Source organism: Corvus cornix, chromosome 1 (assembly GCF_000738735.6).
Source record: "Corvus cornix cornix isolate S_Up_H32 chromosome 1, ASM73873v5, whole genome shotgun sequence".
Lineage (NCBI taxonomy): Eukaryota > Metazoa > Chordata > Aves > Passeriformes > Corvidae > Corvus > Corvus cornix.
Genome location: NC_046332.1, coordinates 111,610,922 through 111,679,129, shown reverse-complemented (window position 1 = coordinate 111,679,129; position 68,208 = coordinate 111,610,922). Strand labels below are relative to the sequence as shown.

At 43.7% G+C, this 68,208-nt stretch overlaps 1 protein-coding gene across 1 annotated transcript; it reads right to left on the bottom strand.

The window, feature by feature from the left end:
• Window positions 1–8,111: 8,111 nt before the first annotated feature.
• Window positions 8,112–42,250, bottom strand: LOC104686357 (amine oxidase [flavin-containing] A-like). The gene is made up of 15 exons (XM_039552463.1): window positions 42,122–42,250; window positions 31,933–32,027; window positions 30,501–30,638; window positions 23,324–23,428; window positions 21,998–22,089; window positions 19,550–19,691; window positions 17,885–18,034; window positions 16,772–16,931; window positions 15,441–15,537; window positions 14,057–14,110; window positions 13,086–13,143; window positions 12,558–12,655; window positions 11,285–11,396; window positions 9,912–9,974; window positions 8,112–9,443 (listed from the first exon to the last, which is right to left on the bottom strand). The coding sequence occupies exons 1-15, from the start codon at window positions 42,165–42,167 to the stop codon at window positions 9,288–9,290; spliced, it is 1,566 nt and encodes a 521-aa protein (XP_039408397.1). The 5' UTR covers window positions 42,168–42,250; the 3' UTR covers window positions 8,112–9,287.
• Between the last annotated feature and the right edge of the window lie 25,958 nt (window positions 42,251–68,208).

The following is a 68,208-nucleotide window of genomic DNA, read 5'->3' as shown; positions in this document are numbered from 1 at the left end:
GAGCAGCCCTGCAGACACCAAGGTCAGTGCAGAAGGAGGGGCAGGAGCTGCTCCAGGTGCCGGAGCTGAGATTCCCCTGCAGCCCCTGGTGAGACCGTGGTGAGGCAGCTGCACCCCTGCAGCCCATGGAGGGCACAGGGATGCAGAGATCCACCTGCAGCCTGTGGAGGAACCCACACCAGAGCAGGGGGTGCTGAGAGGAGGTTGTGGCCCTGTGGGAAGCCTGTGCTGAAGCAGGGTCCTGGCAGGGACCTGCAGACCCATGGAGAGAGGAGCCCACCCTGGAACAGGTTTCCTGGCAGGACCCGTGACCCTGTGGGGGACCCAGGCTGGAGCAGGCTGTGCCTGAAGGACTGACCCCAGGGAAGAATAACCCACACTGGAGTGATCTGTGGAGAACACATGGGATGGACTGACATTGGAGAAGTTCATGGAGCAGTGTCTCCCCTGGGAAGGATCCCACACTGGAGCAGGGGAAGGACTCCTCTCCCTGAGCAGTGGCAGAAACAGCGTGTGATGCACTGACCATAACCCCCATTCCCCATCTCCCTGTGACACTGGGGGGGAGGAGGAAGAGCTGGGAAGGAGGGAGGGGTGGGAGGAAGTTGTTTTTACAATTTATTTTTACTTCTCATTATCCTGCTCTGATTTTGTTACTAATACATTCAGTTAATATCCCCAAGCTGAGTCTGTTTTGCCTGTGATGGTTTTTGGTGAGAGATCTCTCCCTGTCCTTATCTGGACTCGTGAACCCTTTGTTGTATTTTCTCTCTCCTGTCCAGCTGAGGAGGGGAGTGACAGAGTGACTTTGGTGGATGCCTGGCATCCAGCCAGGGTCAACCCCTCACAGCCTTTTTGGGGCTGAAACCCAGGATCATGAGGATTTTGAGATAAGGATGGTAATTGGGAAAGGTTGGGCAAAACATGAACTGAACAATGTTAGAGAGTAGAATGGTTGTGGGGAATTTTTGTTGTAATTATGGTGAAGGGACAAGGGGTAGATTTTGTGTAAATTTCCCATTTTTGCTCTGTGTTGTGATGGAGTTACTTTGATTTTTGTGTAGGGAATTTTTGTCTTGCTTTGTTTGGTTGGTTTTGTTGATGTGAGTGCAGATTGTGTGATAGATGTGGATTTTAATGATAATTCTTAAATGCTTAAATATATGATTTACACGGGTGAGGGGTGGAAAGTGGAGTCAGATTTGACCTACCTTCTTTAATCCTTTGTTCAGACATATCCTGGAGAATCCCAGAGGACACAACTGAAATGGTATTGTTATTAATTTAGTTATTTACAAAGCTTTCAGTGTGCATTTCTAAGAGACTGTGTCAGCCAAGGGGCACTTCATTATTTCCATCAGTCCAGAGTACAGAAAATTAATGTGGACAGATTAATACAGAAGAAATCTATTTTGTTTAACATCTATAGAAGATACAAATATGATTTCCCAAGAAACCAATTAGAAATCCCACTCATTGTTCAGAAGAGGATAGGATGTGTGTGCAAATTATTTGGCTAAATCATGCAAAACTCACTGCTACTATGAGAGCTGAGGATCATTTTTTCCTCTTGTCTTGTGTAATTATATCAATTGCTCATCTGGAGCAAATCCCAAAATGTTGGAGGGACTGATGAGTTTTGCCTTTTGGCTCAAGACAGGATAAATTCCCCCTGAGCCTGTGGAATTGCCTCAGAAGAAAAAAAAACAAAACATGCAAGAATGATAGGCAAAAGTGACCTCAGATGGTAGAACCAAAGTACAGTTTGGTATCTGCTGGAAACAAGACATTTTCTTCAGGTTGGTCCTGCTCTGTGGTGTGGGTGTGGAGGGGGACTCCTCATTTTAACCCATGCAGGTACTGTAGGACTCCTACAGACATGTCCTTCTCTCTCTGTGCCCATGCAGGAGGGATGGATGGGCTTTTAAATTCAGTTATCGGATGGAATTTACTTGCATCTCACTTTTTCTGCAAAGAGCACATATTTACCCACCTAGAGAGCAATTCATGAGCCAAAGCCGTGTGCCTCTCAGACATTTGAGGACACATTGCTCAGCCTCCAGCTGCTGCCCCAAAAGGAGGCACCTCTTCCGGAGGCCCAACGGAATGTGTGTCCTAAACCAGCCCTGCCTGGTGGCACAGATGCTCTTTGGGTACCAAACTGGGGAGGTTCTACTCCCACCAACTGCTGATGGCAATTAGGTACTTCTTGGGGCATTTAGTTTTGAAGAAATGCCAACAGGAATGATGTGGGCTCTGTGGATCTAACACGTTGCAAGTTAATGTGTTGCGTGTTACTAGGTAGCTGCACATTTAATATGTTAATACACAGCTGTCCTTTAGCCAGGCAGGCTATAGATGAATTTTATTTGTCATTGGAAACAGAGCCATGATAGTCTAGTCATAATATTAGCAGTGTTTGCTAGAAAAGCCTTCAGTTAGCAGCTGAGTGCCAAGATAAGCTGTAAAAAAATACACCTGACTAAGAGGCTTTGTAAGTTGATTTTAGTGTGCATGATTTGTACAGTCGGTAGCAAGAAACTATTCTGAAGCTAGGCTAGAAAAAGCTCAAAAAATAATTAAAAAAAAAATCATAGAATAGTTTGGGTTGGAGGGGATCTAGAAAGGGGATCTTTCTACATCATCTAGTCCAAACCCCTTGCCATGGGCAGGGACATCTTCAACTTGACCATGGTGCTCAGAGCCCCATCCAAACTGGTCCTGAATATTTCCAGGAATGGGGCATCCCCAACTTCTTTGGGCAACCTGTTCCATTGTTTCCCCTTATACCTAGTCTAAATCTATCTTCTTTTAGTTTTAACTCCTTTGTTCTATTACAACAAGCCCTCCTAAAAAGTCCCTCTCCAACCCTTTTAGGTACTGGAAGGTTCTCTGAGATCTCCCCAGAGCCTTCTCTTCCCCAGGCTGAACAGCCCCAACTCTCTCAACCTGTTGTTGTAGGAGAGGTGCTCCAGTGCTGAGATCAGCTCAGTGACCCTCCTCTGGACCCACTCCAACAGGTCCATGTCTTTCCTGTTGTCAAAACACCTGTGACACACACATGGTCTCATCCACTGGGACTGTACCCAGTGCCATGCTGGCCCATCCCAGTTTTCCATTCTTCCTGGCACTGCTGAAAGAGGCAAACCAAGTTGGTTTGAGTCCAAGCTGGTCTCACTCTGTGTTTTGACAGAAGGTGAGATACTGTTTCTAATTTAGAAGCAAAGGGTATTAGCTTTCTTCCACGGCTGGCTTTTGCTGGGTGCACAGTGAATTTTCTGATAGCAATGTTTCTAATCCTTTCTTAGCAGGACGGCCCTAACAAAATAATCCATATCCATCCAGCTCCATTTACTCTGACATCTACAGGCTCTGTAGACTCCTTCCCACCATCCCTCCAGCTTTGTGGGGGAGAAAAAGCCTCATCCAAATCTAAGTGATCCATTCATCCGACCTGCAGCAGAAAGGGGCTGAGCAAACACAGACCAGCCCCATCTGCCCAAGGGCATAATGTCATTGAACTTCAGTGGTATCTTTGAGAGAGGGAGTGTCTCTGAGTGCCATTTCCCTGCAGCAGCAGAGACTCCAAGAAGCACTTGAGGAAGTGGTACCCAGCAGAAACACCAGCCTTTGGATGATTTGGTTTCTCAAGTGGCTCTGTTTGCTCCTGCCCCTCTGTCTAATGGGATTCAACACTGCACTCGAATATGCTCCAGTGCTTGGCTGGGAAGGAGCAGGGAAAAGGAAACATATCAATCATGCACTGAGGCATCCTTGTCAGCCCTCAGGCTGTGCCCAATTTGCATACGCTCCAAGCTGTAAGAAAACACTTTGCACAGCAGTGTTGCATTTAGCAGAAATTACATTATAATTTCAGATGTGGAAACTTCTATTCCAGGTCTGAGGCAGGGAGGTGTCCCATTGGGCTGTGTAGTCATTATCTTAAACAATTGAAATGCATGCTTGTAGTTAATCAAAATCAAGGGAAGACATTACTCCAGCCTCCACTTGCCAATTCAGTCCAAAGTGGAACAAGAATATTTAACTAAATTAGAAACCATATTATTTCCCAATAATTCTTTATGAGATGGAGTTTGGCCAGAACAATTTTTCATAGTGTGCATATTTGAGCCAGCACCTCTATCCATCTCTGCCAAGAAAATTGCCACCACAGAAACCCCCGTCTTGGAGGAGGGGAGTGTCCAGGTGCATTTAGGATCTGTGCTCACGCTTTTGTTCCAGCTCCTTTATGCTGCCAAGCAGGAGAAGGGACTTGAGCTGCCCTTTGCAGGAAGTTTTGCAATGCTGGCAGAGGGGTGGTGCCTCAGCCATTTCACTGCCCTGATTTCTGCCAGGGACTGGCCAAAGCCAGGAGGCAGAGTCTGCCACAGGGATGGAGCCTGCCTTTCTCTGCTTCCTCCACTGTGGCGCATCAGAGCTTGGAGATGGGTGAGGAGTGGTGCTGAAAGCTGGGGACTTACATCCTTTCCTTTAGTGTGCTTTCCTTACAGAGATCAATATTTTGGGTAGCTGGCAGGAATGTTAAGCACCAGCCCAGAAATACCCACAGAGACCTTTCTGCAAACCAAAGTGTTAAGCTTCTGCCACATTTTTTTTTGTGAGGTGATAAAATACTGCTATGAGGTAGCCCAGAAGATGACAGCCTTTATTTCAGCATTGAGCCCTGCTGTGCCATGCTGCTGAGCTGGCCGGGCTTCAGCTCAGCTGTCTGCAGCTGGTGTCTGCTGACAGAAGTCCTCCTCAAATGCTAGCCTCTGCCTTTTGGAATTCAGCCAGGTGTCCTGCATTTAACCAAGGTTTTGATGAAAATGATGGGACTCAGGCTATAATCCAAGGAGTTTTCAAGTGAATGGACTGGCCATGGAAGTCCAAATGCCAACACAAGCACTAATTACATCCTTTGCTTCATTTTCAACCCCATCTCAAGTGGCAGCTGTCCTCTTGTACTGTGAGTGTCAGGCACATTTCATAAAGAACAACCGTGGGAAGACACAGATGGCAAAGGGCATCTGTCTTATATTCTCTTGTGTTTGGTAAGGTCATAGGCCGTGCAAATTCATGCCTCTGTTGGATCTGTTCATTATAGGCCAGGGATCACCACACCCCTGGGACTCTGGAAGAAGAGATGCGTGGCTTGAAGGCACTGCTGACCTCCTTTGGCACCCAGCAAGGTGCCAGCACCACTCTGCTAAAGCTTCCCTCTCCTATCATCAGCAATGGGCTCTCACTTGGGAAACTTTTTCCCTGTTCCTTCTATGTGTCCTGGGTTATTCTGTCTCTGTTATGTAAGATGAGTCAAAAAAAACAAAACAAAGAGAGCAAGAAACAGGGAACAGAAACTGGAAAGCCAAGTGCTACAAATAAAGAGCAAAATAGGAATTGCAGCTGGAGCCCAAAGCATTTGTTGCCAAGTGCAGGAGCTGAGTGGGAAAAGAAAAAGTTACAGTTCACTCACAAAGAGCACATTTGATTTCTCCTCCTGGATTTTCACCAAGATGAAATTTCCTTTCTCTGTGTGTGTGAAAAGCAATTGCTGCAGGGGACAAACAGCCCACGAGGAAGAGAACCCACTATGGCCACATTTCCACAGAAGAGGACTCTCTGGTTTGTCTATTTTTCTATTTTTGGAGCTGGGAGCTGAACTCTGTGCGGAGAGCATAAAACCAGTCCCCAGCTTGATCCTGGCATGGTTTTTGGCTGGGGAAAACCCTTGTTGTCAGGCATCAGAACCTGATCAGTGGGACATGGGAATCCAGGTGGAAAACCTGGATGTTTAGATGTGCCAGACTGTGCAATGTTGGCACATCACCCTGGGTGATATTTTTATTCTAATATATAAAGCTAATTTTGCCAGTAGTTGGGGGATATGTTTGATCCTGGGAAAAGAGATCAAGTGTGAACCTGGGGGCTGAATGAAATGTGAGTTGAAAAGTACTGCTGTTGAAGGACTAACAAAGAGACCAAGGGAAGGCAGCAACTTCTTGCTTCCCCAGAGTGGATTTTCATAGAGTAATAGAATGCTTTGGGTTGGAAGGGACCTCAAAGATCATTTCATTCCAATCCCTGTTTGACAAAAACAAGTTCTCGGAGCTCCATCCAGAAAACCTTGAACACTTCCAGGGATGGGACATGCCTGAGTTCTCTGGGCACCCTGTCCCTCACCATTTCGAGGCTGCATGTACCTTTTTAGCAAACTGTGTGTGTTGTCAGACCTCCCCCTTGTCCTGCACAAGGAGGACAACTGGAGGGCCACTGCCTGCCCTGGGGAACATCCATGTTCACTGCTCCACAACATGGAGCCCCTGCGACCTGGCACAGCTTCCTTGGGGTGGTGGCCCCTTCCCAGACCTGTCACATAGTGGGTTTCCAACCTGAGAGGTTTGGGTTGTCAGTTCCTGTGTCAGGAGGTTGTGGGCTGGGCAGGTAACGAGGGAAGGAAAGCCTCGCTGGGCTGATGGTGCTAAAATCAAGCCAGTGGCTCTCCTCCTGCCCCTCCTGCCTGTCCAGCTCCTGCTGACCCAGCAGCCCATCCCGTTTCAGCATCCCTGTCCCCATGGGCTGGTTGATGGCAGCAAGGGAGGGACCAAGCATGTCACCCTTTACAGGCAGGAGCTGCAGCCAAGGGGAGTGGGCCAGAAAGGAGGTGGGAAGCAGGGAGAGTCTCAAAGGAGTGTTCTTCCATCCCCAGGGCTTGGGCAAAGCTGCTATGCTGTCTGTAAGCAAACCCAGCAACTTGATTAAAAAGAGGCAGATTTTCTCACATGTATCATCCCTGCTTGCTTATTTTGGACCGCCTGATCTATGTGCTCTGTGGTGCTTCTTATTTCACTGCTACTGTGGAGGGTTAGGGTCTTTTCTCTCTCTTTCCCCTCTGCTACTCCTTCTGCCAGTGCTTGCTCTGGTCTTTGTTTTACTTCCAGCAGCCCTTTCACCTAATGTTTTCCCATTTTCCAGGGAATTGCAATTTACTTCCCACACTGGTGCTGATGGTGTAGAATTTTACCTCTCCCATCCCACCCTTCACTTAGGAGAGGACAGAACATTTCCACTTCTGCCAAGGGAGTGCAGGGCTCTTCCTCCAAAACCTGGGGCACTGAGCACTCCTGGTTAGGGAAGGTGTCCTAAGGCTTTCCCACTCCCCAGCCTGGGTGAGGACTCTGCTTGGTCCCCAGAAGAAAGAGGTGTTTCCCTGGTGCTTCATCCTCATGGCTTTAATACCACAGCAGCAGCTCGCTTGAGGAGTTGTCAGTAGTGATAAACTCGGTTCCATTCTGTTTCAAAATTGGTTTAAGAAAGATGCCTGGCTGTTTAATATTTAAGCTAAATGTTTAATGTTTAAACAGGGGAATTGGTCTGATTGTCAGAAAGGGCATTAAAGCAGGATGGGAACGGGTCTATAATCTCTGACTAATGCTGCCCTTTCTCGGCAGCAGCCTGGTGCCTGGGAGCTGCAGGAGTTTCAGAAATGCCAATTTTAATCAATCTCTCTCATTTCACTTGCCGCCTGCCAATCCCATGGCGGTGAGATGTGCCTTTCCCTGGGAAGGGGAGAACATTGTACCTGGCCCTGTTTAACAGTTTGAGATGAGTTCAGCTGAATTGAACTGGTATTCCAAACCCCAAACTAATTGCAATATAAATGTGCGTGAATAAGGTGAAAAGTGAAGCTGGACAGTGCTGGCTCATGAGTGTATTCCAGATGATTTGGGGTCCCTTTCTATGTGCACACAGAAGTTCTGATGTCAAGTTTAAAGTAAGCCTGAAAATGAATGGCTCTGATTGCTACAAATACACCTATGGATAAATTATTTTTGAACAAATATGGGCAGTGTTTTTCAGGTGGTGGAAATATCCCCCGGGAGGAAGCATGCAGTGGTGTAGAACTGTTTCACACCACAAAAGGCTCAGCAGTAGCAAGCCTGTCCTCCCTCCCTGAGGAGACACCGTGGCTGTGCCAAGCTGCATGCATGGGCTAGTCCTTGGGCACAGGAATCCCCGCTCAGTAATGGCTGGAGCTGGGGAGAGCACATTCAGCAGGGAGCCCTCGAGTCAATCAGCAATTCATGTAACTCACAAAAAACCACGCAAGAAAGAATCTGAAGAAAAGTTTATAAGAAGATCAAGGTTTCAGAACTATTGAAAGGCACATTTCACCCATGTTGAACAACAGTTGAGTTCATGGACAAGTACAATGCTCAAAATTCATAGCAAAAAGACCACATAATGATGGTACATTGTGAAACATACATTCCTGACTTCAGTAAAACACTAAAGTGATTATTTTAAGTGTATCATGTACATAATAAGAGCAGCACAGGCAGATGCATCCAATTACTGTAATTTACAAGGCAGTAATTCGAGCCTCAAATACATTTCTCCTTATTGGAAGAAGGGGCTACGGATTAGGAGTGAAATGAGGGGCAGCGAATTGACAGGGAGCCAGGAAGCTGCTGGCTGTTATTTGGAAAATAACAGCCACCACCTGCTGCAAGCTGGGGGGATTTAACTTTGCTAATTCATTTCACTGTGCTGCACAGCACAAGGCTGGGCTGGATGGGTGCTCTCGGGGCAGGCACCCCGCAGAGCAGATGTGCACCGATGTTTCCTTGGCAGTGGGCAGAATAAAGTCCACCCACGCCTCCTCTCTCTCTGTTCAGTGCTGTGCTTCGTGCTAATTCCCTCCTTTCATCCAGCTCGGGTTAAGTTTCACGTTGCAATGATTAATAATTAATCAAATGCATTTGAAAATTAATTTGGCAATTCTATGACTGATTGGCATGCTAATCTCTTCTATGCAGCAGGCACGTTATGGGAATAACCTCGGATGTTCTGAGCTGCTGACTGAGGTGAATGCATGAGGGCATTTACTATCTCATGTGGAGAAAAATAAAACACTGAGTGGAAACAAAAGCATTCTCCGAGACCTCTTTGCAACTCAGAAAAGGTGTGATCTGCATTTTGCCTTGCCTTTATTAGGAATATATTCTGATATTACTGATATATACTGATATTACCATGTCCAATCAAAAACAAATGGACAAGAATAAGGCAAATCTGAAAAATGCCCCCACAGTTGATTTATTTCTGTTTAGCTGGTAGCAACTGCAGTAGATTTGATGCATTAATTATGGGACTAAAAAGAAAAATCACAAGGAGAATAACTTATGCTCTTTCCAGCTGTCCATGCCACTTTTCTCCAAATAACACTCATCTGGTAAAAGGGAAGGAGAGGGGATATGCAGCTTCCACTGGGCGTGTGGTCCCCACTAATTTCGAGCGACAAGTCCCTTTTTACAGGCAAAGAGCCCTGCAGCAGCCACAGAGGTGAGACACAGGGTGCAGCTCAGCAGGCACAGCAGCCCCGGCGCTGAGGGCAGGTTCCTCTCCCAGAAGGTGGTGGTGAATGGTCGGGCTGGGACATCCTGGGGGAGAGAGGAGATGGTAACTGCAGGGTCCCTCCTCACCACGTGAGCAGGGAGGTGGCAAACGTCCCCCACGAGGCTGGGGATGTCACAGGTTTTTCCCAAGGGCTAGATTGTGCAGGGAAGAAGAGTCATGGCTGTGAGAAGTATTTTCTGTCATCCTGAACAGCCACAGGACAGTGAAGATGGAGTTACTTGTGATTGGAAGGAGGTTATATTTGGCTTTAAACCATGGCTTGGGACTGGGCAGAATTAGGCTGCATTTTTCAGTCCCCCGGGCCCTGAGATCATTGTCCTTGGCTCTTAGCCATCCACCCTTCAGACATGGGTAATGATATTCCTTGGACAAGTCACAAAAATTAATACCATCAGCATGTGAGGTGACCAAAGCCTTGCCTGGGAGCAGGGTGCATAGGCATCACTGAAATAGGGACACGGGACTGAGGGGTGTGTGCCTGACTGGCTTACCTTTGAGTCTGGCTCTGGCACCCAAATTTCACTCTTGGAGATCTTCCCCATACTGTGCAGTACCTGGAAGGAAAAATTGTTTGTACCACATGAAAAAATTATAACCCACACTACTTCCAGTTTTGGAAACACAGAGGAAATCAGAGCAAGGTGACATTGATAAAAAGCGTAACTGTGAGTAGTTGAAAGTCTCTTGAACCAGAAAATTTTGAACCAGAAAATACAATGATTTCTACTAGAGCTTCTCTAAATATTTTTGGCGGGGGGGGGATTTTTAGTTATGGTTTTTTTTTTTGTTTTGTTTTGTTGGGGTTTTTTTCCTAAATAAAAGTAAAAATGCTTTTTCTCAAGGCAGTTTGAGAAATACCAAGGTGAGGTTACTGCCACGCACTTGGGACACAAAACCTGTTAGGAGTGATGCTGCTGGGATATAGAAACAGGAAAGATGAAACCCTGAGGCTCTCACAGCACAGAATTATGCAGTCATCCCTCGCCTATTCAGGCAGTACAAAGCTCATCAAGGATTTTTCTTGAGAATAAACTGATTGTAACAATCATGGAGGTTCCAGGGGGCAAAAGAATGCCTCCAGAAGAGACAGCTAACTGTCTCTGTAACTACTGCTCACAGGCATGGAGAAAAGAGAAATTAGGTGACTTGAAACAAAGCAAGTAATAAGGATTATAAGGTGAATATGACATTGTGCCAAATGGAAGTAAAAGACTGATTTTCCCTAAGTAACAACTCTGTGGCTTTGCCATGCAGCAGTTGTAACTGTAATGTGCACCCTTTAATGCTTTTTTCCCCTCCCCCTAGATTGTTGTAAAGGGATTTCACTGTCACTGGGAGCCCAGCCCAATGTGTGTCCCTCTGAGGAGATTTAGACATTATCAGAGCTGCACATTACAAATTCATAAAGCTCAGCTAACAGGACTGTCTTGTAAAAGGAGAAGCAGAAGGGATAGATCAAACACAAGAACAATGTTCAGATTTCCAGATTGCTGCACAGGAAATAGCTGTGAGCATTTGAAATGACTTAGAGTAGTTTTAAAACACGCAGTGATTAATCTGTTAGAAATTGAGGTAGTATATCAGGTTGGGGGTTTTTTCCTCTAGACATGCAGTACGTGGCATAAGCTTTATTTTAAGTCTCCAGTGCAGTAATATTCTGATTTGGTTGAGATTCTTGGCTTCACTTTATTCAATAACAAACTAAGTAAGTTTAAAGAAATAAAAATACTTTGGTTCCTGCTGTTTTATGGGATCCCTCCCTGGCAATTCTAGGAGCCTTTGCACAAAATCAGACCCTCCAAGCTGTACTTAATCCTTTCTAGCCTTTTGATAGAGATGTTGAAAGCAGAGCAACGGTCTGTACCTCTCTGGCTGCTCTCTCTCCCGCCTGCACGGCCCCCTCCATGTATCCGCTCCACTGGGTTGCTGTCTCCGTGCCAGCAAAGTAGATTCTGTCAACAGGGTGGCGAATGATCCTTCAAAACAAGTGGAGAATGTCAGATGACAAGTGACAGGAAGGCAATGATCCTTCTAAAAGCAATTTATGGCTTTGATGGAGCGCGTGGCTTCAGTTCTCCAGAATCCCCGCAGACCTGGGCTGAGGTGCCATAAGCTGTCCCTGCAGGACCACCTGCTTGCTTCTGTACACAAAACTCAACATCAGAGAGAGAGAAAAATCTAAGGCATAAATCAGTGTTCCCAGCTTCCATGCAAAGTAATACAGGCCTTATTTTAGTGCTGGGATAAGGGATAATCCTAACAGCCTCCAGCAATGCCGTGCAGCTGATAGATTTATGTCTTCTGCAGGGCAGCTTTGCTGTTATCCTTCCATTAAGTGGAATGTGAATGACATTTTTGCAGTGATGGATCACTAATATCAGCTTCTATTTGGAGGCTGGACTTGCCTGGCTGCTGAAGGCCTGGCATTCAGGGAGCTGCATTCACCCTGTAGGGTCATAAATCCATTCCCTCAGCCCTGCAGTCCTGCACAAGCATCCCAGCCAACCCAGCTGTAGGTAATGAGCTCCCTCTCCCCCTGGGAATGTGCCTGGTGTAATGGCTCCCACTTAATCCCCCATTAGGTTTTCCCAGTCTGCCTGACAGCAGCTTCCCTGGGCCATATACCTCACCCATCACTGCCCAAGTGTTTGGATAAATGACAAGAGAAGAGACTGTGCATGGGATGACCCCTCCCCACATGATCTTGGCTCAGACAGGGTGTAACCCCATGCTGGACATGTTGAAGAACTCCTGGGCATCTCCTGAACCTGATGCTCCACCTACACAGTCTTCCTCTGTCCAAGATGTGTGTTCTCAAGGGCTTGGGTGTCTCTAGAGGGATCCATTGCAAATACTGCATAGCACAAACAATCGTAAATAGTCCAGTGGGGAAAAGTTTTGTCGCTTTAGCAGGTCCCTTTGTGACTGTGTTTTGTTTCCTTGAAAGCCACAAGAGAAACTCTGCTCTTAATAAAGTAAATAGCAAGATCCTTGTTAGCCAGGGAGTAGGAGAGTGGAATGAGGGTTGAGGCTCCCCCAGTATTCAATATATGCCACAGGTGTGTTACATCAGGTATACAGGCATTGTATGTGAGCTAAGAAATGTGAATTAGAAAGCAAAGCTTTCTCTGTTTTACCTTCCATAGGAATGCATTATGCCTGGTGGGAAGTAGGCTGTGTAGCAGCCCCCTGAATATTGCTCCATGGTCCAGTTCTTCTCTTCATAATGCACAGGCTGTGAGTATCAACAGAGAAAACAGAGTAAAACACTGGCAGAGAAATTGGAAATAAAGAACAGATTTCTTTTGAAAAGGGGGAAAATACAGGCTAAGAATACCTGACAAAGGAGTGCCACGTCATCTGGCTAATGCTATCCATCTGCACAAAACAAATTTTTGTGCTTTTACAGAAACACCAGCCCCCCACGGGGACACAACAGGACAAATTAAAACATGCACTGCCTTCTCTTTTCTTGTGCAGGGTGAGACTGGCAGTTCTTTTCTTCCTGTACTCGATGCTGCCCTCCCCTTGGGAGTACAGATTGTATGGCACAACATGCAATTTTAGGTACACATTTTAGGTGCCAGGAACTTCGGCTTCATCACCCAGAACAAAGGAGCAACATTATTGTACAACAGAGGCAAAACCAGGCATTAATTCCTTACTTGTAAAGCCTCTTTCATCCCCAGTGCCTTGGCATATGCCTCACAGATCTTCTTTTTCCTGTATGAAAATAAAATCAGAGTCAGAAAAAAAAAGGGGGGGAAACCTCTCCGCTCTAATTCTTCTTATAAAAAACCCAACAAATTTATTGCAACACACTGGAAAGAAAGTTGGGTTAGGATTTGTTTTTAAGTCTGATTTCAAGTTCTTATCGTAACATACATATTTCAAATGCTGATGCCTGAAAGTTACATCTAAAATGGACCCAGGGAATGAGAAATGAAGGTTGATTTTGGCAATGAGCTCTAAAAAAACAAATCTTTGTACAGCTATTTTAGGATGCAGAGCCAATTCATTCTCATGTTCACTGGTGTAAGACCAGAAGAAAAGCAATACAAATCAATTAAATCCCTACAGATTTACTATAGCTGGGAATAAAATATGAGCTGAAGAATGCTGCTCACATTCCTAAGCAGAGCTCCTCTTGCACATTACCAAGATTCACATTTAGAAAGTACTGTTTGTTGATTTCACTGACTAGCAGGGAAACCACACTTTTGTCAACACTGAAGTTTAAAAACTTTATCAGCCAGTCTGAATGTGAAGGGGACCCAAAAGGAGACGTGTCAGCACTCCCTGTATCCCTGGGTTAGAGCATCATTCAGTGGGGATGTCGTCTGGGAACATCTCTAGAAAAATCATTTCCGTTCACACAGAGACCCAGAGCTGGTAAATCATAGCATGGAAGAGTGGGCAGGACTCAGAAATTTAGAAATATCCATAGCTGGATGAATATTAGCATTAGTGTCTTGGCTTGTTTATGCTAAATCTCAATTTCTGCCTCAATTTCCAGTGTTGGTAGTTGCACTGAGCATATTGTGCATATTCACACACATATTCACACATATTCCTGTGGGGAAGCATCCCAGAGAAACAACTTGCTTCTGAATATTTACAGCTTCTGAACTCTTACCTCTCTTCCTGGCTGAGATGGGCCAGTTTGACAGCCTTTCTGGTAAGGACGAAACTGAAAAGAAAAATAAGGCTTATGAACATCACCCCAGCTGATTCGCAAGCTCTTGCTCGAAATGACTCTAAAAAGGGATTGGCAAAACACCTTACTGGTATGTAATGGGCTTGATGTTTGTAATCATACCTCAACATTTAATAATTACAGGTCACACAGGTGAAAAAGCCTGTGCAGGGTAACCTGCAGAGTTAAATGAAAGGGAGGGTGTGTATTCCCAGAGGGCACCTATCAAGGTCTGATCCAAAAGGACTGAGAGACCCTGAGCTTTCTTGAGCTTTTGTAGTCTAGCAGGCAGCTGCCTGTGTCACTTGGTGTTAGTAGGTGATGGCAGCCTGCTGCTCTGACAGGCACTGCACAGTGTCATGGATCCCTCCTGCAAGAACTGGGATTAGTATTTATTCATCTTGAAGGAAACAGATTTGGCAATTAGTCCATCTGACCCTAGTGGAGATACCCAGGGGATGAAGTATATTCCTGCACTCTTTCAGAAAGTCACATAAATCCACAAGGAGAAAGAAAGCAGGAAGCTGTTTGCCATATGGGGTTTGGAGCAGGCTTGCTGCTCTCGGGCCATGGAAGCTTTTAAGTCTTGAACATGCCCACAAACATGTACAGTTCAGTAGAAGTGGTGAGCTTTTCCTGCCAGACAGTTAAGGAGTAGTTGTCTGACATTTATACTGGCCTTTTTTTGGCAGCATCACCTCAGATTATGGTGGAAACGTCTGTAAAGGTTGATTGTTCATTTGGTTTCAGCTATTTTAAAAGTCAGTCAGTGCTGTCATGTATTTTACCACCTGTTTTTCCAAACTATAACATTTTTACTTGTCAGTTTCTACAGAATCTTGATTTTTTTCACTGCACAGCTGCTTCTCTGCTCCACCAGCTGATGTTCCTTGTCCTGCCTCAGCTCAGTGGTGAGAGGAGACAAATGAGGATTTCTTGGACAATTGCATTGTCATTTTGGCCCAGGCACTAAACATAAAAGCCCAACATAAGCCAAATACAGGCTCAAACAGATAGGTAAGACAGGGATTTCTTTCTGAATCTACTCCACGGCAAAAAAAGACATGAAATGAGTGCTTAAAATAAACTACAGCTGAATTCAAGGAACTCCTTCCCAACCACATCCTTTGTATTAGGCTGTTTGTAGCAGAACCTTCACCAGAAAGTTTATATGGACTAGAGGGGCACAAGAGGCTTGGCAGAAGTGCAGACTGTGGAAGTGGAAAACACTGATGTAATCTGGTCATTTCCCCTCTCCCTCCTCCTCCCACTAACTCTTACAAGAAGAAATACACATCTGTGAGTGTGGGCTAGAAGCTCTTACCCCATAATGGCAGGGAAAGTTCCATCAGGTTTCGTGTCATCTATGGTTATTCCAATTGGAGACTCTTCATCCTCAATGATGAAGGAACCACAGTAACCTAAAGGGAAAAAAACCCCAAGATGATTGTCAGAGAAACTTGTTGGTGATCACTGTTGCTGATAGCAACGAGCAAGGAAAGTTATCCATAAAAGGAATTGTACAGTAATTCCTTTGTTACCAATAACACCTACATGTCTGAAGTGTCTCTGCAACAGTTTCTCTACTCTCTTCTCTCTGACTCTGGGAAATTGTGTACACAGACTTATAAAAATCTTTAAAATTCCATTGTTACTTAACAACGAATTTCTGTGGATTGCTGCAAGTCTCTTTGGCTTTCTGTTTCGGGGACAATAAACATTAAAAATAAATTGATCTAGTCAGAAGTATGGTGATTCATTCCATGAGTAACTTTGACCAAAGCAAAACCCAGCGTAAATACATCTGGTCACTGCAGGCTCAAATTTACACTATTTTGATTTTGCTGGTGGTAAGATTGTTAGGAATGGTGTTCTGTAACAGTAATGCAGCAGAAGCATGGCCTGTCTAATCTAGGATCACGTCAGGACATGTTTCAGATGAACATGCAAAAAATCTCATCTAGAGAACAATGTATACACCTGATTGTATTCCTGTCTAATCTCTGTGGCCAGTTTATGCCCTGAAACATGCAAAAATTATATTACTTTGATTAAGAAATACTCTTGCCACTCTCAGTACCGGTACAAAGGAAGTGGAACTAATCTGTTCATACAAATAGTTCTGAATATGGTATCATAAAGCTGAGAAAAACATAACATTGCAGCATGGAAAAAATATCTTGAGCTAAACAAAAACTGAACCTACTTTTCCCAGTCCTCTGAGATATCAAGTCTGCAGAACAGAAGATTAAAACCAGGGAAAGGTCTTGCATATACCTTGAGCTTTGCTGTAAATTCTCTTTGGCTGACCTAACTGTCCCTGGCAGGAGAAGAAGGGAGCTGATGCTGCAGGGAAGCTGATGCTTCTGTTCTCTGCAGGTTTTCCCATGCTTGTTCTCTTGGTTGTCCCACCTCAGCTAACAGCAATGAGATTCAGGATCCTGTTTGGGTCTGGACTCATCTTTGGGATAAGGCATGCACTCAAGCTTGGAGAAAAAGTTCTCCTTTCTAAGGAGCTTTACTTTTCACTTTTCTGTGTGTTTGATTTTGGGGTTTTACCCATTTAACCCCCCCTTGGATTTATTCCTTGATTGTTAGACAGCAGAGCTTCAAAATTTGCTCAGAGTTCCCAAGTCCTCCACATCCTCCACCTACCCTTCCTCCTCCAGAAGGCTTCCCTGTAGTACATCATGCATTTTATGACACTCCCCATAGGCAAACGCTGAATCAATTGGTTTCTCTTTGGTGGCAGCTCTGGTTTGTAATGAATCTTTGTTGTCAGGATTGGAGGGATGGCACTGATCACATACTTGCCCTGAAATGTAGAACAAAGTCAGCACAAGGCGCTGCCTCTCAGTGAGCTCGTTCCACAGGACACATTTGAAAGACACTCTTTGTAGCTGTTAACAGCTTTCCCACACCTGACCCTGCTAGCTGGCTTTCCCACACATATATTTCCAGGTGACCAAAGTAATTCTGCCATTTCAGAAAAAAGGAGATGGAAAAAACAGAGCATAGTTGAAACTTGGCTGGAGACAGGTGGGGAAATGGGACATGAGAGATCTTATGGCCTAGGTAAAACTGCCTTTTATCATCCCCAGGAAAATATGACCCATATTTATCCCGATTAAAAGATGCTAAAAAAATCCCATTTGTGCATATTCACAGGACGTTACTTCAGGACAAGGAATACTAATGGTGATTTCAGCTTTCCTGAATGTGTTCCATCCCTCTCACAGGGTCTGGGTCTGACTGGAGCAGTGCAGGACTCTATAGGACGACACTATATCACAACACAGCTGCTCTCAGGTGCTTTCAGGCTGGTGGGGCTGCTGCTGTCCCATGGGTACCACTGTGGGTAAACATGTGCTGATAGAGCATTTCACAGCACAGAGGCAAAATCTTACTAAGGGTGTTTGAAATGTCTTTTTTTTGTTTTTTGTGCTGCAAACCACAAACTTAGACACGAACAGGAAGGTTACTTTTCCTTCCTTTGAAATGGTCTCAATGCAGAACTAAAATGTAAAAATTTATAAAGACATAAAAATTATGGCAGAGAAGTCAGAGTAATGACAGAAACCAAGTAGCAGAACACCAAGAAGAGAGCCAGTCATAAATAAATCTGTAAAGCAGGCTTCATGGAGTGTCAGCATAGTCCAAGAAATAGACACACACAAATGGGTACTTCCTGATTACATCTGGCTAAGAGCTACAGCAGATGTATTCCCCCACTAAATGCATATTCTACTCTTATTCTGATCGAGTTACCTCATATATCTCATGGTTTAGAGTCTCCACAAGGACATTATCACCTGTCTGATCGATACTGATCACAGGTCTCTCCAGTTTAACTCTGCCTTTGAGGCGTTCCATTATTTTCTCCGATATCTGACCAGAACCCCCTTTAAACTTCCTCTCCTAAAACAACAAAGAGAAAAGAAACACAAACAAAAAGTCAACAGCATTAATCACAATGATATTGAATATGACTTCTGCTCACCATCATGAAATTCCAGGCCAAATCTTCAAGTCCTAAGGGTGCATAAAGACACCCAGACTTTCAGAAGAGTGAGGGCATAAACCTGAGCCTCAGTGGGGATTACTGACTAAACCACTTTTACAGTGCCTTCCCTAATGACGTGGCTTAAAGACTCTTTAAGCCTAGAGAACATGCACATATAATGCAGGCATTCTAGCAAAAATAAACATATCACTTCATTCAAAACAGGTTTTGAGTATTTTACACACCAAAACCCTCAAGTGTGACAAAGAAACCAACTGCAGAGTGAAAAACTGCACCAGCCCAGAAGCAAGACAGATCTTTAACTGGGTCTGGTCCCAAGGTAATGAGTTTTCTCTGTCCCTGGGAAGACACAAAGACAGTGCTGTCTGGAAAAAAGCACAATCTGTGACACACATTTCCCTGTAATGTCCATGCAGAGGGGCAGGGGAAGCACTAAAACCTCTTTTATCTACCAGCCACCAGCGTGGTATCAAGCAGCTCACTTTCACGTGTAAGATGCTGGTACTGGCAAGGAGGAAAGGATCCACAAAGTTTCATGCTGAAAGACTGAAATGGCTGCCCAAGGAGGTTTTATAAGACTTGTCAGGGCCACAAAGCCAGAAACCCTTAGTGCTTTTGCTCAACTTATATTGATTGGGGTGAAGGAAGAGGGAAGCATGATAGGAACAAAGACAGCTTTTCCCATCCAGCTACCAAGAAAAGCAAGTGCTCTTCCCAGGCTAGCTTTCCCTTCTCCACATGTTTTGTTTAGCTCTGAGTATCTTGGGTTTAATTTTATTTTTAATTCTTGCTGCAACATCTAGCAGTTGTTGATGTGGGACAGTAAACATGACTGAGGGGCTCCTGAGGAGGAAGGCTCTTAGTCAGGTCTGTCTCCTACCTCAGGACAGCATCAGCACACATCCTTCCTGACATACAGTTGTCTATTCTTACCCCAGTGGACAGATGTTGATGGAAACTGTTGCCATGTGAGCTGACTCAAGAAGGAAGGACCTTTTGCTATTTACTTCCAACTCTTGTCATTAGAGGCTTCAACACCAAAAAAACACCCATATTTCACTCTGAAGTGCACTTGTTCTGAACTCTTGCAAACATTCAAATGTGCCAAGTAACCCATAGAAAATAAATTGGCAAAAAAGCAACAGAACTGCAACAACAGTACTGTGCTGAAGTGAATGCAGAAACCCCCCCAAATGTTTAAATAGACCCAATTTATCCCACAGCTTAGCCAATAAAATCCTTCATTAAATAGGGTTAGTTGAGAGGGCTGTATCACCCCGGGAGAACATGTCTCTCTCTGGTGCCACATGCTCTTATCTTTTCATTAATTGCAGGGTTTTGATGGGTACAACACTCCACTTGCTCCTTATAATTTCAAGAGAGAAGGAAGAAAATGAGACATTTTGTACCTGGCCCCCATTGGTGATAGAGAAAATCCTGGATGTGCCCCCACACTGCCTCACATACCACAGGAACCAGAGAGCAGAAACTTCGTGAGGCTCAGATGTGACATTGACGTTCACAAAGACCGTGGCGAAGTCTCTAACAGCTCTGCATGAGACACAGGAGCAGAAAGAGACAGTGAGAAAATATGACTTCCTGACTGCTTTCAGGATTTTATTTGTCTTACTAAACAAGGGCTGCTTTCCCAAAGTCAGAAAAGTCAAGGTGATTTATATCTGTTTAATTTTTCAGTCTGTAGTGCGAGTGTTCAAATGGTTTCTACCAGCACCTCCTTCCCTCCCAAAGCATTTACCCATTTAGTTTGAAATCCCACTGATTTCACCTCAGTTAAAGAGTTTCCCAGCTGCTACTCCTTTCATCAGAATAAATATTTTTCTCAGCAGAAGAACATTTTTGATAATCTGTTAGTGAAACTTTTCTGCATTTCTCCTCTATGGGGAGCTCATCGAGCACATCAGTTCCAAGGTCTGATGGGTCCTGAGGGACTGAAGTAGCCATGCAGCCAAAACATTCCCCACCTCTCACGTAACACTGCTGCACTGATCTTTTGTGAAATTGAGAATCAGACTTGGTAAATAACCCAGAGAAACCAAATTGGCAATCATTGTCATAAAAATAAGGAAAGGGTCACCTGTCTACCACAGTAAGTCCTCTGAACATGAACAGAGAAACAGCAGCAGGAACTGAAGATCTCGATATTCACATTTCTTTAATTTGTGGCTACAAATTGCTAAGGAAATTGAGATTATTTTCAAAGAAGGTAAAAGGACTTTGACTTGGATGAAGCTCCATGAAACAACATGATTTTATAATCCTCTGCTAAAGGAAGGAACTTTGCAAGTTATCTGGGCTAAAATATGTAACATAAACTTTTATAACCTCATTTCCCTAAGTATGAAGTCCATTTACCCCTATTTCATTAGCCAGGATACGAAAACAGCCTGCACACAAGAACTCCGTGACAATCCTGAGAGCACCAAGACACTAAACAGCTGCAGCAGGTTCAGGCCTGAGAAATGTGAAAAAAGTCTCCAGGATCAGTAGATGCTGATCTGTGACACAGGACAAACCAACCTTCTTTTGTAATCTTGGCCTCAGTCATACAGAAAACCCTGTGGAAGAGCTTGTCTGTTTAAGCACTGGTTTTTAACTGTGTGTAGAAAAATGTGGCTTGGCTTGAAGATCTAAAATGGGTTTTTACTGAGTTTTTGAATGCGTTTCAGCTGAGAACATCCATTAAAACTGGATGTTTTACTGACAACACCATTGGCAGTAGAAGCTGCCTTGCAGAGAAGTCTGTTAAAGGAGGGATCACTATAAACCCAGTCCTGCTTATACTCCACCAGCTCCATGACTAAGAGAAGCAGTAAAAGTAGAAGAGGAAGAATCAGTGCACTTGCAACAGTAGTCCAAAGTAACTGAGTTTGCAGGCAAAAGGCTCATAAAGCTAATTGCAAAGGAAACTCCAATGCCACAGAGAGCTCGAGCAAGTCCAAATGGCTGTACAGCAGATCCCATGGAGCTGGAGCAAGACCTAAGTCATAAAAACGAATTTAAAATGAAAAGTTTTGGTCAGAAAGCCGCAGACACAGCACTAAACTGCACTCAGAATGAAAGGGCAAACAGAGCACAGCCACACAAATAAAAGACACTGAATAGGAGGGAGGAGAGTGTTAGAGAACAGCACAGGGGCTGGCACAGCAAGCGGGGACATGAGTGCTCATACAATCACACTTCTCTTTGCCTTATAAGGAGAAATGACTGAAAAGAGAAAGGAAGGAAACAGAATTTCCAGTGGTCATCACCTCAATGTATTGAACATTGCTCCTTTTTTTATTTGTACAGTGTGGTCCCTCACAGAGAACACACTGGTCATTTTATAGACCTTCAGCCCTCTTCCTACCAACTATTGTTGATGCTCTGTTGGATCTGCCGCTCATAAACAAGGAGGACCTGTGGGATGATGCAAAGGTGAAGGGCAGCCTAGGCTGCAGTGGCCATGAGACTGTGGAGTTTAAGATCCTGAGAGGAGTAAGGCAAACAGCAGAATTGCAGCCCTGGAATCTGGAAGGGCAGATTACATCCTCCTCGAGGGCCTGACTGCCAGTGTCTCCTAGGAAACTATCCTGCAGGGCAAAGAGTTGGCTGGAGTGCAATGGTTTGAAGTGAAAGGATGGTGGGAAGAGCCCACACCACCACTGCTGTGTGCAGGGACCTGCTGAAGCAAACCCCAGGCTCCCCCAGCACCTTTGATGCCACCTGCCAGCTAACCAAACCCCATCTCGAACACCTCCTGATCTCTCAGCACCTGTACTCAGCTGTACCCCAGAATCTGCCAAAAAGCCACTATAATTCCACAGCTGGAATTTCAAAGCAGATAAAGATTTACGTACTTGGTCCAGCAAATCTTATTTATCAGCTCTTTCATGGTCATTTTGTCCCATTCTTCAGCATGTGGAGCATCCCATGGTGCATCAACAGGAATCTGGAGACAGAGGTGAAATACTCAATAAATGATTCAATACTTCACCATTGCCTGGTCATAGCTAGTTACTAGCACAGACTTAATTGATATGTTGGCCAGGAGTTATTTTGTCTGCTGCACATGGATATAAATTTGGAACAAATTCACTAAATGGAATAGTTTCCATTCACACATCTCAGCATGAATTGTACCATGACCACTAAATCTGTCTATGTCTGACCAATGAACTATATCCTTGTGTTGGGACTCATCTGGCTTTTAGTTGTCCAGAAGTGATTGCAATTTAGTTGTCTTGGTGTCCTCTAAAAGTTGAGGGGAAAGTTCTTTTTTCAGTCAGTTCCAAGATGGGTATCCAAAGGTACCCATGTCTCTCTGCTAACTGCAGAGTGAAAAAAAAGTCTAGATACCACTGAAATATTTTTAGGCAGTTAAATTCTTAATAACAATTTTTTGCATGTAAGTAACATGTGGAGGACACTACCAAATCCCTAAATCTTTAAAAAATGTACTATTTGGAAAAAAAAAAAAAAGTGTAGTATCATACACAAATTTGATTCTGCAAAACTGCATGAAACCAATAAAATTTGCAGGAGTACAGTGAGTTATGCTTGAAGGTTCTGGTAAGGTAAAGCCCTTGGTTTGTTGCTAGATTATATGGCAACTGATGAACATTTGAAAGACAGTATAATGCTCCAGGGGCTGCAGCTGTACTGCTTATATTCTGAATTAAAAAAAAAAAGTTACTTTGAAGTCAAACTGGAGCTCAGCTTAGGCAGCTACAAAAAAAGGAATCATCTTTACTCAAAATGCTGTCACAAGGGAAGGGAAAAAAACTCCTTCTAATCCCCTAGCTCATGGAATGGTTTTCCCTGTCATGAGAAAATATATATACACTGAGTTCAACCTCACTTTTTTCAGATATCTTAGACACCTCCAGACCTTTTTGTCTTCTCTCACAGAATCATAAAATAGTTTGGGTGGGAAGGGACCTTTAAAAGTCATCTAGTCCACCCTCCTTCAGTGAGGAGGACCTTTTACTTCTGACAGTTCCTGGGCAATATAGGAATCTTTCCTGATGAATGCTTCCTTTCTGTTTTGTTTTGCTGTTGAGGGGTTTTTTTTGTATTAAAGAAGGAATAAAAAGCCCTGCCAGAAACAAAACAAAACAAAACCAAACCTGATTTATTCATGGTGACATGAGCATTGTAGGAAACACAGAATTTTCACAGCCTACCTCTTTTCCCATCTTGTCCATGGTTCTCCAGAAGTTATTGTAATCCAGATAAACCAAGGGATTCCATGTTGAAGGGCAAATTCCTGTGAAATTTCGTGACTTTCCCTGAAATGCACATAAAAACAAAAGCAACTGAAATACAACCCAGCATATCTTCACTACTCAAGAACACAAAATTCTCAGTCATCACATGGCTGGCCTTTTGCCACAAAAGACCTGGCTGGGTTTTAGGTGTTTTCTTTTTTTTTTCCTGCATATGCATGCAAGCAATGAAATGCATGTAGCTAAGCAGGAGGGATAAAAACAGCTGGACTGACATTAAAAGGGACAATATCAACTTTTTATATTTATTATTCTGACAGGATGGGGAAAGGTACATTTGTTCTGAGCAGGTTGTCAAATTCTGGGCTAAGGAGACCGAAGCCATGGCCAAAGAGGTAATATTTCTTGTTCCTAAGCATCCTCCATTATTACATTTAAATGAATCTACTATTTGCCTGTCTGCTGAAATGTGCATCCTGAAGTTGGCATGGGTCTATAATTGCATGCATTTCAAACTATTTAAGCACCTTTATGGTACATCTCACTTTATTATTCCATGGAAGAAACCTAGCCTATAAAAAAATCTGAAAAGGAAGTTTTTGGCTGCAGGAAGAAAAATACTGTACACTTGCAAAAATGGTGTCAGTACTTACAACGTGTATGACACTGAGCTGCAGCAGTGGCTGCAGCTGTTATTATCTGAAACTGACTGTTTCAGATAATCCTGTGATATAATGATAAGAGAAACAATCTGGCAGCAGCTGCTTCTTTGTGATAACTTTAATCTGAAAGAGGACCGGATGAGCAGGTAAAATTTTCTCTTACTAAATTGCTTTGAACCTTCCCCCATGTAAGCCAGTGGTGAATTTCTCATCAGACCTCTCTGTTGTTTGCCCTTCCAGATGTGTCAGAAGTTTGTGTGAGGATGCAGGGAACACACTGACCATGACAGATAGGAGCTGGGGTGCTAAAGCTTTTCAGTGCCATGGACCCTGTGCCAGCCCATCACACCTGGCAGGTGGGAGCCACAGACCAAAAGAGAGGCTGAAGTGCTTCAAATACAGGAGATGGGGACCCAGAGACAGAGGACACAAACCAGGAGCCAAACACACCCTTCTCACACTTCATGAGAGAGAATTTACTGATCTTTCCCACTGGTATTTGTGTATTTGTTTGTAAACACATATGGGTTTTTGATATTCTGCAGAACATTTTTCTCTGCAAAGATCATAACAAAGATAAAAGGTGCAAGATGAAACTCAGAGATCATAGTGAGCTTTCACACTTGGCAAAAGCAGTAAAATACTGAAATTCCTACGCTTTGGTCAACACTTGTCCGCCCCAGGACAGGTACAGTAGGGGAGGCAAATGTATGTGGTGGGTAAGGGACCACAGCAAGACTTGGCTGACACTGCGTGGTCCTCACTCCTCAGAGCAGGGCTGCAGGGGTGCCCCAGCTCTGACATCCATCAGGTCACTCTGTGCTGTTCCTCCTCACCATCTTCAGTGAGGGCAGCAGCAAAGCCACTCTCCTGTTCCATCCAGACCCAATAATTTCTCCTCTGGGCCAAGCAAAGCATCAGGTTGTGATCTCAGCCTTAGTTCAGCTTGAGATCCACATGTTTAAGGTTTTCGGGGGTTTTTTTAAATTTCCAGTAAATGTTGTGCTTTCAAGTCACCAGGAGGTGGTTGGTTACCTCTGGATTTCTGGGTATGTAATCTCAGTCTTGTGTACCACATACTTCTTTCTCTTTTATCCCCATTTTGTTCTTTTCCAGAGAGTTACACTAAAGGAGGGTGGTGGGTGCTCCAGCTTTCTCCAGGTGCACACGTGCATGCAAAACATTTCTGCCATGGCAAGAGCAGAATAAATGCTCCTGTGAACTACCAGCAGGGGAATCCTCCAAATGACACTGGCTCTTCCTTTCCCTTGAGGACAAATTCTCACTGGCAGGCCAGAGCACTGTGTTCAGCCACAGAAAAGAAGGCCAAACAATGCATGCAAAGAGATATACTGCATACTGCAGCTTTTACTGTCGTAAACTGATGCTGCATCAAACTGGGAAATACTGATACCAAGCAGTAACATACTACTAATCATTTTATTCTTATTGCACAACATTTTGCTTTTCTAAAAGATCATCAAACACTGCTTCTCAAAATTCATATATTGCTAGGCTTTTCATTCTGGTTAGGAACACAGGTGCCATCCACATTCCTTCCTTGACGTGCTTTAACAGCAATAATTCTGCCCTGCAGCAGAGATGAGGTGCAATGCTGTCAGACCACCCAAATCCAGGTGAGGAGAAGTTATTACTGTAGTTCTGTCAGGAAATACTGCAAGGGGGCAAAGGGAAAAGATAAGCCTGTGTCCAATCAGGAGTGGCAGCAAAAAGTTCCCAGTTTTTCACTGTTCAGTGACACCTCTTTTCAAAAGTCTTTTTGATAAGTGACTGTGCTTGTACAGAGTGATGTAACTTGCAAAGAGCTCTCCTATCCTTAGCTTACTTAGCTTAAAACATCTTTGGTCAATGGCATAGCCCAGAGAGATCAATGAGAAAATGTATTTTATCCCCTGAGAACTATGAAATGCCAACTGATAATTTAAAAAGCCTAAAGTTGTGTTACTTATTGCTCTCTTCTGCATGCAAAAAACCCCAGAACTTCAGTAAGACTGGAGTCCAGTGGCAGGAAAAGCTGCAAAAAGACAGCAGTGCCAACAGACCTGGAAGAGGCTAAGACTGAATTCAGAGAGACTGAAATGGTTCACAGACACAGTGACCCCTTGTGTGGCGGGGCTGTACCTATCTGACATGAGGTCAGAGGAAAGCCCAACTCCAGCAAATTCCAGGAAAGAAATTCCCATTTCCCACCAGGGAGAGTGAGCCCAACAGCCTGAGACACATCAGTTCTCCAGCTTTCTCTCTGGCACAAGTATCTCCACGGCAGGGAGTAAATCTAGCTCGAGTGAGCTGGGGCTGGGTGAGTTATTAATTTGGTTTTAATATTGTCTCCCTGCTAGGCAGAGGAGCTCTGGCTGCATGTTTCACAGAGGAGCTCACTGCAAACAGGCAAGGTCTTGCAATATTCCATTTTTAAACAAGTTTATAGTGTTCTGGACACATTCTTTTCAGAACTACTGTTTTCTTAACTGAAAGGCAAATAACCTACTGGCTTTGTTCCCATGCTAACACAGGGCTGCTTGACTGACCCACAGAGTTTATCCAACCCTTTTTCTCATTTCCTAGTGTGTAAAGTGGTTTCCTGCAGACCTCAGATCTGAGTTCTGCTGCCTGCTTGCACTAGTTACCCCACACCAATCCAAAGAAAACAAGATCCTCAAGCACCATCCTTCAGTGGTTAGAAAGAAGGCAGTGAGAAACGAGCTCTGCAAGGTCCCTTCCCTGCTCAGGGCTATGCCAAAACTACAGGAATTAACCTCAAGCCGTGACACCACCCCAAGTTTCACATTGTGCCAGAGGAGAAAATGATTTTGCCAGTCTTGAGAAAGGCAAGTCTGTCTCCTGCCTGCTGTGCCAGGGACAGGGCACACATCAGGAAGCACAGGGGGAGCATCCCCCATGCCCCAGAGCAGGGGTTGTTATTGCCTGGGGCTGTGCACAGCACACACAGAGCAGCAGCTCCCCGTGGTGTGATTCCTCGGGTGAGTGTCCTTCCCTGATCACCACCTCCTCCAGCAGGTCTAGCCCTGGGAGCACTGCAGTGCCTGGGACTGTCTGACTCCTGTGTCTGAACAAGTTTATTGTGATGTGCAGTCTTAGTCACAGACCCACCTGCTGCACCCTGAGCTCTTCATCTTAAGGCAGGATGGAGGAAAGAAAAGACTAGATGGCAAATGTAAAGCATTGTATAGAAATGCTCATATTTTGTCAAGTGTTCCCTCGCTCTGAAAATCGTAATTCCTTATTAAGTAATATTATATATCCCGGGGCTGTGTGCTGCTGCCAGATATTGGAGGAGTAGAGTTATGTGAGAAGGCTAATACCACACCAAGGCCCAAAGCCTTTACTTTCTAGGGTCTTCTATTAAAAGGGTGAAAACAGCACAGAGCTTCATGGACCTCTGTAAAAACAAAAAGCTGTCTGCCAGCTCAGGGAAGGGAGAACTCCAGCACATCTGCCCTTTCTCAGTTCGAAAGCATTCTTACTGAACTATGGGACAGTAGCCACAGAGAAATTTAGCTGGAAAGAAAGTCTGGGGCTCATAATAAACACTACAGTTTCAAGTTACAGATTTACAAGGACAGGATGCCAAAAAAATTCCTGATTGACACCAAAGGAGTCCATGTTACCATGCTAACCGATGGGAGAGAACAAACAAACAAAAAAAAAAAGATAAACAATGGTTACATATTTGGATTCTCAAATAAACTGTAACTACAAAGGAAACCTGCACCAATGAAGCAACTTGGTTATCAAAGCTTGCAGTACATGGAATTTTTCCACATGCATATGGGAAAAATTCCTGTCAGAGAAAAGAAGCTCATTAAATCCCTCTGGGGATTTTCACTTTCCCTTGGCTGCATCCGCTGCTCGGATAAACCATTTTCCCACTTTCTCCTAACTCAATCAAAGCAGTATCCTGGAAATCTTCAGAAAAAGCCAAACTGAACCGATTGTTATGGCAAACAAAAGACCAAAAATCTCGTAATCCAAGGGTGCTGGATATTACATACAGAGTAGTACTGTCACAAACACATCTAAAGCTGTGCTTAGTCACTGCTCAAAACACTTCCTCTCACCTCTGACAAAACCACACAACATTGCAGACTTTGGAGAAAGCTCTTGGGAGGAGACCTTCCCGTCTGGCCCTGGCTACACATTCCTGGACAGCCACCAGCTGACAGCAACAACAGCTGAGACACAAGGGGAGAAGTTTTAGTCAGACCATTCAAACCTGAAAGGCAGCAGCTGGCCCATGGCTGATGGTGTTTTAGCCCAAGAAGCTGAAAACATCCATCTTTCAGATTAATATTTAATTTTTGGTGGATATGATCCTTTAATACCAAATAATGTCTTTGCTAACATTTTCTGTCATTTAGGAAATACCACAAGTGCTTGTGTTCCTGGAGCATCTTTAATGAATACGAGGGGTGCATCTACAGCTGGGAGAGCACAAACCCCTACTTGCACCTCACCCTCCAGCCTGGGAACAGTGTGCAGCAGGCAGGTAAAAGAGAGGCAGGTAAAAGAGCCCTGCACACTGACCAGCCCGGCCAACAGCCAGGACTGCACAGATGGAGTTCAATAAGCTTCCTCTAGAAGTGGGGTGTAAGAGAGGGTTCAACAACACATCCCTAAATCAAAAGGTACGGTGACTGCACAATGTCTCAAGGGAAAAGAAAGGGGAAGTACAAAACCTTAGGGGAAAAAAAAGGAAGAAAAAGCTGTAATTCAAAGAGTGGGAAGAGAATGTGGGAGAATTGAGACCTACATGAAGAAAAGCATCATTATTATTCATCCAGTGCTTTAATCTGGGAGACCTTAAAGCCCCTTTGCTGTCACCCTGCTCCAACAACTACAGCTCCCTTGGGACCCTGATTAGCTCAGCAGGACCACGATGACAAACCCAGAACTGATCCACAGCCTGTGATCCAGCTGAATAGCTCATAATGCTGCCTCTTGCTTAGAAACATGCTTCCACTTCAAAGAAAACTTCCAAAATTACATGGTCATTAGCAGGGACGTGCATAATGCAACGTGGGACAATAAACAGCTGCAGCTTTGGTGTCAAAATGGATTAAGGGCTCAAAGTAATGTAACCCATTAGAGCCTTTTATTTAACATAAAGAAGATAAGTGCCTTTTAGGATGCTGAGAGATTCATGCCTGAGCTTAAATTAGAGTGGGACAAACATTCTGCTGGTACAAACCAGCCCATCCCTCTTGCTGTAGAATAACATCAGTTTTGCATGAGGAGGTGACAAATAACTTTTTTAGTATTATGGAGTGGCTGTGCAATTATTTAAGATGTGCCTATTTTATGAGCATGGCATCAATTTGCCCAATAAGGGGTGCTTGCAGAACCAGATGGTAAAACTCTGCAGTGTGAACACATCGCTCTAATTCTTAGGAGAAAAAGTGGGAAGGTAATAGAAATGAAACCAATTAAGGATCCATCACATAGGCTGGCTTGCCTTCATCAAGTATGTCAACTCTGACTCATACTGAGTATGAGGCTTCAAGTCTGGTTCTACCAGAGTCTGTTAAGTACCAGAACTAAAGAATATTATAGAAAAAAAAAGAAAAAAAATTAAATAAATGGAAGTGATGGTCTTTGCAAAGTAAAATAGTTTGAATTATGGATACAGACAGTCACATCTCATACCTATGAATCTTAGCCCTTTCTTTGTCCTTCTCCCTGCTGGTCTCACCCTGCACTGGTTTTGGCAGTAGTAGGACCTGTGCAAAAAAATGAGTGGGCTAAAGATCTGGGACAAGGGCTGGAAATCTGCTCTGAAGACAGTTTCACTTTAGCCACACCAGTACCTGCTCAAGAGTGGCCACCTGGACTCCTGCTGCCCCACATCTCAGAGGTGAAACTTTTGGTGACTCTTGGGAAGGGCTTGTGTGTCACCATTAGCTAGAGAGGGCACCTCAGAGTCCCAGATTAAAAGATTAACTTCCAGACATCCATTTGGAAGTAAGATAAATCCTACACTACAGGACAGGGAGAGATCTCATGTGAATCTAGTTACACAGGGCAAATATATTCTCCTACTCTCAGGCTAGTTCCGTGACACTGTTGTCCAGTATCATTAGTCAATACTATCCATCAATACTATTACTTTTTAAATTTAAATTTGGCTTTTATTTCAGAACAAGTACTTCCTGAATTTGAGGCAAAATTTCTTTGGAGGGTATGTTCAAAGACAATGTGCCAAATGCATCCCAAATTTTTTAGCTGCTGTCAGTTACACTTTCTGAACACTTAGAAAGGAAGTAAGAACCATTTGTCCCACTCCCGGTGAGTTAAAACAGAATAACAACACTTCAAGCAGGTGCTTTCTGGATTACTAAGGATGAGTTTTAAATGAAACCCTCTTGATGACTGTCAGTAATTTCCAAATTTCAGTGCTACCTTTGGGTACCTCAGCATGGAAAGGCAATACTTACCCCCTTATGATGGAACATATGGCCCTCGACATGCACTTTATAGGTCTCCACACCCAGCTCTTTTGCCAGTCGGAGAATCCGGTTTTGGGTAGGTCCCACATATGATCCACCAACATCTACATAATTCACTTTATCGTTCTGTCAAAGAGAATGCAGGAATCAGAAGCTGTGCAGGAAGCTCCTCAGAACAAACATCTAGAAGCAGAAAGAATTATTCCATACTGCATGTCTATGGAATGTATGTGTATGATATTCAGGAGGAATTTGTTAATGGAAAAGGTTGTCAAGCATTGGAATGGGCTGCCCAGGGAGGTGGTGGATTCACCACCCCTGGAGATGTTCAAGAAATTCACATTACTTTTCTTGTCATTGCAAAACATTTCTGCAGCTGAAACCATCTCCAGCACCCAGGCTTGTTTGCTCTCCTAGATACCTGCTCAGACTTAATGCTGCAGGCGCTGAGCACTGCACTGCACTGCAGTTTACCAGGAGATTAATCTCCTTTCCAGCACTGCACTCCTTGGCTCCAGCCTGCTGCTCTCTGGGCAGTGACCCCCAGCCACGCCTGCCATGCAAGGTGCTCAATGCACCCCTCAGACCAGCACCACACTCACTTGGGAGGTGGGAAGGAAGCAGAAGGCCTCAGGGATGCACACTATTACAGCAGGCTGATGTCCCAAGACAGTAACTCTTTTTAACACTGTTTATAGTGAGTATTTTAAGCCTGGCATTCTCAGTGTCACAGAAGGATGGTGTTTATGCTCCATGTTTCACACACAATGATTTCTGCTGGAACACCACAGTTTATCTCTGGCTCTCCAGCAATGGCACCTGACTTAATTTACACCTCCCTCACTTCCAGGGTGGGAAGCAGAGGTAATGTCTGGGCTACATTACCCTGTGCCACAAGTGACTCTTCATTTCTTTCATTTTTTTTTCTAATGGCAATCGAGATGCAGCTCATTTTTAGAAGCAGGAGTGTTATTTCAGATAATTTTAAGACATTTTAAAACATATGTCTGAGCCATAATCATGTCTGGTCCTGCTCAGGCTGCTTCTTACAGGGCTCTAAGTTATCATGCCTGTTACAGTATGCAAAGGGAGATGGGAAAGAGAGGGGAAATGCTCTGACACTCATGGTTCCAGATGATGGTTTTCAACACACTGTTGAATTACTGAAGTTTAGGTAGACAATATTCATTTTTCCCTCATCTACCAAGCCAGTCATTGCACCTTAGAAGGCTGTCAGGTTGGCCAAGCATGAATTCCTCTTGGTGAACTCATGCTGACTGATGACTTTTGGATTAGTTGTTCTGTCAGCTTCTGAGGGACTGAGTTGAAGCTGTAGTTGCCTGGCTCAAAACAATAGGAGTGACATTTGTCACATCCTAGACCAGCACAAGTGAGAGTCCACGTCTCATGAAGCACTTACCCTGATGGTGAATGTCCTTCCTCCAACTCTGTCCCGGGCCTCAAGGACCACCACGCTGACCCCAGCCTCAGACAGCAATTTGGCAGCTGACAAACCTACCAAAAAAAGAGAAAGTGAGTTAAAGCAAGTGGCAGCATCAGCCACATTAATGGTTAAAAACTGAACCAAAGCTTCAAGGCCAGAGATTTCAATAGACTGTTCTCAAAAATCCCTGAGAGAAGTTAGGAATTTTTCATGGTATCTCCCCACAGAAATCATGTGGCTGCTGCTTAGTTGCATGGCAGAACCACTCACAGCATTCACAGACTGAAGTTTCCTCCTTGGGCTGCATTTTGGCCTTTTAAAACTCGAAAAACCTCTATTATTAAGAGACAGACACACATCTTACTCTTCATTTGTGCAGCCTGTGGAAAGGCAGCACCCAGCTTAGGGGACTTGCAGCACTACAGTGACATCAATAATGTCACACATCAAACTCTCTGCTCCACTGCTGTCCCTTGTCCTCATCCACATGCAGAAGGAAAGTCTGCCTCACTGTCAGGATTCATTTTCAGCAAGGGAGTCTGACCATGACAATCAAACAGGCTGTATGTAGATACTTTATAAAAGGAATTATGGTCTCAGCAAAAATCATCTAATTATGGGACTTTGCGATGGAGCCACCAGAGACAACTGAAAATTCAATAGGACAGGAGACCTCTTTGCTCTTGACATATGCGAGCTGAAATTGTAAAAAGCAATCATGAGTTGGTGAAATCAGATTATCCCACTGCCCTGCAGGCCAATTTGGCACTGAAGCATTGTTTCTTTGGAGTTGTTTCCCCTCCTTAAGTACACGAAAGGCAGCCTTATTGATCAGAACTTCCAAGATACCCCGCAGGCAGCGGTAACAACATTACCCTCCTGTTTATTACACTACCCTGAAATGTGATTAAAATCAACTGTTTGTGAGCCTACAAACAAAGCATGTCTGAAAAGACCAGGGGAGAGGAATCATTCTGGGAAGAGTTAAATGTACTCCTTTACTCTAAGGACAATACAGAATTGACCATAAACTTCTGTGCTACAACCTTTTAATGGGGAAGTGGAACACCATTCACTGCTCACTTGAGCTGAGGAAGTTCAAATGTCTTACACAGGCAAAAATTATATATATAATTTTCATAGTCATTAAAAATAACTTTACATCCTTGCACCATATTCTTAAGATTGCTGCTGGAGCAGAAGTATACTTAGTTCTTCCATCTATTTAATATTCTAATTTTTTTAATTGCAAGCCATTTTTCAGTGGAGTGGATGTCTTATAAATTGATCTAATTTATTTCAGTGATAATTTTTTCCTCCATGAAACCCGAGAAACAATTTTTTTCTAGCTAATTCTTTAATCCATTAAGTGATGGTGTTCTCTTCCTCCCCAACATAAACACAGAAGACACAAATCTATGATGCTGAAAAGACAAACTGCAATATTTTCTTACAAATACGCAATTTTTTCTATGCAGAAAAATGAGATTTCAAAATATACAGCAGATTTTGTTGCAAAATAGTGGATATCCTACATGCATAAAATAAAAGACTGAATTCTTTATTCTGTATAAATACCACTGGACACTCAGGCATGAGTGGGTAATTCTTTTGTAAGAAGGTTTACTGTAGATATACATGCCTTGAAAAAATTGAACATGGAGCCACAAAAAGTAAAGCCTAGGCATGAAAAAAAATTAAATGCAAATCTTTGGTGCCTAAGACCATAATTTCATGCTGAATACAACAGCTCTATTACCACCACAGGTACAGGAAGTTATAGGAAGAATAATGGTTTCGTTGGACTGAGTTGGAAGTTAAGCCTACTACTGGATTATAGCTTAATTATGGGATATATCCCAATAAAGAAGGGATGCTAAGAGATGAAGAACGTGTTGTAATGTGGCCGAGGTTCTCTAACCTGTTTGCCTGTTAAACTGTACTTGTACTGCAGAATTACAGGTTAAGTTTCATTATTGTTGACCCAAGGGTCACCTTAGTCACTGGTCCAAAAAAGGAAAAAGGCTTTGGGGTTTCACAGACTGGGAGAGAGCAAGAAATACACTGGGACAGCAATGGCTTACTGGGAACCGGGAGAGGGCATGACTCACAAGTAAAACCAATATAAAACATGTTGATTTAAGATTATTACTACACATTTATTTGCTTAAAGCATGGAAACTATTTTCTTTCAAAACAGAGGACTAGGAACAACACCCACACAGAGCATCTCTGTGCAGCTGCCTGCTGGACCCACCTCTTTAGCTCCATCCTGGTGAGACTGAAGTGCACCAGGTCCAGGTGCTTCCACAGGTTTGGCTGAAGCACCCCACAGGTCATGAAGCCTCATTTATACACAATTAACCTCTAGACTGACTGCATATTTACCTTTCATCTTCTCCATAACTTGAATTTTCAAGACTTTTGTTGCTGTTCCAGTATTGTGGTACTGGACACCAGAGAGTGACGATTTGATTGATGGGATGAGAATGACAGAGGAAGGAATGAGACCTTCTCCTTTCCTGCTCTTTGCCTCATCCCTGCCTGCTCAGCTCCCCTCAGGCTGCATGGAGGGGAGCTGTTCTGTTCCTCTCACTTCCTCTACAACATCTCCATCCCAGAGGACCTCATGAACTTCAGGAAGTGCCAAGGAGCAGGGAAGAAGTGGTGGATGTTCCCTCCTTGGGTGTTCAAGCCCAGGTTGGTTGGGGCTTTGAGCAACCTGGTCTAGTGGGAAGTGTCCCTGCCTGTGGCAGGGGGTAGAACGAAATGAGCTTTAATGTCCCTTCCAACCCAAACCATTCCTTACAGGCACACTGTTCCAGGCCAAATGGAGCACTGGGCTCAGTGCTCAGACCAGGCAATTAAAGCACTCCAGGGTCTGTTGGTGTGACTGGAGTGCAGGCACTCCTGTCACAGCTGAGCCTGTGGCTGCGTCGCCTCCACCTCCTCCAAGTGTAGCCTTGAGATAAAGCTGGAAACCACCCCGAATCACTGGCCACACTCCTTCCAGACAGCCCCCCAATTCCATGAATTAGAAATACACTACTTGCCTCAGCAAGATGGAAGGAGCCTGCCAAAACCATGCCTCATTGGCAGTATCTGGCTGTAGAAATTCACTTATTGTTAAATGAGAACAAACAAGGTGAGACATCCTCCACAAGGGTTTCTATGGAAATCTCACAAGCAGCTCCCCTCCTCTGAAGACACCATGCAGGAAAGCTCTGTTCCTATTGATTTTGCAGTGCTATTAAGGACTCAGAATTGCTGCTGCTACAGATCCGACCACGGCTGCTTTCATGCCAGAAAATTGGCATAATCCTACCACAAGCAAAGCACTTTGAAGTTCATCAAAACACTGGATATACAGTAAAAAAAAAAAAAAAAAAAAAAAATTAAAAAAATTAAAAGAAACTAAGGTGAATTGATGCCAGCCTGCAGACTACAAGACACACTCCATGACTGACATAAGGATGCTGAACAATACTAAGTTTTGTAATAAAACAAAGCCCATCTCTACCTCATAGGAAAGAAACGTTCAACTCCACAGGCAGTGAACAACAGCGGGACTTAAGAGACTCAACCTTGAATCTCAGAGGAGTCCTGTAATGTGGAAAATGGTTCTCCATTTTGTAGGGAAGTATTTACAAGGGTAGATTTATGAGAATAATTCCAAGTCTCCTCACTTCTGGGGTTGATACAGGGCTTATGAGCAGCTTTGAGTTCTATGGCACAAACACAGTTTTTAAAAAGTTACTTTATTGGGAATGTGCTAGTGATTCTATACCAACAGTATAGAGTTTTCAAAATCTAGGCTCTGTAAGTCCACAACATTCCTTCATAAAATCCTTGCTAACCTACCCTACTGTACATGGCATGCGACAGCTACATTGTGAGAAAGATGATTAACTCATTACTGTAGTGTTCTAGCAGGCTTTAATTGAGGAAATGGGGAAAAATCTTCCTGCAAAATCCCTAAATTTTTCTTATCTTAAGTGGGGAAATAACTTCAAGACTTATTTTGCTCATTATTCTAATACACGTCAGTAAAATAACAGAATGGGCAATATATCATTATTAAAGTTCCAATGTAATGGCATTCTAATGCTGAGATTATTTTTACTGTTTCACTGATGGAAAACCTAACTTTTTTCTAAACACAATTGAGTAATTAAACCTGGCAACGACCACCTTAGAATCAGCTCTCATTTTTCCAGCTAGAAATCCCTTTGGCAAGTAAAAATGAACCTGTCAATGAGAGATGCAAAACATTTCTGCCATGACCATAGGGAAAATCTCCCTTCCTCACCTCTTTATTCTTCTCCTGCAACCTGGATTACCCTTTCATTGGAATTTTTGTGTACATTATAGCATTTATTTGAGTTTTAAAATACAGTTAAAAATGTGCTCAGTTACGTCAGATTGACCAGAGAAGGCACTAATGGGCAACAACACACAGAAAGCTGAGAATTAAAGAACTGTTTCCTTTCACAGACTAAAGATTTCAAGATTTTAAATTGCCACTGAAAATATTAAAAAAACCAAAAAAACAATGCTATTAATTCAGTAACAGCATCTTAAATTCACACAAAACAGAAAGAATGCACAGTGTGGATCATAAGTCTACATTTATTTCTACTTCAATGTTGCCTAATACCATAACATCAGTAACTTTCTGCTTGTCAGAAACTGTGTTTTATCTTGCCATACTTTATTTCACATCCTTTCCTGCAGAATACCTGGTACTGGGGAGAGATTGAGTTTATGCATTTTGCCATTTTCAGGTAAATGTAATACATTTATTTTTCATCAGGTTTTTTTTTCCCTTCTAGGAAAAGAAAAAAATCCACTTGATTCAGCAAAGATCTTAACCAAAAGAGAATAAATATTTTCTATTACAGAATACATTGTCCAAATGAGACCAAGCCACTTACTGGTCTCAATGGCACCACTGTCTAAATGCTTTCTATAGATGCAAGCTTTGTTCTGAGGGGCACAAAGACAGTTTCTCATGGACAATGTTAACAGAAATACAGTGGGCAGGAAGAGGGAATTCTATCCCAACAATGAATCCACTCCTCCGCACACACCCACTGGAATTTTCATGTCCACAGCTTCTTGCAGCAAACATTCCTTCCACAAAGTAGTGCCCTCCCCCAAAACAAAGGCAGAAAAAGTATAAGCACAGGGTTGGAAATGCAGCATCTTCCCTCCCATTACATACTAAAATGAGCAGTTAAAATGATGACAGTTTGAAACCACCTAGTAATGGAAATATCCAAGGTAAATACACACATTTGATAACTGTTGACAATTCTTTTAGTCAGTGTTGTGCAGAATAAATTCCTGTTAGCTAAATGGTGACCTTTAACTAAAAAAGGATGTGAAAAAACGTTGGTGCTAAATTATGATCAATGTCATCACTGCAGACACCAACAACATCAGCACTGGTATTCCCAGGAAAGACATAATGCCTGTCCCATGCCAGGTTTCATTATGTTAGGATATTTTTAGGCATCTGTCCCAACTACTTGGCTATTTATTTCTCTTGCTTCTTGAGGCAAATAACACTCATAAGACTTCAGCAGCAAAACAGCAGAACACAATATGAAGAAGGAGGTAAATGGAAATTGGTACTTCTGCTTACTTGCAATCCCTGTAAAAAGCATCCATTACACTTTGTACGGGGTTCGGGCAGTTTCGGTCCTGCTGTAAATTTTTGTCAAAATGACAGTCAGCTTGCTAGCAGTGTATGGGGAACCCAGAGCTCTGTGAAACATTGCTATTTATTTCTGCATCCCCAAAAATGGTCCTTAGGAATCTCTGGTACTAAATGACAATATTACCACTGACTATCAGCTTTCTGGTTGGATCCAGAAAGAAGGAAGGAAGGAACCGGGTAGATGGAACCCAGCACAGGGCGAATGCAAAGAGATAAACAGAGAATACATTTTATGATGCAAATATCACATTCCTATAGGTCAAATCCTAGGTAAATACAGAAGTAACAGTAGGAAAACAAAAATTTATTGCAAACTACTCCAGATTTACACAGGTCAGACTGATTCTATCTTACACTGTGTGTTTGACAGTTTATCTGACACCACCACCCACCAGCAGCTTGGCGTGCTGTCAAAACAAACAGGGCAGTATACAACAGAAGTTGTGCTGCCAGGATGGCAAGCAAGGAAAATCTGCATTTCCTCATTATTCAGTCTTTCACTCAAGAGCCCCAAGCCAAGGCGTAGGTAGCTCGAGGGGTAAGGCTGTCGATCACACTCTGTGGAGCTGGAGATGCCAACACAGAGTGCTTTTCTTCAGAGAGAAAAAAAAAGTCTTAATAATATATCATATGTTTTACTTCTATATAAGGACTAATCACTACTATTTTTACATCCCAGCTTTTCCTACAATTTGTGGCCCTTGGACTCCTCTGTAAGTGCAACAGAAAACAGTGCTGTTTCCAACACATGGCTGGCAAATCTCAGCTTTGATTTTGTAAACCACGCAATCTCCTTGTTTCTAGACAAGAACAAACATCTTTCTATGTGGAAATAAGAACTATGTCAGTGAATTATGATCTTAAGTGTAAGATTCAATTACATCTGCTTTTCCCTGGTGTTTTGTACTTGTAACACAATGTGCTGAAATTTTTTCCAAGATATTTGTATACAAGATTTTTTGGACTTCCCTGTTTCTGGACATACTTCTCCATATCTGCTGCCTCTCTGGTTTGCATTATGTAGACATACGGTATTAATTCTCCACCCCATTTTCTGATAAACTTGGCTTCCATGCAAGGTGAGGCTGGCACATGAATATACTCCCATGAAAAAAGCTAAGGTATTTTGCTTACATTCTTTTTTTTCCTTTCCAAATTTGGAACTACTTAAGCTTGAATTTTCAGGGTGTGTTTTTCAGGGTGTGTTATTTTGTGATTCTTTTCTGCTGGAAAACTTTGGTCAAAATTGACTGTTTATTTCTAAGTGTCTAGGGAAAAAATATTCTTTGATTTTGAAAGCTCATGCCTTTTTTTTTATTCCTATTTTGGAAGTTCTAGCAGCAACTTGAAATTTGGCAGGGAGATAACTTTTGAGTCAACATAGCTCATTTTGTTATCCATGTGAAAATATGCCCCAGTGAGGTCAGTTAGAAAGTTTTGAGAAATTACAGCAGTCATTCTCCAGATCTGACAAGCTGAAATATCTGAGGGTTCTGTCAAAACCCTCTGAGTACTTAATGCTGTTCAGTTGTTAATGAGCAGTGCCTGAGGAGTGACCAAGCATCCAGGACCTCCCTAAAACATTTTGTGCCATCAGCTTGCTGGGTTTCAACAAACACACAAGTAAAATCAATCAAGTCAAAATCAGTCCAAAACAACACTTCAGTTCAGTAGAAAACCCTATAAATAAAAAATGGGAGCAATATTCAAACTATATAAATAAAAACTCCCTGTGGGTATGGGGAAAGTGTTACTTCAGGCATCAGCTTATTTAATATGCTTGGGTATAAAATGCTGTAATTAATATTAACTGTATTACAGGGGATGTTATCTATTAAGAGTGACACAAATGTGTACCTGGGGCTTTTACTGGCCACAATCCACATTTTTAACATGCAAGCCCAGGTGAAAAGAGGAATCTACCCCAACCTCTGCAGCTCCCTCTCTGTAGAGGACCAAAAGCACCTGCTGAGGCAGCCTGGACAGTTTGAGTGCGATTCCATGCGGTACAGCAGGAAAATCTCAGAGGTAGAAGCCACCCAAGCAGAGTTCCTCTTCCAAAGGCTTCTCCCCTGTGAAGCACTCTTTGCAGAAGCTCCCTCCATCCCTAGGCTGCAGTTCCCTGCAGGCTGAGTGGATCCTGTGTCCCTGGAATGACCACACTGTGTGCATGCAGAGGCCACGAGCACGAATGAGTAGAATATATTAGGCATTGGTCAGAAACTGGCTCTCAGGACCATGCTTTGCTTTGAGGAATAGGTAACTCCAGAGCTGCCTGTCAGGATTTGAGCTTCATTTCACAAATACAGGACAAATATTTTTAAAAGCCACAACATCACTGCTGGGAAGCTCACACTTAATGGAACAAGCACCTTGCTTATACCTCATACACATTTCATGTATTTCTAGTAAAGAACTAGTTTATTCCAGAGTCTCCTATCCTTTCTTGCAAGCACCAGGGAGTAAGTATTTAAAATACAGTAGAAGGAGAGGAGACAGTAATCTCACCAGATAAGTCAACTGCAAACTCAATTTCACAGATACAAACAGCAAGTCAAGATTGGAGTCAGAGAGACGTTGAGGGGAAATCCTGTCCATAGGGGAACATGATTTACTATGTATTCCACCAGAAGCAGAACTCTAGATACAGATTACTTTTTTTTTTAAGACCAGTTTTAAGACTGTCTAGCCTCTTACAGAAGTGAGGTGTAAGCATATTGGTAAAGGAATGGTAGTGAAAGAGAAGCTGTGAGAAAAGCAAAACAGACCAGAGGCTGATCAGAGTTTAATCCCCAGCTATGAACGGCAGTGTAGAGTAAAGATGGATTAATTACCAAATAAGGCATTTATTGTCTGTTTTTCAAAGGCTGCATTCTTAAAACGATGCTTGTTCTAATTCCCAACAGGCAAACACCAATTTCTATGCCACTGACATGGGGTTTCCATTGGCATGAAAAATGTTCCTGTACCCCAGGAGTACTGTGACATGTTTATTCGTCTTCCTCATGCGCTGACAAATTTTCAGGGACTGTGAGCACCATGAAATTTTCTGTTTGGCTCCATTTCAATCCCCACACCAGGTTTTGGTCCAAGGTGTAGGTGTTACAAAGTAACTTAGTGTTTTTGTACTAGTGAGGCAAGATACCACATAGAAACACTTAAAGCATTTTCTGAAACACTGCAACAGGCTGGGGACCTGGAGGAGCAAGGCACCCTGAAGGGAACAAGAGCTTCTCAAGGCTCTAAAAAACATATAAAGAGGATGTCGCCATCCGCTGCACACAGAACAGGTGGTAATTCCCTAAGGACACTGTGTACAGGAACCCTAAGGATGAAGACCAAATGTCTCCTGCTAGCAGGAAAATTACTAGGCATCTGGTAAAACAAAAAAGTAAGGAAATCTAGGTCCAGACTCTTCCTTTCTGTTTGGTGATACTTACTACAGATTATTTGCATAATTACATATTCACAATTAATTATTTAAACAATTACTGTTCTTTTAGTAAATGAAATAATGTAATTATGGTAACCATTTGCTGTTTCACACCTTAATTCACTGCAGATTAACCAAAGGAAAGCCTCTGACTCCTTCACAATACTAATAAAACCTAACTTTACCCACACCAATAATAGCTGTAATATCACTGAAGTCACACAGTCGCAAAACTCACCTTCTCTGAATCATTAGTGAAGTAAGGACTGCCTGAAAACTGAGACCTGGCCAAAGCTGCCAACACAGCACTGACCTGATGGACAACCTAAACACTAATCTTCTCCAGTGCAGCAACATTCTCATCTTAGGTAACATAAAAATAATTAATTAACGGGGTTTTTTAAGCATAAGGATGAGGGGCCATGATGCAATTGCTGGTGTCAAAGTAGATCTGAAGAGTATTTTGGGAAGCGTTGCCTAGTAGAGTGTGAGAAGCCCATGGCACCTGGGGAATTGGGCTGTCTCTAGTACAGCGCTTCTCACAGCAACAGAACCTAACCCACAGATATTCCCAGATGTTTATTCTGCAGCATTTTTCCAAACAAAACAACTGCCACCACTGCATGAGCAACCTAAAAAAACCACGTCAAAACACCATCTTTCTCGGCATGCACCAATCCCAGCCCGTATCCCCGTATCCCTGCCTCGTCCCGCACCTGCGGGCACCGCCAAGTCACTTTTCCTCCAGCCCCCCTCCCGACGAGCACCAAGTACCAACCAGCGCAGGGAGCAGCAATTGTCCCTCACACAGCGACACGGATCATTTTTCCCTTTCCTTCCCCGAGCGCACCTGAAGCCCCCGGAGCCCCGACACTGCGCTTGTCCATCGCCACCCCCGCGCCACCGCCCGGCCCCGCTGTCGCAGGACGGGCTCCGGGAGCGCTCCCGGCGGATGCCCCGGGGGAGGCCGGCGGCTGCGCGGAGGCCGCGCCGTTCACCCCCTGACCCACCTGAGATGCCGCCCCCGATCACGACCACGTCGTATTTCTCTGCCATGGCTGTGCTGTCCACGCTGTCCCTGTGCGGGCTCCGGCCACCGCCGCGGCTCCGTCCCGGCCCCGCGCTCGGACAGCGCCGTCCCGCCCGCCCCGGCCCCGCCCCGGCCCCGCCCCTGGGCGTGGCCTTTCGGCGTCTCCACCAATGGGCGCTGTCCGGGGCGGGGCCTCGCCTGGCCACGCCCGGGCGGTGCGGCCCGACGGGGCGGGGGATGCTCGGGAGCACCGGGAATGCCGCATCCCGGCGCGCCGATCAGTACCGGCTCCGAGCCGCACCACGCCAGAGGGATGGAGGCAGGCGGGCGGCAGCGTGCCCGGTGCGGGATGCGGCGTAGGAACCAGCCAGCGCTCGCTTAACCCCGTGCTAGGGACTCGCAGTGACTGCGGGAGAGGAGGAGATCCGTGGAGCCAGAGGTTATGGCAGCCTGCAAGCCTCACCTCCTACTAGAATCAAGTCGTACTGGATCCATGAGCCAGGGAACAAAGGGTTAATCTTTCCAGGGATGGATGTTCCCAAAGACAATGCCTGAAACAATAATTAGTTTTCAAAATTCTGTTCATACTTGGCTACTATTACTGCTCTGGAGTGATGGTTGTGACATTTCTTGCCATGCATTTTACAGCTTGTACAGGTCTTATTGCCAAAGTGTAAATGTCATCTTTGTGAAGTGAGTGGAAAAAACAGAGAGTCTGTCCATCCCCTTCCAAGTAAGCACAGGAGACCTTTACAATTCACACAATTACTGGAAATCCTAACGGTGTTCCATGTTAAATATTGGTATAAGTTCTGACAGTTGCTCAATTCTGCAATCATATTCCATGCCTGGGTACGACCAATGAATCCAATGAGACTGCAGTACTTTTTAGCTGGTGTTCTTGGAAATGAGTTGGTTTTCTCTTCTATAGGGAAAATACAAGACCTTTGGTTTGTGTTAATTGTGCCAAATGAGTGGCATGTAGACCTGTTGGATTGAGTCCAGAGGAGGGCTACAAAAATATTTTGACACCTCTCTGACAAGGAATGTCTGAAAGAGCTCTGGTTGTTCAGCCTGGAGAAGAGAAGCCTATGCAGAGACCTTACTGAGGCCTTCCAGTATTTAAAGGGGAGCTATAAGAAACATGAGGACTGACTTTCTAGCAGGGCCTGTTACAATAGGAAAAGGTTTTAAACTAAAAGAGACCTGATTTATGTTTGATATAAGGAAGAATTTTTTACAGTGAGGGTGGTGAAACAGGCTACCCAGAGAGGTAATGGATGACACATCCCTGGAAACACTCAACGTCAGGTTGCTCTGAGCAATGTGGTCCGGTTGAAAATGTCCCTGCTCATTGCAGGGCGAGTGGACTGGCTGAGCTTTAAAGGTCCCTTCCAACCCAAACCATTCTGTGGCTCTATGACAGCAGTGACTGAATGCAGAAACATCTATAAATCACTAAGCAACGGTGTGAGAGACAGAATGATGGATCTTCTTCACCAGTAAGGACAGGCACTTTACAAAGTGTAAGTGTGGAGCTGAGTAAGTGTGTTGCAATAGCTGCAGACACAGAAGTGCCAGACACTGCAGCAAGGCAGAACAACAGATCCCTGCTGCTCTGGGAGATCATCTGCTGACACAGAAGCTCATTATCACTGGGACTGCTGCTGCTCCATGCCAGGGTAAAGGGAGCAAACAGGAGCAGACCGAGGCTGTGAGAGTGGTATGGATTCTGAAACAGAAAACGCAGTGTGACAACACCCCCTCTGTGCTTAACAGGGAAAAAAAGACTTTGTTTCTTGGGAGAGATAAGGACACCCACTCCCACAGCTCTGCTGGCTCCAGTGGGCAGGTCACAGGAAATCTGACAAATAAAAAGCTTCACCCAGGGGCACCTCCCTCATAATTCAGAAGCCAAGTTTGGAGGAAAACAACAAAAACATCCTTTGTGATAACAGCAGGAAACTTGTGTGCATCTAGATAACTTGCTGATAGACAGTCCTGCCAACAAACCTCCAGTGCTAAAAGGAGCCGTAACAGTCTTGTTAAAGGGCGATGGAGGCTCTACCTAGAGCAGCTCTAATTATGAGAGATGATATCAAGGTGTGAATTGTACAAATTGTTGGCTCAAGCCTCTTAGTAAAGACTGAGAAAATTCCTGAGGGGTTACCAAGGGTTACCTCGGGCTTTGACAGATTCCAGAAGTAGCGATGCCTGTCAGAGCTGTGTAACTGCCTAGTCCTTGGCATCTGTAGGATACAGTAAGAGCCCTCAGAATATTTCTCTCTCAACTCAGGCTTGCAGACATCTAGGATTTGGGGGGAAAAAAAACCCTGAAGCCTTGCTTGAGAACAACAGGACAAACCCAATGGACTTGCTGAAAATGCAAGAAGTAGGGAAGGAAGAAGGTGATGTGTCATACTGAGTGTGATCCTCCTCTTCTAAATGTGATGACCATTTTCAAAATGGTTTTCAAAAAGAGATCTGAAACCTGTTAGAAATCAGCAGAAAATAAAGGGATGCCAAACCTTACAGTAAGGGAAATTCCAAGCAGATAAAATTGTATTTGGAAATAAATCAATTGTTGCTCAGAACAGAGAGCTGCATAATAAGGAAATGCTCACCAATGGGCCCTATTTGGTATGCAGTATAAAAAACCAAGGGAACAACACTGAAGGATGAATATAGGAAGCTTCTGTTTCTGCTGAAACCATTTCCTAGCAGTCTCTCTAGCTGATTTATGTCTGCTTCAGTGAATGATTTGTAGCAATAATTTGCTGAGCCTGCAGAATGTGCATGATCATAAATGTGAAGGCATAGAAAGTCACAGAACAGACTTTCAAATCTGCCAGGAAAAAAACCACTGAAATTGCTGAGAAATACAGTGGCATATCAAGAGCAAAGCTTTCAGTTGAGCTCATAGCTGTGTCAGCAGCAACAAAAATTATTGGGTAGCCCCAAGAATGGGCAGAAATGGATCAAAGAATCCTCATCTTCTGATCAAAGAACATGAAGAGAAGTATCCAAATGTAAGTGGCATCACCAAGTCCATTAATGTACCACCAGTGTTTCGCTTTCAGTTTTGGCAGCTACCAATGTGGGGAAGCCAAACTTCTCAGATCATGTCATCAGGAGTCAAGTTAAGTGCTATTTTATGTCTGCTCAATACCCCAAATGATGAGTAAAATCAGTCCTAATCATTGCAAAAGACACAGATATTTTGCATTCCTTCCTGATTTCACTGTTACTTATTTTGCTGCTGCATCCAAAAATTAGAACACCAACATAGGGAAAATCCTTAAAATAAATTGTTTTTGTAAAAATAAAATATATTATCTGTTCTACATATATGTATATAGTACAGGGGTTTTAGTTATTTGTTTTATGAGTGTATTTTGAGAGATGAGTAAAGCCTAAGTGCTGTAAGCAAAGAGTGCATTATCCCTAGAAGACTGATTGTCATTATTAAGATCATAATTAGCACCACTTAGCCACCTCTAAAGTCATGTAATTCTCTATCTTAATGATACCAACAGAGCTTCTCTAAAATACCCTAGAACACGTCATCTTAAGTGTTACTGTCAGCTGAAATTTTTGCCATTAACTCATCATCTGTGTTGATTAGCACTCTACCCTGCACACACAAAAATGAGCTTTCCAGGGAGCACCAGAGCCTTTTGTGAAGCCTAAATCGCAAAAATTTGCATTCACACACATTTTAATTCTGCTAATTACAGGGTTAGCACTCTGGGTGGCATCAAGCTGGAATGTGAAAAACCGGGACAAATGGACTCCCCCAGACATCAGATTCAGTAGTTCTGTTGGGAGCCCATTTGTGGGAAAACAGTGCACATGGTGTGGAGCAACTTCAGAACTTAGCTGTAGGTGATACTGTATTTTCTAAGAACAGTTTTCTGTTTTGGAACAGACTATTGTAGGCTAAATTCAGGGTCAACAGTTAATTTATACTGTTAATGATGTTTATAAGATGGTGTTTTGCTTCCCCTTCCCCTTCTCCTCTCCCCACCCAAGGATTTTATCAGTCAATGGAAATCATAAAATACCATGTAGCACATGGTATTTGGACAATGTTGCACTCTATCTTCTGGAAAAAAAAAAAAAGTTCTATAAAATGTTTCAGGCTTTAGAGTATTTTCCTCTGAAACAAATTCCAAACAAACAATGGCAGATCATTGTCTTCAAGGGCTTTATGCAAGAGGAAGGAGAGAAAACTTGTATGCCCAAAGAGCAAGGAAGGGGTAACCCAGCCTCCTGCCCAAAGCACATCCAGGGCTTGTCTAGTTTGAATGCACTGAAGGATGGAAAATCCATAAGCTCTGTGGGCTTCAGGGTCTGGCCACTCTCAGACTGAACCCTTTTTTCCTCATACTGAGTTGGCCAGGTTGTGGGTTTTGCCCCTGTTTCATCACAGCTCTGGGTACTTTTGTGCTTTGGAACTTCACCTGTTGGAGGCATTTCAAGAAGAACTAAAGCCATGGAACTGTAGAGTAGGTCTTGAAAGTTAAACATCATGATCCCATGCCCTCAGTGAGTCCCTTAGAGAATATTCCTACAGTCCCTTCACCCCTCTCTGGTGCCCCCAAATACAGAGTTACCTAGATCCACAGGAATAGTCCCACCTGGAGATTCACAAATAGATTGTACAACATGTTGGTAAAAACTGGTTAGAATCAAATTGGTAAACTGTGGATGGCATTGTTGAGTATTAATCTTCATTTTCATAGACTGGGATGCATATTCTTGGTTTTTCCAGATCACTTACTTTCTTAGATGTGTATTCAAAACCATCAGAAAACCATCACCAGTCTGATGGGGCAGAACAGTCTTCACTGGTATGAAAAATGGTTTTGTACACAAAGATGGCTGTGGCAAATTTATTCATCACTGTTCATTTTTACTGGCACATTTTCAACAGTCCTAGTGATCTCATGCTTCCTGACCAGCTCTATTTCAGGCACTGTGTTGATCTCTAATCTATGAATAAGCACCTTGAAGAAATTATCATTGCTCGTGGCTATTAGCATTTAGTTAGTTCATTTTGCCTTATAATCACAACAGAAATCTTCTGATACATAAACACAGACAATAAAGATTCACTGCCCACCCTCTCCTTGACCTGTGTTTCCCTCTCTTTTAGTTACTGAGCATCTCACAAACCTCCTGGTGCAGTGGCTGTCCTGAGTGCTAAACAGTGGCAGTGGGAGGGGATGAGGGGAGTGAGATGCTCTGAGCCAGCCCCCTGCACTGGCAGAGCTTCTGCTCTTCAGCCACTGATTGATGCTGGACCTTCTTATCCACTCTCCATCCCCTACATGGCTCCAATGATCTCAGTTCCTCCACAGCTCTGGATGCAGAAGGCATCATTCTGTGACTGCACTGCATTTGAGGGCCTGGAAACCTTAAGCAGGTGTACAAATATTGAAAGGGGGGTACCATGAAGATGAATCCAGGCTCTTCTTGGCAATGCCAAGGACAAGAGGCAATGAAGAAAATGATGCCCAGGAAGTTCCACCTGGACATGAGGAAGAATTTCTTTCCTGTGCAGTGACCGAGCACTGGAACTGATTGTCCAGAGAAGCTGTGGAGTCTCCCTCACTGGAGATATTCCAGGCCCATTGGGACACAATCCTGTGCCATGTGCTCTGGGATGGCCCTGCTTGAGCAGGGAGGTTGGATCAGACTCCCTTCCAACCTGACCCATTCTGTGATTCTGCAGTGGGGAAAACAGGCAACTGCATGCAAGGAGTTTCCTGAAAGCCATGAAGAAAAGGGCAACTACTATGACTTCAGTGTCCCTAGGTAAATCTACTAGAATATATTTAAAACATTAATTCAAATTTCAAAGTGCTCCTTTACACCTGGAAAAAGAAAAACAAAATACAAGCTTGAGAATTGTTCCCTCAAGAGCAATGCCCTCAGCTACATGCAGTGAAATTTTCTGTTCCCCCAGAGAAACCTGTTATGTTCTCACTGGATAAAGTTTCCCTACCTCAAGATGCCAAAAGATATTTTGACTCTACAGAAACATGGAATAAAATCTGAAGTACTTTTTAGCCACCAAAGAATTAGGTAAATATTTTCTTACTTTGCTAGGATACCATCAATAATTTTGTTTTGCAAAATATTTCCAACTCTTTATTTCATTAGGTAATACAACTTAGGGGTGTGGGATATACCAAAATTCAGAAGATAGTTTGAGGAGAATGAATTACCTCATTCCAATTTTTAAAGTAACTTCTCTGCATAATTGTGAAGTCTGACTAAAACATTTACTGATCTTTTATCAGCATCAGACCCTCCTGTATGTCTCACAATTGTCAAATACTTTTAAATGAAGATAATTTTTCAATTATCTTCAAAATTTGAGCATCCTACTGATGAGCACTGGGCAGGCTTCATCAGTGGGTGAAATACAGCACAAATTTCTAGGTGCCAGAAGCAAGATGTACCCAGGCAGGTCTCACACAGAGAAGTGGCTGTTTGGTTCAGAGTGAGGAGAGTTTGCTTCCTGCTGTTAGAAGACCCACACACAGTGCTCTGAAAGAAGCAGGTGAAGTGCAACAAGCCCATCTTTTCTCCAGAATCAGCCTCCTCCCACACACAGCCTCTCTGAAAGAAAACAATGGTTTTTAGATGTCTGTACAATTTCAGATCTTGTAATTCCATTACAGTGGCACCAACAGATTTCAGACCACCTCTTGATAAACATCTTCTGAAGGTAAAATCATCACAAAATATAATTGTTGCCTTTAAAAGTGTACAATCCCCCTGTGTGGGAGTGGGGCTTTTTTACAGAAGATGTGACAAGAACATAGCTGCAGATATGTCTCCTGCTAATAAAATAAATAGAGGTAATTCAAGATAAAGTTAGCATGTGTGACTAAAAAGATTATGCTGGTAACTTGTTTTTAATTTCTTTAGTTCTCTATTTTTTGTGTTTAATTATGTGCATTAGTTCAAAAGCCAGTGTCAAGACAGACATGAAGTCTTTCCCTTTCTCTCTAATTTATCTTCATGACTCATTTGTCTTCAAACAGAGTTTGTTGTAAGAACTATGAGATAAAATGTATGCACTGACTGCAGTAACAAGGATTAAAAAAAATATGTATATAGTTGTATTTTCTTTCAAATAAAAGAAGCTCTGGAATGTTTTCAACATTATTTAACATTTATTAAGCTTAACAAGCTTAAGTTGAATAAATCCTTCAGGGACTTTAGTTTGACTGACACTTTCAGGTCCAGTAGAAGCTCCAATATGAATTTGGTAGGGGAGACACTGCAAGGGAGGTCTAGAAGAAGGGCTCCAGGTGCTCCTCAAACCTCTGGAGCTCCTTCATTCCATCCTAATGGGATGGGGGAAGACCTTGCTGGGCAGGACATGTGGTGCTTTCAATGCTGCACAAATAGCTGGCAGCAGATGCCTGCAGGATTTTTGTCCAAGTGTCCTGTAAAGACCTCAAGAAGAGGTGACAGCAAGGAGCAGCCATGGCAGAGCTGCCTGAGCTCTGGAAATGGGGAGAAGTTTCTGTGTCTTCTCTCCTGGACTCAGCCCTTCAGGAGGGCATGGGTTTAACACTCAGCCTGCACATTTCAGGTCTCTGACTCTCCTTACGGGGTTTCTGAGGGCATATTAAACTGATTTAATTCCATTCTTAGTTTAGTAGCTCCTGTTGATTTGCCCAGACTCCCTTTTCAGGTTTTAGACACCATATGAATGCAAGCGCCCTCTGACCTTTAGAGGGGAAGGGCTGGAATTGCACAACATGTGACCCAGAGAGTGAATAGGAATTTATATGAAGACCAGAACTTTGCTTATGTTGTTTAAAGCACTTGAAGCAGATTTATACTGCGCAGTGTCATTGCTGCTATCAAGTTTTCTCTTTGCCCTTTGCCACCACTATCAGCTAATTTTTATGCATCAGGATTTAAAATTAACTTTCAGTGGAATGAGCTAAATGTCCCTTTAATTACTAGCTCCATGAAAGAGTGGTTTGTATATAGCTCATGGATTGCTGGTATCATTTGGGGTTAGATCAAAGCCTGTGCAAGAGATAACAGCAATCTGAACATGATACTACCTTTGGAGAACAAGGATCTGTTATAGATCACAGAGCATGGCTGCAGCTCGAACAGGATTTTAGAAGTAGAACCACCATTATAAGAATATGGGGAGATGAGTGGAGATCATTAGTGAAGACATCGAAACAGCAAAGACAATTTGATCTGGGAGAGCAAAAAAGCCTGGTAGAAACACCAGCAGGAATAAATAATCCACTTACAGCCATCAAACTCCAGCCAATAACAAAAAAAAAACCAAACATCAAAAGGCTTTGCTACAACTAGATCAGAGAAATTTGTCATGCCTTCTCACTGTCACAAGTAAAACAGCATTGGGAATCCAAAGAAAGCCTCTAAAAAGAAATAAAGGTTGTTCTCCACTGCAAGTCCTGTGCAGGATGCAGTGAGCTGAAGCCATGAGCATGGTTTCTTCTCTCTCCTAGATAATTGACTACTTCACTGAACACAGAAAACCATCAGCACTCCTCCTGAGAAGCAAATTTAGTGCAGGGGTTTGGGAGCTGAACAACCCTTTCTGCCAGCCCACCTCTCCCTGTGCAGCAACCAGACCCAGCCCCAAGTTCCACCAGGTAGAAATCAGTCACACAGACACAATTCCCTACCCCTGTCAGGCTGGTGAGCTGAGAAAGAGAGAAGAGTCATCTCCAAGGTGCCATTTCTTCTTTTCTTTAAAGTCCTTCACTGGAAGTTACCCTGTAGATGCAGCACATTTTTGAGTGTGACCCAAGGAACCACGTTCTTGCAGTAAGTAAATAATGTTAATTGCCTGTTTTTCTTTTTGCAAACCCAAATAGAGAATCTCAGATCCCAACATCATGCTCATTCCTAAAACTGTCTTAGAGGGAAGTGCATCCTTTTTCCTCACGCAGTCACTCAAATTTGGATGATCAGTTATTAGAAATTGGCCAGAGCAATGAATTAGCAGATTTTGTTATTAAGAACTGTTAATAAATTGGTTAAAGTTAAATTCATGAGGATTGTTTGTAACTTCACTGACCTCTGGTGTAATTATACTGTCTCAGCAGTATTTATAATAGTGACTATTGCTTATCTGGTGATATCAAATATTCTCTAAAATAATATTGATTACTTCTGCTTCATACAAGTTAGTAACACATTAAACTTTTTGACTGCTTCGGAGAAAAAATGTCTTAATCTGGATCTAGATTTAAGAAGCCCCTCAAACTGAAAATAGTCTCTGATCAAGTCTGTCAACGTGCTTCCTGTAAAAGAAAAAACAGAGTGCAGCCTGTGATGAAATCCATCAACACCACCTTATGCAGTTTCTCAGAGCTCTGTTTAGCAGTAGTCACCACCAGCTTGATAAAACAATTCCATCCAGTCCCAGAAGGCAAATGGAAATCTCTGCCTACACATACTTTCTTGATTAATAAATGTGGATGCAGCATTCACCTGCACAGAGCAGGCAGTGTGAGCCTGCAGGGTCTCAAAGGGTTATCCACAACATGAGCAGAGCAAAGCAATCACAGCTCAATTTGTAGTGCCAGGGCAGCAGAGAGGGAGGACAGGAGAGCTGCTCTCAAACTGAGCTGCCTGCTCTTTGGAACAGAGATTTATCTCGAGCCAAAATGCCCAGCACAGATGTGAGATTTGCAGCAGAGGGAGGCAGCTGTGTTTGTTCTGCCTTTGGCACGCACTCCAGGACAGGGCTGCACTTCTGTGCCAGCACAGGTGCCCGGACAGGGTGGCAAAGTCCTTGCTGTCACCAGCCCGTGAAGCTGCTCATTCCTCCACAGAGCTGGGAGAGTGGGAAGCAGCAGCAGGCAGGTTTGCAGGTACCTTGTGCTCCTGAGTCATTAGAAAAATACATTGCCTGTTGTCTCTCCTCTTAATGAGTCATTTAAGAGACAGGGCGATTGGTGCAATTTTCCAAATATTTTTTGAGGTATTTCTGAAGGAACTGTAAAAGTGGTTTTCATTCCTGTGAGGAGCGTTATGAGCCACAGGCATCATTATGAGTTCAACCCTCATCTTACACCTGTGAGAAGAGGACTGAGGGGGAAAACACACATGGGAGTGTACATTTACTTTGTGTTGGCAGGACTGAAGCTGCCTGATGCCAGTCTGGACAGGCATGGCTCCATCAGCAGTGTCCACCAGGGCTACTTCTCCCCAGGAAACCCTTCTGCCCACCAGTCTGGGCAGCCAGTGCCAGGGAGGCAGCAGGGACAGGGGACAGCATTGTCAGTCCAGGGTGACAATTCCCACCCCAGGGTTTTGAAGCGTAAGCATCTGGCTGATTCACAGCTCCTTCTTGTGTGTCTGCAATGCATTAAAAAGGGACTGGAAGAAAACAGTGTCTCCAAAATATGATTTCTACCCCTCTGATGAAGCTTGTGACTTCTCCACCTGCTGCAGAGTCTGGGGGCTGCAGCACAGGCTGAAGTGATCAGCCAAGACACAAGGTGAAAGCACCATCAGCAAGAACTCTGACTGTGGATCTCACTTCATATTTTTCTGTACTCTAGTTTCTCTTTCTGGACTTTTTCTCTTCTGCATTCCAGAGCCACCTGAGACAAGTCTCTGCAGCTTCACCAGCCTCTAGTAATTGGGGGTGCCTGCCTTGCCTAATTCAATGCCTCAGTGTAAAGACAATTTCTGTGTATCAACTGTACAGTGCTTAAGTAAGCAAATATCTTATTTGGTGCTCTTTGGATCTTGACTCCTAGCAGGTTTGAATTTTGCTATCTTGAACATCATAGAGCTATCAGAAGGGACCTACAGCAATAAACAATTCATTGTGCTTGCTCTCCAGTATGAAAGTACGTTTTCTGAACTGTGAGAGACTCCTGTATGTGAGGTTTCATATCTGCCTGAACCTTTTATCTGCAGGACGTTTTGGAGGTGTGGAAGTTTACACAGTGGTGAATCATGGAGTCCTTTGAAAGGAGAATTTTACTTCCTCTGCATTTTGACTGGCTTTCAGATATATTTTCAAAGAAACAATACCTAGATATAATTTTTTTTTCCTCTGAAAACATTTATGTGGTGAGGGAACGACTACCAACAGGAGACTCCTGGTAAGAGAATGAATAAACAAAGGTACGATAAAGTATTAAGTATACAATTCCTGTGTATTTGTGGGCTAGGACATGGGTATTAGTGTGAACCACGCCCAGAACACTTTGTTATATATTTTTTTATGTTTTTTTCTATGCCTATTTAAACCACCAGCTTGTTTTAATTTTAAAAAGCTCCTCTTTACTAGTTTATGTCTGCCATCTCCTCAGACTCCATATGTGTCTGAGGTGTGCTGATCACATTCAGATCTCTTACTGACTAATCTGATGGGAAATAATTTATTTTATTAAATATTCTTCTATCAGGACTGTGCTAGATCTTTTTATCCTATTTTCCACAGAAGGAAAATATCTGTTCATGTGTCATGCCATGAAATTTAGATATTTATGGAGTAAAACATATTGATTATCTGCATTCTTTTTTCTTTGTTTGTTTGTTTTAATGGAGTTTCCCTCTGCTGGGAAAAAAAAAGCCACAGTGTAGCAGCCAAGGGCAAGGAAAAGAGGTTGCAGGCAAGGGTGACAGAGCTGTTCCTTTCTAACAGAGCAGGTGCTGACCCACAGGGTGTGCTGACTGCTGGGCTCCACCTCTCCAAGCCTGGAGAAAAAGCTGGATCTCCTGCTTGCATGGCTTTAGCTTAAGCACCCAGGTGGACCAAACAGTTTCAAGCCTCCTGCACATGAAAATACATTACTAATTTATTTCTAAGATACCCATAACCAAAAGAACCTCTTGTTGTCAGGCCGAGTAAGGAGGGAGTGGCTCTGAGTGCAATGCAGCTCTCCTGATTCATCTAATGAGAAGACATTTAGGTTGTCAGTACAGTTCAGGGAGGGGGGTGTATTTCACAGGCATAATTTATTCTGCTTAAATTGCATTTAGAGGTAAATGTGTGACAGTGGCAGGCAATATAAATACACAAAAATACAGAAAAAATAGAAACTTTTCTTTGGAGAAAACCATAACTGGAAAGGAAATTACATGTAGCAGATGAGTTCCTGTGCAGCACGCAGGGATGCTGTCCCCAGGTTCACTGCAGAATGTAGAAGGATGAGATGCATGAGCACAAGAGACAGGATCAGGGCTTCCACTTATGTTTTTATGCACTTCAGTGCTTCTTTGGTGTAGCTGAGACCTGCAAAGGGAATTCTAGAGATCCCAAGAGACAAATCTCCCATTCTATCATCCCCAAGACAGATGGGCTGACTGTATTTATTCCTTCTGGGAAATTTCCTCCTGAGCCCATCACTAAGTTTGTCTAAATGAAAAAAGATCACCTGGATTTTAGTTTGAGACATGTGGACAGCTCAGGTAACAATCTATCTTTCATGCTTCTAGTTTGACCTGCATTTTGATGGTTGCTAAAATTGCAGCACAAAATCTCTCAGACAGGAGTATGTGCAGCGAGCTCTTGACAGTGATGAGCCAAAATCTCCTTCTCATTCCCAGATCCTTTACAAAGGAATCATGTGCATGTAATTTATTTTTTTTATTCATACACAAGTGTACACACATGAGCACACAGAATCCTTAAGGCTCAAGCACACCTCAGCCTCTGCTCATCAGGAATTTAGAATAAACACGGTTCACATGCTAAGGCTACTTCCACAATCTGCTACACTAGAAGCTGGCAAAGCCTTTAAAATGAAAATGCTAATTCAGAAAAGGAAAAACCTACTAAAAATAAACCAAAGCATTAACAAACAGAATATTTAGGAAGTTCAGAAATGTGTTTTCTGACTACCTAGCAGCAATCCATTCCAGAAGTCAGCAGGTATTTTTAAGCACCTGTGAAAGAAATAGAAATAAAAGGAGTGAGGAATTTTTCTGTTGTAGATATGGTGGCATAAATACAGAAAACCTCAAAATCCTGGAGAACCTGTTAAGAATTAACTGATAACTTTAATTTCCTAAAAGTAATTTCTGAATTTTATGAATTTTTTTAGCAGTTGATGTACTTTTTTTAGTACAGATAATGTAGCAGTTAGCTGAACTTCTTTTTTTTTTTTCTTTCCATGAATAGCAGCTAGGTGCTTGCAACACCTACTGCAAAAGCAGAAAGGCAAGAAAAAAACCCAGTTTTCCTAAGCCTTTCTGGTTTCTGAAGATGTATAGGATAGGAAGGACTAAAATCTAATTATGCAGTTGGTTATTCAAAACTAATTTAAATTATGCAGTGCCACAGGGAAGCCCATTTTCTTGTGCAGTTTGGCAAACACAGTTCATGGCACAGGTTTGATCCTGTGAGGGGGACAAGCCTGCTTTGGGGACAGCCCGTGGCCACTGCTGAGCCCTCGCAGCAGCTGCTGCAGAAGCAGATGTGCAGCCCTGATGGGAGTGAAACGCTGTGGGTGAATCTACTCAAACTGACACAAAGCCAGGCCTTATGACAGTTTCTACCTTTGATAAAGGCCATAGTTCTCCCTCATTGCTTTGCATTTTCATGCATCGCTGGCCACAGTCCGTCTGGTTAGGATGGGATATAAAAACTGAGATACTATGAGGATGGCTCTTCTCACAAGAACCAGCATCCCCTTTTCCCCCAGAGGTGTAGCAGCTCCAAGCAGTGGGTCTGGTGAGAAGGAGGAGGATGGGGGGTGATCATCAGAGACACCTAAGGCCACAGGGAGAGTCTGCATCCTCTTGTACCTCCTTTGTCCGTTTCTTGCGCTTCACGTGTCGGAGGAAAATAACTTTAAGGGATGGGACTATGCAATTACACGAATTTATTGTTTAAAATAACAAATGCATCAGTCCAGGCGTGAGATTTTACAACACCTCCAAGTAATGGCGACTAGTCACAAGATTTAGGGTTACATCGTAATTTATAACTTTCTAATCCAATAGATACTTAAAACGACACTTTGTTTTAGATTAATGACCTATCACCTGTGGCACTTCTCGCTGCAATGCAGCTATGTCTTGACCAATAACTTCTCATGTCACGTACACACAGATGTCTCTCTTATACCATCTACATTTGTAACTTAAACGATATAAAACCACACTATTATATTTTAAAACCCTTCACCAAAACACCCAGTGTACAATTTTACTTATAATGATAGGAACACAAGTTTGTAATCCTTTTGCTTAAAGTCCACAAATCTCTGTCAATTAAGCCAGACCTAGTCTCTTCCAGGGATGTAAATCAAAGCCTCCTTTAATTGCAGGAGTTTCTACTCCTCTGTCTCCCACACTCCTTCTCACCATGCTCTGGGAGTATTGTCAGGAGTATTTTTGAAGCCCAGCTGACTGTGTGTGTGACCTTCTCCTTGCCCAACTACTCCAGCCCATCTGACATTTTGTAACCCCTGAGAAATGACCTTTCCATGGCTCAGCAGTCCCTCTCCAGCTGCCCATGAGGGCAAGGCTGAAGCCATGTGCTGATGTTTATGCCTGATGACCAGAAGTGTAGGCAGGTGACAGAAGGGAACAACATGGGCAATGGGTACCCCCAAATCATGGGGTACACCTGGTCTTATTCTCACAGTTTCCAGGATTGTGGTAGCATATATCCAAGCACCAGCAGACAGGCCCTGTTAAAAAGAAAAATTGGCTTAGAACTGTTTGGAACAAAGGAGAACCATAGAAAGAAAAGAAGTATTTGTGCTATTTGTTTTGCTGTGTTAGCGAAGCTACAGGTGCAGTTTCTTCTTTGCAGCTCTGGACACCAGAAGCTCACTCCTTTAAAACCAACAGAATCCAAGATTTCCATATAATCTTAAGGACCTGCAATCTTAAGCTTTAAAGACAAAGTGTCATAACCATGGGATTTTTGGTGGAGGCAGAAGAATTGGCAGTTTTACATCTCAGTTGTATGGAAAATCCAACAGTTGTAGTAACTTTGAGAAAAGCACAGAGAAAGAAATCCTGAGATTTCAGTGGTTGTTTTCCTTATTCTTGTCTTTCTACAGTCAGGCCTGAGGCAGCTGGTAGAAAACCACAGCATTTCCAGCAGTATATTTATCATTTCTGTCCAAGCATAATGGTTTATATAAAAACGTATGGCACCCTCAGGAACAAGCTTCTGGAGACAAGATGTTTTATGACAATTAGAAATACAGATCTCCTTCCACACCTACGTACTGCTTGTACTAATACTCTCCTGTAGTAAATGCTTTCCCTCTTTTTCTTTCCACACCAAAACACAGGCTGGGTGACATATGAAGTATCTGCACGATGTTTGCAAATAAGTTATGCAAAATCCAGTTGATGCACACTGTTGGCTCTGTAAGATGTGGTATAAACCAGGTGGTGCTTTCCTGACAGACAAACTGCAGGTTATCTCCTGTGGATGCTAAAAAGCAGGAGCAGAGGAATTTTCCAGCTGCTGAAGCATTTTGTGAAGTTTTCCTTTCTCATGCTTTAGCTGAGAAACAGTGAAAGATGGTTTTGTAAACTAACTCTCTATCTTGCACCTGCACGGTCTTGTTTTGGTTTACCGAAGAAAATATTTTGGAATAGGCGTCTTAGCATTCAGCCGATCACTCTGGGAAGTGTATGGTCCAGCAGCCAATAATGTCATGTCTCTATTGTGAACCAAGTTATATAAATGAGGTGATAATTAATTAAATAATTCCATTTTCCTGGAATTCCGTGTGGTGATTATCGCCGTCCCTGGGGACAACAGCGACATCCTCCCAGCAAGGTCAGGCTGCCAGGTCCCCTGGACACTGAATATGTCACTGTTCTCATTTATCTCCTTGTCCCTTACTTGCTCTTCACTCAGTGCTGGGGGACAGGAGCCTGCTGGGTGCCACACTCCTCTGCCAGGGCACCACAATGGGGACCAGGACATGACACTGTCCTGTACAAATGCCATGGGAGTGGGATGGAGGACAGGTCCACCAGGCTGATATTACCCCATGAAGTGCTACTGCCATGGGTTTGGCCCCACTCTGGTGTGGGACTCCTTTTCCCAAGCCTCATGAACACTGCACAGACCAGAGGAGGAAAGTCCCACAGCCACCAGCATCTTCTCCTCCGGGTGCTCCAGTGCCCAGGCCAGAGGCGGTGGCCCAGGCACAGGAGAAGAGCTGCTGGGGAAAGTGAGCCAGAGGTGGAGTGCCATGTCTGTTTCTGTTTGAATTCATCAAACACTGTGAGTCACAGAAGTGGAACCACCTTTCTGATGCTGCTGATCTCACCAGAAGTGCTGCACATGGCTGGCCTTTGCATAACATTTTAACTGAAATAATGACATTGAACTCCATCGCTTCACTGACGTTTAAAGGAGGCATTTTGAAAACACGGCAATAAGCAGGAATGTGACAGACTTCATATTCTTAACCATGCCAGAAGGGTTTGTATCTAGGAAGATTTAGCCCAAATAATGACATTTCCCAAGGGAACTTACAATCTCAGTTTTATCTGGAAACAGAAAGAGAAGAAGGTGTGTGCTCCTGTGACAGCCACCATTGCAGCTGAGACAGCAGTGGCTCACATGTAGATATTCAGAGATAAAACTATAAGCTGGCTAAGCTTAACCTAAAGAATTAACATCGGGGGCTGTAGGTGCTCCTTGTAACAGACCTTGAACAGTGGATTACAAATATTTCAAAGGCTAAGAAAAGTAACATTCCTGTGATCCAACAGAGCTGGCTTGAATTAATTCTCCTGCTTCCAAAACACAAATAAAAGGCTTGGTGGTAATCCCCAGCCAACAATTAAAAGCAAAGAAGATATCTAGTCCTAAACCGTGACAATAGAGAGTCACACAGTAACAGGCACTCCACTGCCTCGTTCTCTCCAGCTTCTGGTACTTGATTCCCACATTTGGAGAGAGATTTTTCAGCAGGGCCTGTTGTGATAGGACAAGAGGAAATGGTTTTAAACTAAAAGAGAGCAGATTCAGATTAGATATAAGAAAGAAATTTCTTATGATGAGGGTGGTGAAACACTGGAACCAGTTGCCCAGAGAAGTCCCATCCCTGGAAACAGTCAAGGTCAGGTTGGACAGGGAACTGAGCAACCTGATCTAATTAAAGATGTCTCTTCTCATTGCAGGGGGTTGGACTAGATGGCCTGTAAAGATCCATTCCAACCCAAATAATTCTGTGATCAGGCTGGACTGTGAGATTTTCCATCTTGGTAGGTACTCAGTCCCATCCTGGGATTTCCCTGCTTGCCCAGGGATAGACATACAAAGTAGATGAGAGCTCTGTTAACACTGAATACCTCTGGAGAAGTAAAAGATGCCACCTATTTTTTTAAGTCGGGGCTTCCAAGAGCAGTAAAACGAAAAGAAAAAAATGCACTCTGGGAAAGCAAAGGATCAAATTTTTTGTTTAAGAATTTCACTCTCTGAGGTACAAAATTGGAAGACAATATTTTTGATGATTTCCCCAGCCTCGGAGCTTGTCTGACTGTCCCTCTTCATTTACCAGAGCTACCCTCTGGCTTATGTAGCCTGTCTGCCATTTGCAGCGGACTTACACCCCCTCAGCAGGGGAAAGTGCTGTCCCTGCTCCTCAGCAGCATCCCCTTCCCACCCTGACAGCTGCTCTTCCCAGAGACTCAGTGACTCCTCTGGCACCAGCACCTTTGGAATCTCCCCTTTCCTCTTCCTCTCTCCTCCTCTCACAACTTCTGTCAGGCTGATTTGGCAGGGGCTGTTTCCTGATTAATTTTGGGCAGTGTGTGTCTTCACAAACTGGATCGGGGGTGGATTAGACCATCTCCACCCCTCCCTCCAAAGCAGACTTCTTAGGGATGCAATTTGTTGAGTGGTGAGCAAGCTGTGAGCAAGGAGGGCACTGCCCCTAATAGGAGGGCAGCCTATGGGATTCCCTGGGCACTCTGCCCCTAAACCCCGTGGGAAAGCCTCTCCAGGGAAAACAGGCGAGTTGGGTCTGGGGGAGCCACCTCCTGCAGCACCCAGCTGCTGAGCAGGCTGTCACCTGGCTCCATGCCACCTCTGACAGCCTGCCTGGAAAAGCCAAGGCATTTGCTTTCCTGATGGGTCACTTCTCAGCTGTGAAAGATGTCCTCCAGCACAGGAGCACACAGCCCCTTGCCTGATGGATAAGGAACGGGACTTTATTAACAGGCTTTTCTGATGAGACTTTTGAAATACAATAAAGGCATCAGCATCTTCCTTGCTGCTTAGCTGGTGCCAGAATAGTAAAATTCCAGTGCTGTACTGAATCTTTAACAACTCTCCTGGACTTCAAGCTCTAATTAAGATTTTAGACATTAACAGACATGATGTTTATTTCTTTGCTTCCTTTTTTTCCCTGCCCTCCAGGTATACTAACATATTCAAAATCCCCAACTGATCTCTTGCTCAAAGCCAAATCACATAAGAAGTATTGAAACCCAAAATTGCACCATGTCTTTTAAAAGATGTCCCAGCTTCTAATGCCACAAGAACTTCTGAAGTGTTCGTGTCTTTTGAAAGATCTGATGATTTTTTCTCTCTTGGGCAGTCTCTAGGAACTTGTGCTTTTAAGACTGCTACTGGACAAAAATCTATAAAGACAGCAATGCTCTGGGGGCATTTCTTACTCCTGAGTCCCACCCATTCATGGACTGCAGCACCCTGAAGCAGAATATTCTCTCACAGGGTGGGTCTGACCAGCCTCCAATATCATTGACTCAACCCCACTCTAAATTGAGTATTTAATTCCTGTAAATTAAAAAAAAGGTGTTGTTTCTGTGTTGGACATTATTTTACAACTTCAATGTGCTCTAAGATAAACCTCCTGCAAAATGTTTAATATTGACAGACACTGTCTGGAGATATCGTAGGCCAATGCTGTGAGATTTGCACAGTCCCACTAATGGATACTCCAGGACAATGAATGCTGCAGACAGGAAGCAATTAATTGGGTTTGGCTGGAGGTGGGCTCTGTCCCTGAACCTCAGCACTCCCCCTGGCCAGGGAAAATGTGTGGAACTGGACAGGGGCACCTGGCATGGGCAAGCTGCAGCTGCTGCAAGGTGTGAGGAGTGAATGGAGAGAGACAAGAACGAGGAGAAGGGTCTGGGGAAGGAGTTGTGGGCAGGCACAGGAAGCTGGCTGGCCATTTCTGCCCGGTTATCTTTCAGTGCTGAGAGAAATTAGTGGTTCCCCTGGGGAGAGAACAAAGAACTACTTTTCGCCTCCAGATTTCTGTATTTCATGCCTGGTCATTTAAATTGTTCTAATCTCCTGTTTTGAGGTTCTTGGTAATGTTTGATTTATGGGAAGAGCTCTGTTTGGGATTAGCAGGTGTAAACATTACAAATGGGCATTTGCCAGGCTATGCTGAAACAAGTCATTAGCTAACTGAGAAAAAGTATTCTGTGAAACAAAATTCAGGTCTACATTTCCAACAGGGCAAGCTGTTCATGCAAGAGGACAGCAAGATTCATAGAGGTTGGTTAAAGGGTGGGAGCTTAGGGAAGAGCTTAGAAAAAGCTGGCACATTATCTGGTGTGCACATCTCAAATGCTTCAGCACTGCTGAAACATTCTGGGAAATGGTTGCTCTCATACCTGTTGAACTAAAGAAGAGTCCTATCATTTTCTTAGCTTTGGCACTGGGCATGGAAATTATGCTGTGCTGGCCTGTGAGTGTGGGGGGACACATCTGCTGAAAATCAAAGCACAGCCAGGCATCTGCACTGAGTCCCCACACAGCAAACCTTAGGATGCCTGGGGGGTTTCTTCCTCACTCAGGAGAGCACAAGGTAAAGAGCAGAGCAAGGAAAGACATGTCCAGGACGTCCTGGATTAGCTGCAGTCTCATCACTGAGTACAGTGACAGCTGTGGAGCAATGTCTCATTAAGGCAGGATCAGGTTCTTGCAGGTGCCCTCTCCTCCTCAGCTCCTTAGTTTGGGCTCACACAGGAGCAGTCCCCACCTGGGCTGGCAGAGCTGCTCCCTGGGACCAGGTGTTTGGCATCTGATTGCTGCAGCAGAGAACACCTGGGGTCCCACATGCTCCATGCTAATTGTTGCTAATGAATTGCTGAACTAAAAAGGCCTGAACTCCGTAATTTGGATCAATGTCCACTATTCATTAATCAGTGGACACCACCAATAATTTCAAGCTTCATTAGGCATGCAGTTATGCTGAAACCCCTATTTCTCATGCATAACTTGGACTACCAAGAAAAGGGAGCAGTGCAGAAGAAAACCAAAGCCTCTGACTTTGTACAAAGCCTTTGACTTTGCCCAAAGCAAAAATGCCTATGTGGCAAAAGAATGCAGAGATCAATAAAATATTCCACAGCTGTAGCCAAGCTGGGGCTTAAGATACAAGCAAAAGTACTAATGATGGTGATTCCTTGTTTAATTGAGCAAAGAAATGAGTAGAAACCCCAACAAAAACTGCACCAACATCAGTAAGTGCAGAGGTGCTTTGTGTTGGCCAGTTGGTTTGTCTCTTGCAGGAGATCTGCTCCTGTGAGGACATGGACTGAAGGTTGGTCAACCTTGTTTGATGATTGGCCTCTGTTGAAAGGACTTGTGAGGGGACAAATTAGGAGAGGTCAGAGCTAAAGGGCAGTGGGAGCTCTAGAGACATGGTTAGCTCATGCGAAATTTGTTTGGCATTACTTCCTGAATTCTTCTGCTGGAATTAATAAAATGGACTGTGACAGAAAGGTTTCCTTAAACCAGCATCACACCACATCTAGTGGGCACAGGGGTAGAAATAGAGGCAAAATAAGGCAGGTTGAGAGAAGGCATGGTCTGACACAGTTGCTAGTGGAGTCCTTTTCTGAAATAAGAAGGAACAGGGTGAGATTTTCTATCTGTTTTAGGAGAAGTTATGCTGCGCAGTTAAAACAAGATTGCAACCCTACCTCTCCAGTGCTGGCAAAGAGACCTGAAACAATCTGTCAAGCAAATGCTCTCAGAGAGGATCATCAGGAAGATGGGAAGTAATGAAGCTGAGAAGCTGACCTGAGACCTTCTTTTGGCCTTTACCAATGACTGGCCAAATTATTGCTTTGGTATTTTAGTTGCCACTACCCCTGCAGAGGCCTGATGTGTGCTATTAATTCTCCCTATACAGGGTGAGGGAGGATTTTGCTGTGGATATCACACATGTGCTGAGGCAGCACCTGCCCAGAGCTCTATGGAAAAACTTGCTAAGGTAAATTATTTAGGGAATCTTAGAAATAACAGTTGATGATTGCTTTTACTTCTGAAATTTCCATCACTACATCCAAGGCTTAGCACACAAACATGTCTTTAACATGGGTCAAGAAACACCCTCACTTATTTTCCTTAACACTGGCTTTGAAGCTTTTGTGTCAGGGCTTTTGTGACTGGTGACTCCTGGCATTGGAGAAGCTGGAACAACAGGCACAGATCAGAGGGCTGGACAGTCTGAAAAGCCCATTCCTAAACTAGGAAGACAAATTGAGTCTATTTTTTGGGCCATATGGTGTCCACAGAATAACAAATTAGATGTCTTTTAAGTGTCAAATTTCATTATTTTGGATAGATACTTGGTAATTTATGTTTAATGTTGTGAAAAATATGAAAAAAATAAACCACCTGTGGAGTATGCACACATATACCTAAACAGAGTCAAGACGATCAGATTTAAAATATTAATAATAAAAAAGGGATTCAGGTTTGCCAAGTCTTTTATCCTTTTGTCCTATTATCTTTCTTACGGTGACCTCCCAAGCCTCTTTTTCTCTCTTGTTCTATATTTTCACCTAAAGTGCAGATCCCGGCACTGAGTGTGGGGAAAAGCAGCTTCACCAGCTTCACCCTTTGTAGATACACATTGTTGCAAAGGACAATTTTTAAGGTGAGGACGTGATTACAAAGCCACGTTAACAACTATTAAATAAACTCTTTTAAGGATTTGGAGCAAAATTGGAAGGACTGAGTCAGCAAACAGCCCCTAATGCAAATGCCCTTAACTTTGCTTTTCTTTCCCTGAAATCAAAAGAAGCGTGTGTGGACTGAAAGCACTTTGCTGCACTGAGCCTATTAAAGGAATCACAAAATGTCCAGGTCTACTTCACTGTATCAAGCAGGAGAGAGGGAAAGTGATAATGAACACCAAAGAGACTGAGACAGGGAAAACAGAATGTAAAGGTTCACATAGAGGTGAGCAGGAGCTCACTGCTCCCTCTGCTTATCCAGAAAATATGAACTCTATGGATAATCACCACATGCATTTGCTGACTTTTGTTTCCCAAACATACCAAAGTGTGCTAAAATGAGAATATATAGCAATAATCACATCCACAGTGGGCTGGAAAGTGGGAGCTTTTTAACCTTGCACCACAGAAAAGCTGCAGGTGAGATTTTAGTCTGGAGGCAGGATGGGGCAGGGCCCAGAAGAGTGTGGTGAGTTCTCCTAAATTTGTAAGGAGAGTAATTTATTTAATGGCCACAAATGTCTGGGACATGTCTTTTATTTTTTGTTCAAAACCCTCCCTCTTCTGTACACTTTGAATCCCTTTCTCTAAAATGGATCAGCCCAAATGCACACAGATGTTCTCCGGACCAGCTAAAACAAAATAGTGGTGCTTTTCAACCAGGTGGAAAGCTGACATTCCTGATGAACTGAAGAATTGGGAGCTTGAGAAGCAATACTGAGAAGCCCCCAAAAGGGTCTTAGAGAAACCAGATTATGCAATGGGAATCCTGGCTGCACAAAACTACGTTTATTTATTTATGCAAATACACGATTTATAGCCACACTGGTGATTTGTTGTTCAGCTGTACAGTGATTAGGCAGAGCAATAGATTTTAACCAGAGTGTCAGCTTGAGTCTTTGCTACCTCTGCTTGGCCATTATATCTAACAGTGAAGACACTGAAATAAATTGTTATTGCCTCTGATATGCAATAAAGTCCTTGGGAAGAGCCTCTGCACTTGAGGTGGGTTTCCTACACTGACAAGTGTTTCTACTGGAGCTGTTTCTGTGGTGCCTTCTTACCCCTTACATTTGGGAAAAAATAACTCCGTGTAAAATGCTCACAGGTCCCTCTAGTGCCGTGGTTAAATCTTCCAGACCTTTGTACTAATGCTCATTAATTTTCTGCCTATCATCCTTCCAAGACCAGCAGCTCTGCAGTGTTTTTTCTTCACAGTGCCCAAACTGCTGTCAAGCTCCAAGGAACAGCCGCAGAGATGTGCTGGGAGCTGGAAAGCTGGACCGTTCTGATGCAAGGGGATTGTGAATAGCAGCAAATAAATAGGATTTGCTCTTGAGATGAAATCTTTGGAGTTCCTGCACTCCTTTTCCATGGAAAGATTAGTTTAGTGAAGAAAAATACTGTACACTCCTTTTGCCCTGCCATGATCCTTGGTCCCCTGCAGCCTGGGGCCAGGTGGGGTGCAAATTTCCTCGTTGCTGCTGGCTCCCAGTTCAACATCCCAGAGCTGTCCAGGCACTCAGGTCAAGTCCCAGCAACAGGGACCTTGCCTAAGGCAATAGGAAAAAAATCTTTGACAGGGCAGGGACACCCTCAGCCTTTCTAGCTTTGACCAGATGAGTTCACAAGATTTAAACCAGTGTCTGAAACCTCAGACTGACTCCAGATTGCCTCCCTTGGAGACTTGCTACCAAAGGGAGAACTTTTTCCTCGTAGGAACTGCTAAACACCACATGGAATTTGGGGCTGCAGGACAGCTTCGGCAGGGCTTTTCGGTGTCTGAAACCAAAGTGCTTCCTCCAGCAAGCTGTGTGGGAGACCTAGTGCCTTGGGTTTGAAGGAAGAGCTTGCTGGCTTCATCAGACCCCTAATTAATCAGCAGAGCAGACCCAGGGTTGGTTTGTCTGTGCTGATTGCCCCGGGCAGGAGCTTTCTGCCTGTGCGAGCAGTCGATCTGGCACCCACGTCTCCCGCCTTGGGGGGCGCATAAAAACAGATCTGTAAACACACAAGTGAATGTAAAAGGGGGGAAAGAAAGAAAGAAAAAACTGAGGAGCGCTGTTTGTGCCAATTCTACCCGCGTGCGCCCTGCCTTTGGAAAGGTCGGGGTTTGCCTGGAGAGCAGCGAGGAGACCGGATTTATTTTAAGTTTTTTTCATTTCCTACAGGAACAGGGGTGTCTGGAGCTCCCCAGCGCCGGCCGCCCGGAGCCCGCGAGAGGGCGGCATCGGCTCGGGAAAGCCGCCGGGAGCAGCGGCGCGCCCGGGGCCGGGAGCGGGGCCGGGGCCGCCCGCGGCAGCTCCGCGCATCCCCGCCCGCCGCCGCGCCTCCGCGCATCCCTGCCTGGCGCCGACAGCCGGCTCTTGGCAGAGCCCTTCACATGCAGCGTGCGCCCAAATGGCAAAGAGGACACTGCATCCTCTCTGTTCCCGCCCCCAAAAAATTAATCCAGCGGGGCAGAAAGTAATTGCGGGGCTGAACTGTCGGTCCTCCGTCCACCAAACATGGAGAGCTCCCGCAGCCACGTCAGGCGCATTTGCGGATCCGCGGGGCTGTGAGGGCAGAGCGCTGCGAGCAGATGCCATGCCGATGTGAGGGAAAGCATCCACGCTCCCATGGCAACCGGGGCTCCCGAGGCCGGGAGGATGCTCCGCTCCTCTCCGCTCCTCTCCGCTCCTCTCCGCTCCTCTCCGCTCGGCCGCGGCGCGGAGGGACTCGGCACCCTCTGTTTTGCACATCCCTTGGGTTCTCTGGGTTACGGCAGGGTTTGTTTAGAGCTGGACTCCTCCAGCAGGTGTGTTATGTTTGCTTTCATCCAGCTGCACCTCGAGCTAATTGGAAATTCAGATCTGCAAATTTGCTGTAAAATATAAGAAAGTCAAATGATGTTTCCTCTGCAGCTTTCTCACTTAGGAATTGTAGGAATCCGTACTGTTGGATTTCTTTTTCTTTTTTTCCCCCCTCCAGTGGCAACGGCATAGAAATGGAATTATCCCCGTTTTGTTATTCCTTCAGGAAATAACAATGGGAACCATTTGCTTTTCCACAGGCATCTGCCCCTTGATGTCTGTCTTTACAAGGAAAGAGCTCCAGTCTCAGCTAATTCCTTCGAAAAAAACTCTAAGTCACTTTTTTCCCCCCTGATTTAGAATGACAAAGTAAAGACAAAATCCCACATATCTTTCATCACTTCTGATTGTTTAGTGCATTAGGACAATAACTTGGTCTGCCTGACTCAAGGCTGTGACTCCACTGCTTCAGGGTTTGGGTCTTTTAAAATGACAATAGAATCCTTCCCTCTCTCTTGCAAAGTGATTGCCTGAATCTATGGGCTGTGGTGTTGACAGAGGGACCCATTTCTTTCTCTTTTCTTGCTGTGGCTGTGCCAGCTCTCCTATTTCCATAAGCTTTTAGCATTTCCAGTGCACCCCTAGAAAGTGCAGCCCTTCTGCATCATGTCAGAGGCATGTAATTTTATTTTAGTTGCCTGACTTTCTACATATATATAATTAATATATTCTAAAGCTCTTATATTGCTTTACTTCCTATTTTTTCTGGTCTTATCCCTGACCAAACCAGGCATAAATAAAGTCTGACCTTCTAGTTTAGCTGGTGAACTGTGTGATCCTGCTGCAGAGTTCCTTGGCAATCTGTAGTGCCCCTCTGAGGACACACACACATCCCTGCACACACCTCAGCTCATTTTCACATGCTCTGCTTTTCAGTTTTTGTGATGCAAATGGTGCACTGGCCTAAGAACTAAGTTTTACGGCTTTTGTATCTATGGAAAATCAGTTTTTGATTCTGTTAATCAAAAGTGTAGATAGGTCAATGCCAGGAAAAAACCCTGAGTTGGAAACCACATCCAAAAAGCAGAAAAATATCCACAGACTTTTAGAGCAATTTCCATTTTCGTTGTGAACCCCATGAGTTTTTTGATGGGTCATCTGATATTCTCACAATATCCCTGTGTCCAACACTGACACACAGAGAGACAGTTTTCTCTGGTTTAGTTGACAACATTACACTTAGATAAATGCCTTACAAGGTTTTGTTTGCTGCACCCAGCTGCATTACAGCAGAGGA

What these genes read in the sequence shown, in the direction of transcription:
- LOC104686357 (XM_039552463.1), bottom strand. Translation starts at nt 42,167, where the DNA reads ATGGCAGAGAAATACGACGTGGTCGTGATCGGGGGCGGCATCTCAG. An exon ending in TGGACAAGATGGGAAAAGAG is followed by an intron (nt 22,090 to 23,323) that starts GTAGGCTGTGAA and finishes CTCTGTCTCCAG; the next exon opens with ATTCCTGTTGATGCACCATG. An exon ending in CATCTCAGCCAGGAAGAGAG is followed by an intron (nt 13,144 to 14,056) that starts GTAAGAGTTCAG and finishes ATTTTCATACAG; the next exon opens with GAAAAAGAAGATCTGTGAGG.